At 37.6% G+C, this 72089-nt stretch overlaps 2 protein-coding genes, 1 long non-coding RNA gene and 1 pseudogene across 18 annotated transcripts; 3 read left to right on the top strand and 1 right to left on the bottom strand.

Moving 5' to 3' along the window:
• The first annotated feature begins 48706 nt into the window (after positions 1 to 48706).
• On the top strand, positions 48707 to 49618 carry LOC149238689 (rac-like GTP-binding protein 5 pseudogene; annotated as a pseudogene).
• Positions 49619 to 51137: 1519 nt separating this feature from the next.
• Positions 51138 to 53136, top strand: LOC149238688 (putative anthocyanidin reductase). Of its 2 annotated transcripts, none has more exons than XM_089373152.1 (3): positions 51138 to 52155; positions 52234 to 52428; positions 52537 to 53136. In XM_089373152.1, the coding sequence occupies exons 1-3, from the start codon at positions 51820 to 51822 to the stop codon at positions 52603 to 52605; spliced, it is 600 nt and encodes a 199-aa protein (XP_089229278.1). In that variant the 5' UTR covers positions 51138 to 51819; the 3' UTR covers positions 52606 to 53136. The 2 variants fall into 2 exon arrangements, with proteins under 2 accessions (XP_089229278.1, XP_089229277.1); XM_089373151.1 differs by having other exon boundaries at positions 51150 to 52155; positions 52509 to 53136.
• On the top strand, positions 52736 to 60310 carry LOC149238687 (peroxisomal fatty acid beta-oxidation multifunctional protein-like). Of its 15 annotated transcripts, none has more exons than XR_016246394.1 (9): positions 53007 to 53141; positions 54758 to 54820; positions 54975 to 55037; positions 55144 to 55200; positions 55788 to 55855; positions 55960 to 56041; positions 57835 to 58068; positions 58398 to 58477; positions 60159 to 60310. XR_016246394.1 is itself a non-coding variant. In XM_089373158.1 (8 exons), exons 1-8 carry the CDS (start codon positions 53093 to 53095, stop codon positions 60190 to 60192), a joined length of 465 nt encoding a protein of 154 aa, XP_089229284.1. In that variant the 5' UTR covers positions 53007 to 53092; the 3' UTR covers positions 60193 to 60310. The 15 variants fall into 15 exon arrangements, 8 of the variants coding, with proteins under 8 accessions (XP_089229279.1, XP_089229284.1, XP_089229281.1 ...); XR_016246390.1 differs by having other exon boundaries at positions 57835 to 58128; XR_016246391.1 differs by having other exon boundaries at positions 52736 to 53141; positions 54996 to 55037; positions 57835 to 58477; positions 60159 to 60245.
• LOC149238686 (uncharacterized) lies at positions 59955 to 62320 on the bottom strand. The gene is made up of 2 exons (XR_016246396.1): positions 62076 to 62320; positions 59955 to 61900 (listed from the first exon to the last, which is right to left on the bottom strand). It is a non-coding gene; the product is annotated as an uncharacterized LOC149238686 (long non-coding RNA).
• Positions 62321 to 72089: the final 9769 nt, after the last annotated feature.

The raw sequence follows: 72089 nt of genomic DNA, 5'->3' as shown, positions 1-72089 counted from the left end.
ACCAAGGCATGTCGTATCTGAGATTAATCCTTTCTTGCTCGGTCTTGGATCTTTGGCCGCAGGAACTGCTGTGGATTTCTTTGATTTCTTCCCCATTTTCTCTGGATGTCTAGATTTAGAGAGACTCTGCACAAACAGTTGCAAACCGTAACATAGAGATAATGCTACCGCAAGCGAATATGATAATGAATAGAATTGCGGGGATTGACATACAATAAATGAAATACAGTTAAGAATTACCACAGATGAAATTTTTTAAAGGATTTGTGCTTAACTGTAATATTAAATAGCCATTCGAACCACCAATCGTGGTGAATTAATATCATAAATACCCATCTCGTCAATCGTATACCGAATGATTATTTCATGCGTGCTTTATATTTCATCGATCAGCGATAGGCGATAGATCGTAAATCGCAATCGGGAGTGTCAAAGGGAAGGGATTTAGCACTTGCAATGAATATTTCCAATAGCTGAAAGATAATATTACAATATAATGGAGCGGGGTATTTATGCATGCAAACCATTTTTCAACGTATATTTATCTTTTGAGATGCATTCCCAATTAATCGATCGCAGTCAGGGTTTGGTTTAAGCTTTTATCCTTTTGTCATATGAATCTGCCAATTGCCGATTTGTGATTTACTTTATCGCATCGAGAGATTTGATGAGGCTTTTACGTATGTCCCTTTATCAACGAATATCTCCGATTACCGATTGCGATATCAGATCCGAAGGTATGATGGGCTTGTGTGTGTACCTTTGGCATTTTATTTCCCTGATTGTCGATTGCGATTTCCTTCTCGGATCGGAGAATTGGATGGGGCTTTGTTTTGTGTCTTTCCCTTTGTCATTGCAATATGCAATATCTGATCACTTTATCGCAATGTATAATTGTTTTATAATTTTTTAAAGGAACACTTTGTTTTTTACTAAAATGTTTTATAAAATGATTTATTTATATTGGGCCTTTTAATAAAGATTTTCCTTATTATTTATTTAATACCATTTTTATTCATTAATTTACAAATCTATCTAATTAAAAGGGACCCATTTCATATTAAGATTTTGTGTAAGATTTTTATGAAATGGGGGGTTGTTGTACAGCACAACAGGGTCAAACAATCCAAGAGAAAGAGTTTTTAATCTTCAAATCCCTCAGTATCACAAAGGAGACATATTATTTTGTCCCAAAGAATCTTGGGAATAGACCAACGCCCAGTTTCACTTCGGAGCTCATTAGAATTAGTTCTAATCCTTGCAATATTCATTCGCTTCTTAGCACTGGTTAATACAGAAAGGTAATTTTGGTTGCAAGCGTGGGGTTGATTACCTCCTTATAATATCTTAACTTTATTTTCCCCTCTCACTGTAGAAATTTTGAATAATTTAACACATATTCAATGGAGATTATCCTGATCATGTACTATTGCGGAAAACATACACAATACATAAGCTCCTCTACGTTGATCATCAATATAGCAGCATCAATAACAATAAAACATCAAGAGCATTCACACATTAACACAGTATGTATCCCGGGGAAAGCATCTCGCTAAAAACCCCAACTATCTGTATATTAATGATTGAGTCATGTAACATTACACGGCATAATACTTCTCACAAGTATCTCCACCTCTGTTACACACAATACAGCTCATATCTGATCTCCAAATCTCTTCCACTGCTTGCCTGCCTCCACTGCTCAATACCTGCTCAAGAACTGATGAGAATGGCTCACCAAACTCGTTTTTCACCTGCAAAATAGTCACTCACACTTTGTTGGACATGAGCACAAGCTATAATGTGGGCAAATACGTGAGCAAACTCATTGGCATACTCAATCCCTTGATTGTGCAAGATCTGGTGCACAACTATAGTCACAACTGATAGCAATCTGATTCTCTACCACCTGTCCCTGTTGAACTGAACATGCACTGACATGCAACTGAGTTAACTGATGTATTCATTAGTTGTATTATGAGTTAATAACTTGTGAATTAATTAATAACTAATTCACCCAACTCATCTCTAGTCTATTTGCCAGTTATACTAAATACAACCAGTTTAACAAAGCTAAACTGAACACAACTCCATCAACTCCACAATCAACTCCACCAAACTCAACTGATTGAGTTCTAACTGAAGTCATGCATGCGACAACTCAACTGACTCATAAGAAAAGCGTATTTCCTTCTGACAGCTGCATGTGCCACCTCTGTAGCTCAAACTGAAGTGCTTCAAGAGAATAAGATTAATTTTATAGTCCAAATATTATTGTGAGATAATAATATTTGACTTTTCTATTTTTGACAGCCAGTCTAAAAATAGACTTTGATCACTCACACTGTGATCACTCACACTTTCATCAAAAATAGAAGTCCATATATTTTTTCCCAACTTGATCAATCATCCATAAACAGCAACCTGCAATCCATAGACATGATCCATATGTCTAAAAATAGACATAGTCTAAAAATAGACTTGCGCCAAAAATAGCCTGCGGGCCCACTTAGTGAAGGTGACTCTTTTCACTAAGCTCCATCATCTTGTTGCAATCTCAACACTCCCTCTCGACAAGATATGGATTATCAGCAACCCCTATCCTGCCTCTGTGGTACTCGAATTTGCTCCTGGTGAGAGCCTTCGTCAGAATATCAGCATCCTGATCCTCCGTTGGAATGTACGAAAGTAACATGATCCTCCGCTGCACACAATCTCTGATATGATGGTACCTGATGTCAATATGTTTAGATCTATCATGAAATACAGGATTAGCCGAGAGTTTAATGCAACTCTGGTTATCACAGTAAATCACAGTAGGATCCAAATGAGAACCGAACAAACCAACCAGGACCTTCCTCATCCATATAGCCTCGCATGCAGCCAAACTTGCTGCCATATACTCGGCCTCCACTGAATTGAGTGCCACGGATCTCTGCTTCCTGTTGTACCAAGAAACTGTTGTCGATCCAATACTGAAGACCCCTCCTGATGTGCTCTTTCTGTCTAGTGGGCTCCCTGCCCAATCTGCATTCGTGAAGCCACATAGCTTCACCTCATCCTCCTGTCTGTACCACAAACCATATCCCGATGTGCCTCTCAAGTAGCGCAATACATGCTTTCCCGCCTTCCAGAAGAGCTTGGTAGGCTTAACCATAGCTTGTGAAAGCTGGTTAACTGCATAGCATATATCAGGTCGTGTATTGACCAAATACATCAGCGACCCCACCAACTGTCGATAAACAGTGGCATCCACTTCTTCTCCCGAAGTGGCATCCTCCTTCCTCCAACCTCCAGGAAGAGGAGTATCAACAGGCTTGTAGCCATGCATGTTGAACTTCTCCAGTATCTCCCGAGCATACTTTCCCTGAGAAACAAACAGTCCACCACTGCACTGCCATATTTCCAATCCCAGGAAATAGTGAAGGAGGCCCAAATCCTTCATCTCAAACTCTGTAGCAAGATCCTTCTTGCATGACAGTATCAACAGCTCATCACCCGTTAGAATCAAATCATCAACATACAGTACAATGATAAGCAACTTACCCTCCACCACAATCTGGTATAGGTTCGGATCCGCCTCGCTCTTGGAGAATCCAAGTCCTGTGAAATAGTTGTCTATCCGTGTGTACCAAGCACGTGGTGCTTGCTTCAACCCATACAGCGCTCTCTTGAGCCTGCACACATGCGACTTGTTGCTGAAGACTTCAAAGCCTTCGGGTTGCTCAATGTACACCTCCTCCTCAATGACTCCGTTGAGGAACGCAGTCTTCACATCCATATGATGAATGTTCCATCCCATCTGCGCTGAGAGAGCAAGAATCGTCCATATGGAAGAATACCTTGCGACAGGTGCAAAGGTCTCCTCATAATCGATCCCCTCAATCTGTGAAAAGCCTCAGGCAACAAATCTTGCCTTGTACTTCTCCACACTCCCGTCAGCTACCTGCTTAACTTTGTAGATCCATCTCGAACCCACCACTGATTTCCCTTCCGTTCTAGGAACAATCTCCCATGCACTGTTTCTGACAATAGAATCATACTCTTCCACCATGGCGTCTACCCATGCGGGATCCTCCACAGCTTCCTCGAAAGAGGATGGCTCAGTCACAACACACTTGCTCATAAGAGCCATGTATCCAGTGTACCGATCAAGTGACTGTCTCTGCCTGCGTTGGGCTGTAGGTGGTCCTACAACTTTCTCTGCATCTTGAGCCAGTCGCTCAGCTTCTGTCAAGCGCTTTCGCCCTCTGATGGTTGGCGCTGCATGATTGGTCTCTTCCACTCCATGAACCTCGTCCTGTGGCTGATCCACGTCTTGAAGCTCATCCTTAGGAACTAATAGCTCCTCATCTGCATGCAAGTGTAGCTCCCTCTCAAGCGAACACTTCATGGCTTTCTCCTCCTGAAATTTTATATCCTGTCGCACAACAGTTTTACCACTGTCTGGCAAATACACACGATAGTTGTGGGGCGTATCAGTGTACCCCACAAATATCCCAACCTCTGCGGTCGGCTCCAACTTCTTCCTGGCATCCTTCGTCACATGCATGTAAACGTTAGCACCAAAAATCCTGAAATGAGAAAGATCAGGCTTCTTATGAGAATAAGTCTCCTCAGGTGTACTCATGCCAAGTATCCTATGAGGACAACGGTTCTGCACATAAACTGTTGTATTGCATGCTTTCACCCACAAGTGAAGGGGTAGGCCCTGATCCTGCAACATTGCCCGTGCAGCACCCACAATCGTTCTGTTCTTTCGCTCAGCTACCCTGTTCTGTTGTGGGTTATGGGGAGCTATGAGCTCTCTACGAATCCCTTCTACCTTGCAAAAATCCTTGAAATCGTCTGAGATGTATTCACCACCATTATCGCTCCTAAGAGCCTTCACCTTCTTCCCCGACTCCTTCTCGACCAGTGCTTTGAATTCACAGAACTTTGAATATGTCTCGCTCTTCTTCTGCATGAAGAAGATCCAGCACTTACGAGAGAAATCATCAACAAAAATCACATAATACTTGTGTTTTGCTGTCGAAGCAACTGAGAAAGGTCCACACACATCTGTGTGAATTCTCTCAAGGATCGTCGTGGCGCGACTATCCTTCTCGTGAAAGGTGGCTTTCACAAACTTCCCCAAAGTACACCCCTTGCACTGATCTGACTGCGCAAGTGTGCCTTTAGGAAGCCCTGTAGTGATCTGCTGCAGTATCTTCAAGGCTCCATGGTGAAGGTGACCCAATCTCCTGTGCCACAACTCGCCATCATCCCGGCTCACCAATCCTTCTGCCTTGCCTGCCATTGTTGCGCATCCATCTACATGCAACTGATAAAGGTTCCTCACTCGAACCCCTATCTTCCGGGTCTCACCAGTTGTCTTGCTGTGCAGGAAGGCCTTTCCCTCGCTGAAAACAACATCATACCCCTTGTCTTCTAACATCGCCACTGAGATGAGATTCTTCTTCAATCCTGGAACATGCATGACTTCCTTCAATACAAAGGGTTTACCAGACTCCCTCTCAAAGGAAATGGTACCGATACCGGTCGCACTGTATCTACCATCATCGCCCATCTCGATGTGCACTCCAAGATCTTTGTCCTCCAGATCAGAGAACAAATCTCTATCTCCCGTCATGTGAAAAGACGCACCACTGTCCAAGAACCACACTGATCCCATCACACTTGAAACCAAGCATGCGATCAATGAAAAATCAAGCTCAACCTGAGAAGCTAAGGCCTCTCCCCCTGCAGATCCAGCAGCTTGCTTGTTCTTCTTCTTCTGCGGACAATTTGTGGCATAGTGTCCGTGCTGGTGACAGTGAAAACACTTCACCTTGGACATATCCTGCTTCTTGCCTTTCGCACCGGAATGAGAAGCTTTCTTGTTCTTCCCCTTCTTTGCTTTGGCAGCCAAAGCACAATTCTCTTCATCAGATACCTTTGATGAAGATCCATTCTCATACTTATTGTTACTGAGTGTATCCTTGAGCGCCAGGTCGCTCTTTCTTTGGAATAACATTCACAATCCGTTGAAAGACATTTCAACAACACTGCTGCAAATTCGAATTCCACCAGCTACCAACTCAACTGCTTCTGATCTAAGATTCGTGAGAACACAATATTTCTCGTACAGAGATTGACTGTATGGGCATTCACCGGATATATCACCTTCCAAAGGAAGGATGAATCCAGAGGCTACCTGGCCTGATTACAGACTCTACCTGAAGAAATAGAATGTAAACACTTCTTGAATAGTAGATCTGATGATCAATCCTCGCTTGATATCCTATAAAAATCTCTTCTACAAATCAAGCAGCTCTGATACCATGTAGAAATTTTGAATAATTTAACACATATTCAATGGAGATTATCCTGATCATGTACTATTGCGGAAAACATACACAATACATAAGCTCCTCTACGTTGATCATCAATATAGCAGCATCAATAACAATAAAACATCAAGAGCATTCACACATTAACACAGTATGTATCCCGGGGAAAGCATCTCGCTAAAAACCCCAACTATTTGTATATTAATGATTGAGTCATGTAACATTACCCAACATAATACTTCTCACAAGTATCTCCACCTCTGTTACACACAATACAGCTCAGATCTGATCTCCAAATCTCTTCCACTGCTTGCCTGCCTCCACTGCTCAATACCTGCTCAAGAACTGATGAGAATGGCTCACCAAACTCGTTTTTCACCTGCAAAATAGTCACTCACACTTTGTTGGACGTGAGCACAAGCTATAATGTGGGCAAATACGTGAGCAAACTCATTGGCATACTCAATCCCTTGATTGTGCAAGATCTGGAGCACAATTATAGTCACAACTGATAGCAATCTGATTCTCTACCACCTGTCCCTGTTGAACTGAACATGCACTGACATGCAACTGAGTTAAATAATGTATTCATTAGTTGTATTATGAGTTAATAACTTGTGAATTAATTAATAACTAATTCACCCAACTCATCTCTAGTCTATTTGCCAGTTAGACTAAATACAACCAGTTTAACAAAGCTAAATTGAACACAACTCCATCAACTCCACAATCAACTCCACCAACTCAACTGATTGAGTTCTAACTGAAGTCATGCATGCAACAACTCAACTGACTCATAAGAAAAGCGTATTTCCTTCTGACAGCTGCATGTGCCACCTCTGTAGCTCAAACTGGAGTGCTTCAAGAGAATAAGATTAAGTTTATAGTCCAAATATTATTGTGAGATAATAATATTTGACTTTTCTATTTTTGACAGCCAGTCTAAAAATAGACTTTGATCACTCACACTGTGATCACTCACACTTTCATCAAAAATAGAAGTCCATCTATTTTTTCCCAACTTGATCAATCATCCATAAACAACAACCTGCAATCCATAGACATGATCCATATGTCTAAAAATAGACATAGTCTAAAAATAGACTTGCGCCAAAAATAGCCTGCGGGCCCACTTAGTGAAGGCGACTCTTTTCACTAAGCTTCGTCATCTTGTTGCAATCTCAACACTAACTCCTTATCACTCCACAACTTATCCTTCAATTTGGGACTAATGATGTTTTTAATATTACCCTTATTCCCCAAGAGGATCTCCTCCCTTATCTCCCAATGGTAAAGACATGACTTGAAATCCTTATGCCACCCTTCCTTGAGCCGAAGGTGGTTTTGACTAGAGTTAGAAGCAATTTTTGGGAGCCTCTTGGCTTCCATGTTGTACAACTTCTTCTTATACATCAGATGCCTAAACATAATCATGCATTCAATGGGGGAAAGGATAGCTTCAATCAAGAGAATAGGGTAGGGAGTATTACCTTTGATATTGAGGTTGTAGGTTATGAATTTATTTTTGATTATTTCAATCTTTCTCCAAGAATATCTAGATAGAAAACAACCCCACACCTTACATCCATATAAAATAATAGGGGTGATGAGAGTCTCGAAGAGGGAATTTTGTTACTCCAAAACAAAAGATAAATTGTCTTACAATGGTTTTCAACCTCATAGTAAGCTAGCCAACCTCCTAAAATCCTTTTCTCAATGTTATAGTTCCAGTCGAGCTGATGGTGAATGTCAATACCTAAATATTTGTAAGAAGAAACATTCTCTAAGTAATTGTTATCATACATGAAATTATCATAAGTGATAATTTTGAATTTAATAATCATAACTTTAGTCTTGTCAATATTAATAGTCATACCCATCTTGATATAGTAATCATGGAGGGTTTTAAGATGTTTGTTGAGATCGTTTGGACTCCTAGCAAGAAGAATGATATCATCAACATAAAGGAGAAGAGGGATGACTATACCAGCAAGTTTAGGTCCTTCACAACCAACAACTTCTAAGAATTCCTCAAACTTGTCAATATAAATGCCAAAAAGGGTAAGGGATAGGGGTCACCCTTCCTTAACATTGATATTGCATTTAATTTTAGTAGATCAACCCTCGGTGGCATTAAGCTTGGCAATAACATTCTCATATAATCTAATAACAATGACCCTTAGCTCGGGAGGAACCATTATTTCATCTAGCCTTTTCCATAACTTCTCTCGAGGAACAATGTTGAAATCTTTTCTAAAGTCAACAAAATAACAAAAGAGATCAGTCTTACTGCTACGACAATCCTCAACAATGGTCCTAAGAGTGACAAGGTGGTCGATCGTAGAGTGGTGCCTTCTAAAACCAGCTCGCCCAATGGCTCTTTTACCATGGGTTTCAAGCGAAGTGCTAATCTTATTTTCCAGAATAAGCCCATATAGCTTTGCTAAAATGTGGCTAATCATGATAGTCCTAGAGTTAGAGGGAACGTTTTTATCCCCACTTTTAAAGTTAGGCATGATAAGGATCTATGTCTACAACTCACGGAAGTTGTGTTTAATTGCCAAGTTGAGGAGATTATGCAAGTGAAGGGTGACGATGGACCTTCAAATTTTGAAAATTTTAGCTTAGTATCCTTTAATATCCCTATCTTTCGAATTAGCAAGCTTCTTAATCCCAAACTCCATGTCTTCCAAAGAAAAAGTATCTCCCTCTACAAGAGTGTTTCTGGTGTTTCCCATGGTGTCCAGGGAGTCATAGAGGTTCCTAAGATAGACATACCATTCCTTTAAGGGGAACAAAATGTTCTCTTTCGATTAATTACATTGTTCACCCAGGGAGGACTTGAACCTAAAACCTCAAGGAACCAAATTCCTCACTCACACAGTCATCTCTAGTCAAGATGCCTCACCAAATTTAAAATTTTGATTAAAATTTTTAACAATTTATTAATATTTTGCAATATTGAATTCATTATATTAAATATAATAGATTTTATTTTTGGAAAATTGTAAATATTAATTAACATATATTCATCTTAACTCTGGATTCACTAATCACAGAGACTCGAGAGGGATCAAATCTTCAAAAATGCAAATTTTTTCTTTTAGTGCAAAACTTGAGAAAAATTTTGCATCTTGAGAGATTTGATTCCTCTGATAGTTTGGTAAATCCTTAGTTAAGATGAACCTATGCCAATTCTTAATAATATTATTTATATCACATAAATTTCACATCTCTTCATATAATATCATAGATTAATCTTAAGCATGGATCTAGCATAGGTCTAGAGGGATCAAATTTCTTTAGGTGCAAACCTCTTAAACTTGTAAGTCCAAAAATTCTTTGTTGGATTTTAGAGAAAATTGAAAAAAAAATATACCTAAAAAGGGACCCAAATATAAAATAGTGAGACTAGTTCAAATGTTTTAACCATAATTTTTTTTTTCAATTGCTTTATATCATATATAAATATTTATTTAAACTATATATCATCTATACATGGTTCAAATTAAAATAATTTTTTTTTTCAATTATAATTTTTTGAACAATATATGATCTATACATAGTTCACATTAAAATATCTTACATAACATATGTTTTATGACATTTTATGTATGGACTAAATTCTCCCCATTAAAATTGTTTTTATGTTATTAATATATTTTTAAGTATACATCAATATTACTTAATCTTGCATATTACAATATTTTATTGTTATCCTACATTTAATTTTTTTATTATTAGGAATATTTTTGAATGTCACATTCATTTTATATTAAGAATTAAATTAATTACACGTCTCTCTCTTATTATTCTTATTAGGAAGTATTTGATATTTTTTACTTTATTTTTTAGCTTTCAATTACTTTTGTTTTTTGACATTGAATATTTTATGATATACAACACTAAAATATTTTCTCTTAACATTTTCTATATATATATATGTGTGTGTGTGTGTGTGTGTGAATTTGATATCAACATAAATTAATTAACATAGAACTTCAAATAATTTATTTAAATCTTGTGTTGAAATATTTTTGAAAAGTAAAATGTTTAAACATCTTCCTCATACATTTTTTTTTTACTTCTAATTTCTTTCTCTTTTTATTTATGTCTAAGAGTGGGTGATTTTGGTTTACCACATTAGGTTGTAATATCGACAACAAATCGACTAACAATAGTGAGGTTGGGTTATTGATGTTTTGCAATAATTTTAACTAAAACTAACTAAACATGCATATTCTTTTTTGTTTGCCAATAGACATATATATGAAATTTAGGTGGAAGGAGGTTTGTTGGATTTTGTTTTTTATGATAATGGATGGGAGGATTTAATGAAGAGCGAATATGTCAATCATATTCTTCATCCGAGTGTTTAATCAACGGTTCAATGAAGGGGAAAGGGAAGTGACACCATTTCAAAAGTCTATGCAGAGGAGACACATGGTAAGATTGACTTTGGAAGTGTTTCTGGCGGTGTTAACACTTCGTAAAACTAAGTTGATGAATTTATTCTTATATCTTATGCTCAAATGAATCTTGATTTAAATGAACCTTGATTTCTTTATTTTATCATAAATGAATCTTGATTTAATAATTAAGCATCATGCATTTAATAAATTAATTTAATATGTTACAAAAAAACATGAAATGTGATAGATTCATCATGAAATTTATTAAAAGTTAATTAATGCGATTAGATAATTTGTTCAAGTGAAGTATAATTAAATAACTACTTGTCCTATACTCACAAAATAAAATAATATCACAAATTAATATTCATTTAATAATTAAGCATCATGCATTTAATAAATTAATTTAATATGTTAGAAAAAAAAAAAAAGCAAACATGAAAGATGATAGATTCATCATGGAAATTATTAAAAGTTAATAAAAGTTATGCATAAATGCATAAAATTTAATGTAATTAAATAATTTGTTGAAGTAAACTATAGTTAAATAAGTACTTCTCCTACCACTACTTATTGTTGGCAGAATGTGATGTAGCTTGGTAGAATAGATAATTTGAAAAAATATATTCTCTACCACTCCTCCGTCTTTATCGATTGAGATAAATACTTGTAGCAGTTATTACTGATTGCTATTTCTAGAATGTCGACACCCACACAAGTGTTAATAGTGGTGGATGCCAAAATGGGTAGCATGGGGGTGGATTCTAAAATCGGTGCCATGGTGGTGGATGGTAAAACCACTTGCATGCTTGTGAAATTTGATATTTATGGAAGCTTGGCCTCTCGTGTTGGTGTTTCTTGGACTTTGGTGCTACAATCAAATTGCGTGGGTGGGCTGTGGTTGCTAAGGTTGACATTGTAGAGGAAGAGTAGGGTGGTCGTCTCTCCTTAAATGAGTAAGAGAGGTTGCCGACATTTTGTATTGAAAGTTTGAATTGCCATGTAAAGTTTTAATTTGCAAGCGAAGTTTTAATTAAATCTATAACACCAGCTGGAGAACCATACAAGCCTAGATTGAGAAATAGTTAAATAGTTTAAACCATTTAATGGAAGCATTTATTGTTGAAACTGTAAGCTAATCCTTAAACAATTTGTTGTTGTTTCTTGAAAAAAGTATTGAACATGCGAATGACGTAGATTCATTAACAGTCTAAAGGACCTTAACTTTGAAAAAAAATCTTGTATTCTGTCATTAAGAAGGAGGGAATGGTTCGGATGAAGACGGCTAGTGTCAGGTTAAGCCTGGGCTAGGCCAAACGTAACCAGCCACCTAGGCATAGTCCTAGGAATGCATTCATGTACACAAACTAAAGAGAGAATTATTATCTCGTGGGTTGGGAAGTAAGTTAATGAAGAAGAGTAAGAAAGTATGTGAATGAAATTAGACATATTAACATTCATATTCTACTTCATCACAAAACTGCAAGCGAACTCCGGTTAATTCCATGAGGGAAAATTCAAAGAATTTTCCATGAATAGTTCGAGTTCAATTGTGGAGAGGTAGCTAGCACCAAATTGGCAGAGAGAAACCCTACAGACATAAGGTCGCTACCTTGTCAGGAAAATATACTATTTAAAGAAAATCGATTGAAAAGAAAAGTGTACATATAGGAATGAAGCTGAAAAAAATACCAAAAATACTAACATGTATAATATATGCATTTATTAAAAATACTTTCTTTTGAACCAAAAATTGACAAGTTCAATCACATTATGAAGAACCCAAATGCGGCATAGAGTATTTGAATTCATGGATAATTACAAAGGTAACAACAAAAGCCGAATTTCATAAAAGAACGAATGTATCTCCTTAAAACTTCACAGTCGAGGAAGCCCACAAAATTACGAAGAAAATATTAGGGTTGGAAGGAGTTAAGGAACCCCCACATCCATTAATATTGTTAACTAATTTTTTTTATCAAGTATACAACAAGATATACAATATTGACGATACATGGACCGATAACCCTCATGAAGGATATAAACACATCCTGTTCTATTTTAAAGGAAAAATCTCTTTAATGAACGCTTAAGAGTTATCACATATTCAATCTGCGGTGGAAGAAGGATACATTTAAAAACCTGGTAGGATTGTGAGGGAGTCAATTCTCCAAGGTTCTGAAGTTGACCAAAGCCATTAAGAGGTCGTACTTGTAACCCACAATTTTCAGAGTAGTTTTCTTTGGAATAGTCGTTAAGAATGAGAATAAGAAAAGTTATACAATGTAAATACTAAGAGGGAAACCAAACCCTTACCTCTAAATTCCATGCAAGACCACTAGTGGAGGGCTTGATCCGCTACATTTCCACCTTTCGAGAATTTGAAACTTTGCTAAAATAAAGTACAGTGCATCAGTTATCAAACCAGGTAAATGTATGAATATGGTAATAAACTTTTAGCCACTTGAATTGTAAAATAAGAGGGAAAACCTAGACTTAGCCACTGTAGTCTCCTAGGTAATTTGAGGAAAATAAAACCTATAATCTATCTAGGGTTGCACATTCTCCTTTGGAGCAACGAAGGATCGAATGACCAAACAATTTGGTGGTGTGGGTATGGTGTGGTTACCCTAATGTCACCTTGAAAGATGAAGAACATTAGATCGAAGTCCTGGGCATCAACAAAAGTGAAACATCCACTTGTCATGGTATGCTTCCAGTGCCAACCCAACCCCTTGGACAACAGTAGGTAAACCTTCAAGAAACCTCTTCTCAATAAATTTTGTGCTCAAATAAAAAAAATTGTAAGGATAGGTAAAGTCTAATTAATAATTAAGAACCACTAAGATAGGCTATCATTCTGAAAATTAAATTCATGAAAACTATATAACCACACACTAACCATTATCAAGAGCTTATGTTAAAATGTGTTCAGATATTGTTGGCTTGTTGGGGCCTGACCCAGGTTCAGAAATGATTTAGCCAAACAAATCTCGCACTACTGGCCCTTTTGGCAACAGTCCGCAGAGCGCGGACTAAAGTCTCACCCGAGGTAGTGGGGGAGGGTGCTGGAACCAGGTTTCTACACCCTTGGGATGTCTAGATGTGGCCTAGATGGGTCACGAACCAATCTGCGGCCTTGCGCCACTCTGCACTGTTGTCAGGCTTCCGCATCGATCCGCGATGTTGCATTTTATTATTAATGAGTTTATTACAGATCTGATCTCCTTCCTACAGTCTTTAAGTAAGCATTTAACAATACTAACTAGTGCGCGCAATCATGAATAAGCATAAATTTAGAACATAAGCAAACAGATATATTCGCGATAAAACACACAACTAATTCAAAACTCTTATCTTTATTTATCTTTTGTCAATACAACTAGATCTGCCTTGCGCACTCAGCTGCAGGGGTATGTGCACACAGCTTCAAACTCTACCAGGCCTATGCGCACACAGGTGCAGAGCCTTTATCTATCTACTAACATCCTCGACTTGGACTTACAGACGCAAAGAGAATATTACCTTCATAAACCCATAACATTCAAGATCAAAACCACAACTGAACTCTACCCTTAGAGCCTTGCTCTATTTATACATTCCCATGGTCTGCGGATCATGGGTAGGCCAACTCACTTTCTATTTTCTTACATTATTTTCGGGCGGACAACCCTTTGGCTTGACTCATTACAATTCGTGCTCTGTGCACTTCGCAGAGCTTTTACCACACTTTTACCCAAAATTATGGGCTTTAAGCCCCAAACCCATTACGCAAGGCCTTCGCTACCCAATAGGCCCCAAAAACAATCATCGTGACTCATCCTGAGTCACTCAGCTAATGCAACAATCTTCGTGCAGAGGTCATTCAGCAACTTCTGCGCTTCACCTACACTTGCAACAAAATCTTTTGCCATCCATTGTACCTGTTGCATGCGAGCCACCAATGCATCAGTATCAGTTTCAGTTGCTTGTCTAGGTTCATATATTGCTTGCATGTGTGCTAAATTTCCCTTGATGTTGGTGGAAACTGCAAACGCCTCATCAAGCCAAGGTTGGATGCGTTCTTTAAGCATTGCTTCCTTCTGGCGAGCGGCATCAACTTGTGTCTTGAGAGCCTGGGTCTCCCTCATCTTGGCCAAGCACTGCGTAATAGCAATTGTCTATGCGGTCCCCCTAAAATTATCGTAGGCTTGTTGTAACTCCATTGCTTCTGTCTCCAACCACTGTATAGTTGGGTCTTCCTGTAGTGAAGTGAGCGTAATAAGTGACTGATCCAACAAGCTTGCGCACTCCTGCAGGGCACGTACTATTGCTTCCTGCCTGGACTGAATGATGCCTTTCGCCTTCTCCGTGACCTTCGGTGGTGTAGAGGGTTGTGATTTCAATGTCAGTTCTGCGATCTGCAAGTTGAGGGCTAATTGGATCCTTGCTGCTTCGTCTTTTGCTTCGCAGAACCCACTGGCTAACTTATGGATCCATATGCCGACAGGTAAATCTCCCGCAATCTTGAGCTCAGGGGCACGACAACACGCTTCCTCCACAATTTGCTCCAACTGTCGATTTTGTGCTACTGCTTCATCACATTGGAGGCTCAACTGCTCGATGTTAATTCGTTTCTCACTAAGTACTTGTATCACACGTCATTCCCTGGCGCAGAGCTCCGTCGTTGCACTATCCTGGAGCTGGTATAAGCTCTCATGTGGGAGGGCAGCGAAATTTAATCCCAACCCCATAAGCCAACCTGCCACAACTCTGTTCGCCACATTGTTTGCTATCAATGCTCCTGCCAGGAGCCCGATAGTATTAGCCATTTTGGCCTGTAACAGCTGCTCAGTTGCTAACATACCCGTAGCTCCATGGGTAGCGAATATTCCCAGTTGTGGGGCCTGTGCTCCGAGTTCCTGCAGTTGCGTGTTGAGCGCCCCCAACATAGTCTGCTGCTCTATCATGGCTTCGTCGAGCGCCTCCTTGGTGGCTTCGCAAATAGTATCCCTGATGTCACATAGGTCGCCCTCTATTAATGTGATAAGTTCCTCGTCCAACTTGGATGCCTTGGTCTTCTTCCGTGACCTTGATCGTTCTGTCGGGAACGGTCGTTTTAAGGGCGAACAGGTGGTGGTTGGCACCGCACGCTCCATCACTGTATCCAGCTCTGTGGTCACATTTGGGCCACTTTCATCCTCTGTTGTAGCAACCCCTTCAGCTGGCGCCTTGCTTGTGGAAGCCTGCGCTGCCTCCTGGGCCACTCGTACTTCCGCAACAAGCTTTTCATTCTGCTTCTGCTGTGCTAAGGACTTGGCCTAAACCTTCTGTTTTTGGATGGCAGTCTCATCGCGCCCTACCGCATCTGGGCTGTGCCACTCTAGTGGCCAGGTATCGAGCACCACGAAGACAACATCATTGATGGTAATGAAGGGAAGCGTGGTCCACATTTTCTCTGGATCCTTGTGCGCCCAGATGTATACATGGTGCATATCCACCTTAAAATCGGCCATGTTCTTCACACTGTCATATAACTCATCAGATAGACGGGGTAGCTGGTTGATCCATTGTCGTATGTTCGCGTCCATCAGTATCCAAAAAATCTTGACTTCTCATATTCTTGTGGCATCCTTTATCGCCCATAGCGATGTGTATTTTGCGGCCTTCGGCTAATCCTGGTCCAGAGGCAGAAGATGACTATCCTCGAGTAATTCACCTGTAATCAATAGGATCGATAAGAGAAACCATGCATAATGGAAGGTCTTACCCTGCTCCTGAGCCTCCCTATAGTTGGTTAGAAATTTATCGCGGAGGAACTACACCCAATTGAACCATTCCCCTTCCACGCATTGCTCAGCTAACACGACAACAATCGCTAAGGTTGGAGGATCCTCTTCCTCATCATCGCTCTCAATAGTAATGGTTTTTCCTTCTTCCTCCATCGAAAATTTGCCAAATCGTGGATTTCACGGAGACATCTAGACTGGTCCTGCTAATAGTGGGTTCTTCTTGGTCCATGACATCCGAGGTGATTTAGGGATTTCGGTTGTCCCACCCATCTGGGACACAAGGTTCTGTGTCACGTCCTTGGGTGTGGATATCGACCGGAGTAGGGATTCCTGTATTTCCTTTAGTAATTCTTGAAACCATGGACTTCCTTTTATGACCACCTCATTCATCTTGTGCCTGTCTATTTGAACACAGAACTGCTTACTATGCAATGGGCCAAAGGGTGTGTGGTAACAAGCCACATGTGCTTTATATACCTTTTCGCCTTCAAATTCGGCTATGCTCCCCGTTTGTGGCTCATAAATGTGATTTTGGCGGCAAATCCATTCAGCCCTATGTCTTAAATGTCCATTGCCTGCTCCTCGATGTCTTAAGTGGGACATCTTGTCATGAACAGTATCTGCAACAGTCACCTTCCATCCGTCCCATGCGGCAGTGTAGTCTCTAGTACGCAGATGCGTTCTATGCTTCATACTGGTCCTGCGCTCTACGTCCGAATAGTGCAACCTTCCTACAGACTTCTTTATAGCCCCACGCCCTCTTTCAACTGTGTGGAGTGCTGAGGTTGGGCCTCCTATAGATAGTTAGGTGTTCGCACCCCTCGTGTGAGTCTTCCTCTTCCTTGCTAGCCCGGGCTGCGGGCACCCTTCGCATACTTTTGAATCTAGTAGCGTGTTGCGTTTTGTGCTCCCTCGTTCAATAGGGTGCAGTTGCAACCATGATAGCAGGGTCATAGCTTTTTCTAGTATCGTAGGAGGGCCATCCAGGTCCAGTCCCCTTATTCTCGCATTCGCGCGGCCCGTTTGTGCGACCTCGATTTTTAGTTTGCAGATTTCTTCATCCAACATCATGCTTTGCCTCCTCAACCGTACCCATCGTCATCATGCTCGCGGAGTCTCAAGCTTCCATGCTGAATGGCTTCCTGTAACCGCCAAAATTCCTTTGCCCAGGTCCTTGCATTCAGTTTGAATGGCAGGGGCAGTGGAAGGGGACATTCTCTCCACATTCTTGGTTCCATCGTGCCTGATCATGGATAGGGCCATCCTCACACACCTCATTTTGTTTATGGTCCTATAGGTCGGTCAAACCCTTGGTACACGCAGATTTAGTTGGGGCAGTGGTTGCACGGCATACATAAGCCTTCCTCGTCATAGGTTGGTGTCCAATTAGCGTTGTCCTGGTTGCGTTCACCATAGAAGGCCTTCAACCCATACATGTATCCACCTTCTACCTTCACACCCATTCCTCCTAATCTTTTGAGATATACGCCATCCTGGTGCGCACAGTGCTCCTTTCGGTGCACCATGTCGTTTCTGCTCTACGATTGAAGTTCCACAGTGGTTGACAAATTCCTCCCCATTTGTTGCACTTTCATTCACCTATAGTGTCCTTACCTTGGTTGTCACACGTCGCAGTGATCTAATCATCATATTACAGTTTAGCGTTGTTACTTCATGCAATTAGTTCTGCCATCGTTCTATCTCTTCATCTGAGTTCGACGTGCAGGAAATATCGCGCTCCCATGAAATTCTCCTGTCCACTGTTGGATTCACCCGAGCCTGGTCTTGCACTGTTATCTGGTAGATATAGTCTAGTTCATTGTCACTGTCCTCATCCCGCACAGGTTCAGTGTAGCGCATTCCTTTGGCTGGGTCCAGTGGAACCACTACACATAGAGACTTCTTCTCGAAAATCTTTTTTCGTCTCTTCAGGTTGATGACTCCATTCATATTCGTGGCCCAGTCTATCCCTAATAATTCAGGGTATAGACTACTGTCGTCCACAATTTCTATTACTTCAAAGTTCGTCTGTGTACTGACACCTTCAATGTCCATGGTCACTCCTTTCAACCTTCCCATTGGTAGGATCTTTTGTTGGTTGGCCATCCGTAATTGAATAGGAGACCATTGGAGCACGAGCCTGCCCATGCGTTCCCACATCTGTTTTGGTAATACATTCACATCTGACCCCAAATCTAGGATGACCTAGTCCATCTCATATTCACCAATTTGAGCTGTCAATCGCATTTCTCACCCGGTGTGCAAATCATGCTTTCCCAGTTTCCAGACCACACATGGTTCTCTTGACCCTGTGTACCCATTGATAAGCTCTTGTAGTCCCTTAACTGCCTTATTTTCGTGTAGCAGCTTCATACATGTCTCCAAAAATGTAGTAAGCATAGAGGGATCCATTTCTAGCTCCAGTGGATCCCTATTACCTGGAGTAAAGGCTTCCATGAAGCTCTTCTTAGCTTCCTTAGATTTTCCCTTCACATGTTCCATCTCAACATCAGGTTCCTTTGTAGGATCATCGCAAACCTTCACATCTTCTTCAGGTTGTTTCTTCACATCCTCCCCTGTAATTGTGTCGCTCCTAAATACCATGTTTACGTTGGGGTCCTCTTCACATGGTTCAGACCTCATCATTTGGATATTTTGAGTTGGAGTTGGCTATAGTACCCCCTTTCGCGCATTTGGGAAATCAGCGTCAGACAATCTACCATTTCATGGTCAAACTGCTCATAGTACGGACAAGATGTTGTCGTCGGGTTAGTATAATCATGAGCATAGTGCCCCAGCCCTCCGCAAATATAACAGATTAGCTGTCAACGCCCTCGTCCAAGTCCCATTCCTCCTCTCCCTTGTCAGCGTCCTTGGAATCCACCGCGTGGCCCCTTGATTGGATCGAAACATCGTGTTTCTGTCTACATCCGATAAGCAGGGGTCCTCTCCATCATTACCTCATAGCTTCGACAGGTTCACTCTTTGTGACCCACTGATCTACAAAAGTTGCAATATAGTTGCTGCGGAGTCTGGGTATACTCCTGCAACAGGTGATAGTTGTCCATGGCATTCTTTCCTCCTAGTTGACAAATCGCGCACTAGAGTGCGGGCGTTGCACTTAGCCCTGCTTGTACCTCTAGCCTCAATGGCATCGGTCCTCCCCCCACCAAATAGTTCGCGAACACAGGGCAGTGATCCTTGTCGTGACCTTGGCCCTTACATTTGATACACCATACTTCTTCACGCTCCTCCGGTCGGGGTGACCTATCTTGCTTCAGGCTTTGCATCTCCAACCATAGGTTTTGTAGTTGCACATGGATTTGTTGAACTCCCAACCCAGGATCTTGTATTGGAGTTTCGTGCAACCTCATTGCTATTTTTAATGCTTCAACCTGGGTTGAGATCTTATGTTGTGACAGTGTTGTCCTCAAGTGCGGTGTCAGAGAGGCCACAAACCAGGAGCGGTGCTGCACATCCGTCAGCATCATGTTAGCTCCATGAATCGAGCTCTTCAAGCACTGATCCAGATCCCAAGGGGTTTCACTTGTCAGCATTACGATCTCCTCGAACCCGATGATTGACTACGTCTCAGATTTTGGCCGGCTAAATTCTTTGTTCAATACATCTTGGATCTCTACTATTCCCACATTTGGATGATCGCTAGAATGCTTTATATACCACGTCAATGCACGATACTACAGTGCGCTTACCAAAGTGGCCTTTTTGATGTTATCATCTGTAACACCTCGGGCTTCCCATACCGCCTTTACCACGAACCAAAACTGATTTGGTTCCTCACTTCCTATGCCTCTAAATATGGACCTCTTGATCGCACTCGCCATTCCAACCCTCGGTGGTGGCAAAGGTGGGGTAGGTGAAGTGGGTGATGGCATGGATGGCGGTGGTATCAGTGGAATGCACTGCTTTATCAACCAGACTACACTTCTCGGAGAGAAACCTGTGAGCTCCTCCTCGCTTTCTCGCAAAAGTGAAATCAAGGGACTATTCTCTAATCCTTCGGTTCCTCAGTAGCCTCTTTCGCTCTGCATTAACCCAGACATCAATGGATGCGCATAACTCGTTTTTCACATAACAACATTTTAATCCAGGTATTCAACGAATTGATGTACTGACCCCGTGGTCCTTGGAGAAAGCGTCTTTCTGCTTCGCTGTAACTCATAGTTGTGTATATCGCGAACTCAGTGATTTTCCCTCCTATTATCCGATCCAACCAGTGATCTACAGCCCTTGCGATTTTATCTTCAGATGCTTCTAGCTTGTGTACCAACTTTGGAGTCCACACGATTGGTTGTTCAAGTCTGCACCTTCCTGACTATCAGCTAGCCTCGCGATCCACTCATACAGTTCTGTTGAGAAGGATGCGAAGAAGATCTTGTGGATTTCCGTGTATATGTAGCGATCCAGCCACCTTTCCTCAGATATCCACGGATTTCTCTTTTCCTGTACCACAAATTCATGAAGGTTCTGATCCAACCAATCTTCAAGTTCTTTCTTCGTAGGGTTCTAGTGTTCCGACATCAGACATCCCTTGGACAGATCCTAGTCCTGGCAACAGAACCATTTGTTGGCTTGTTGGGGCCTAACCCAGGTTCAGAAATGATTTAACCAAACAAATCCCGCACTACCGGCCCAGTTTGCGGATCGCAAACTAAAGTCTCACCCGAGATAGTAGGGGAGGGTGTTGGAACCAGGCTTCCACAGCCTTGGGATATCTAGATGTGGTCTGGATGGGTCGCGAACTAATCTGCGGCCTTGTGCCACTTTGCACTGTTGTCAGGCTTCCTCGTAGATCTGCGATGTTGTGTTTTATTATTAATGAGTTTATTACAGATTTGATCTCCTTCATATAGTCTTTAAGTAAGCATTTAACAATACTAACCAGTGTGCGCAATCATGAATAAGCATAAATTCAGAACATAAGCAAACAAATATATTCGTGATAAAACACACAATTGATTCAGAAACTCTTATCTTTATTTATCTTCTGTCAATACAACCAGATCCGCCCTGCGCACTCAACTGCAGGGGTCTGCACACATAGCTGCGGACTCTACCAGGCCTCTGTGCACATAGCTGCAGAGCCTCTATCTATCTACTAACACCCTCGACTCGGACTTATAGATACAGAGAGAATATTGCCTTCATAAACCCATAACATTCAAGATCAAAACCACAACTGACCTCTACCCTTAGAGCCTTGCTCTATTTATACATTCCCATGGTCTGCGGACCATGGGCAGGCCGACTCACTTTCTATTTTTTTACATTATTTTCGGGCGGACAACCCTTTGACTTGATTCATTACAATTCGCGGTCCACACACTTCATGGAGCTTTTATCACACTTTTACCCAAAATTACGGGCTTTAAGCCCCAAACCCGTTACGTGGGGCCTCTGCTACCCAACAGATATTGACGACATGGTAAATATTGTTCCTTTGAGGTAAGCTAATATATATATATATATATATATATCTATATATATATATATATATATATATATATATATATATATATATATATATATATAGTCAAAATAAATTAAGGTGGATCAACTATCAACCCAGGTAAATGTATGAATATGGTAATAAAATTTCAGCCACCTGAATCGTAAAAAAAGAGGGCAAACCTGGACTTAGCCACTATAGGCAAACTTGAGGTTAATTCCATGAGGGAAAATTGAAAGAATTGTCCTAGATAGTTCGAGTTCAATTGTGGAGAGGTAGTTAGTGCCGCATGGGCGGACAGAAAACCTACAAACATAAGTTCGCTACCCTATCGGGCACTTGAACAAAATGTACTATTTAAAGAAAATCGATTGAAAAGAACAATGCACATACATGAAACAAGCTGAATAGATTACCAGAAATACATGTATAATATATGCATTTCTTAAAAAAAATCTTTTGAACCAAAAATTGACCAAAACAATTATATTATGAAGAACCTAAATGTGGCACCCAGTATTTAACTTCATGGATAATTACAAAAGTAACGGAAAAAGCCAAATTTCATAAAATAATGAGTGTATTTCCCAAAAACTTGACAGTTGAGGAAGCTCACAAAATTACGAAGAAAAGATTAGGGTTGGAAGGAGTTAAGGAAACTCCCACATCCATTAATAATTTTAACTAAAATTTGTTATCAAATATACAACCAGATCTATAGTATCAACTGTACATGGACCGGTAACCCTCACAGAGGGTATAAACAAATCCGGTTCTATTTTAAAGGAAATTTTTTTGTGATGAATGCTAAGAGATATCACATATTCAGCCAATGGTGGAAGAAGGAGGCATTTAAAAAACTGGTATGGTTGTGAGGGATTTGATTCACCAAGGTTGTGAAGTCGACCAAAGCCATTAAGAGCCTCTACCTGTAACCCACAATTTTTAGAATAGTTATCTTCAGAATAATCGATAAGAAGGAGAATAATAAAATTTATACAATGTAAATACTAAGAGGGAACCCGAACCCTTACCTCTAAAGGCCATGCAAGCCCACTGGTGAAGAGCATAATCTGTTGCATTTCCACCATCTCAGAAATTGAAACTCTATCAAAATAAAGTAAGGCGGGTTAGCTATCAACCTAGGTAAATGTATGAATATGGTAATAAACGTTCAACCAACTGAATCATAAAAAAATAGGGCAAGCCTAGAATTAGCTACTGTAGTCTCCTAGGTAATGTGAGGAAACATGTTGCCAAATAATCGTTAGGATTAGGTGAATCCATGTAAAGTGTAAATGAAGACACTGGGATATGAAGCCCAAGAGTCTCTCCCTCCATGTATATATCTATGATCATCCTTAACTAAAAAACATAATTCATTTGAGGAGTTGTCAACTGGCCTGACATGGTATCAGAGCCAACTCCATTTTTGGCTTCCCTTTTTTCCCTTGTAACTCCCTTGGGACTCCCTTCTATCATTTTTTTCTTCAATCTATCAAATCCATACGTATAATTTGCAGTCTATTATTCCCTGGAGCCTAGTGTTGGATAGAGTACACTCTACATTTGGTAGAAGACCGAACGACCCTGAATTATATCAATATTTGTAGATTTTATGCTACCTGGAAATGTTGTGGTACGGTGAGCCTCCTCCATACACGTCGAATCCTCCATACTGCATGAATGGCATGGTAATATGTGGTATGTCAATTTGTTTTTACCACTATTGTGTCGACTGTGTTATTGGTTGGTGTTATTACATTAAGTTTGGTGGTATTACATTGTGTCGATTGTGTTATTGTTTGGTGATATTACATTGAGTTTGGTAGTATTACATTACATTGATTGTGTTATTTCATTGGTGGTATTACTATGATTGTGTATCAGTGGGGTATCACACTGCTCCTCCCCGACTCCTAGATAGCGTGTCTCTTTTTTGGGACATCACAGTCCTTCCCATCGTGGCCTCGTAAACCAATGGTCTTCCCACATCACTGATTCTCAAACAATTATACGTGGCTCTTCTCTCGATTTTTAATAGGATTAGTCTTTAACGCGACTTTTTGAAAGCTTTTCCGGCGATTTTTTCTGGTGAAAATCCGGCAGTAATTTATTGGAATCCAAGTTTGATAGCTAATTTCTGCACAATGAAACCGTCCAAGGGGTTTTTCAGGGTGCTGAATCCGAATATGCAGTTAAAAAACCATTTTAACTGCAAAAAATCATGATTTCATCTCAATTTCTTCCGCCGGATTCCGTCACCGGAATCTCAAAAAGTCGCATTATAGACAACTCCTTTTTAATATATAACTGTGGCTTTAATATATAACCACGTTGCTCTCTGTTGTGTTGACCGTATTACTATGTCAGTTATCCTACATCGCCTCTGTTGAATGGTATATAACACCATACCTCCCTACCGTCATACAACCAGTCCTCCCCTCGTCACCTTATTAAAAATGGGGCCGACATCACACCACTCCTCCTCCATACTCCGCATTATATACTCCTCTGTGTTATATTCTCCAAAATGCCATACGACCCACCAAACCATCATTCCTCCTCTGACATACGAACCCGTCTACCGCTATTCGGTATTGTCCCTATCCTCTCATATAACGACTGGTCAAATAATACATCTCCCATATACATCCTCCCCATATACCACCTCCCCCAAATAATACCTTTGTCATATATATAAATCATAATTATATATATATTTTTTACACAATTTACCACGAGAAGTGCATTTTTTGTCACTAGAAGGGCAACTTTTTTACATTATATTGCCATTAGGATACATTTTTTTAATGGTACACAAATTTTAAAATGCATTCATTCATATCTATTGTTGGAATAGTTCTCTCTGGAAAAGAGAACTATCGTAAATGGTCAAGGAAAATAAAACATACTCGCATTTGCAATGATTTGTGGAAAGGAGTTTGTGTAGGAGAAGGAGATAATGAACTTGCAAAGCCCACCTTAGATAAGGAGATTTCCATTTGGGAAAATAATAACAAAAAGGCCTATGCCTTGATTGCAGCATCTGTATATGAAGAGGTGGGTCACCATATTTCACCATTTTCAAATGATTTTTAAGACTTACAAAAGTTGAAGGAATTGTATGACTCACCCTCTGAACTTGAATTTGTCCAACTGATGATTAAATTGTTTAGTCTTGAATTGAAAAAAGATGGCCCTATTTCTTTAGCATCAAAAGTAAGATCCATTATGCATGATATAAAAACCATTGTTGTTGAAATAGACATTCCTCTCATATCTTATTTCAAGGAACTATATTCCACTTACTCAAATTATCTTGGGTTATTGAAAGCAAATGGAAAACTCAAGGAGATTACCTTTGACATCCTTGAGAAGAAGTTTGCTAAGAGAGATAAGGCTTTTGGGAAGAATAAAACTCCCCAGTCTTCTGAAGAAGTTGTGTGTCTTACAAATAGAGAGAATAATCATGCACAATATTCTTCTATAGGAAGAGGTGGCTGAAGAGTAAGACGAAGAAGGAATTTTAAAGGCAGGGGGACAAATAGTTCCAAGGAGAAAAGTTTGATCTTCATTTCATATTATGCAATAGAGATGGACATGACGCATCCACATGTAAGTTGCCTAGGGATAGAATTGAGCAGGAAATAAATGAAGCCAACGGTAAAAGCAATGACAAAGGGAAAGGTAAAGCACTTGAATCCTCTCACTATGTTGTGGCACATTGCAACATTGGAGTAACTGAAGACTTGTTTATGCTTCACTTGCTTCTTGGAAAAATGATTGGTTGCTTGATACGGGAGAAACTTTCCACATGGCTTTTAGAAGATATTTTTTTGAAGAATTTACTAACAATGTTGATGTAGAAGTATACGTTATTGACAAGTGAAAACTCAAGCCATCAATGCTTGGCACCATCAGGTTCAAACTGGCTCATCTTCTAGACCTTATTCTGCATGATGTTTTATATCTCCCACAGCTACGGAGAAAATTATTGTCTTTGGTACACAACCACCAGCAAGGACACTCCATTCATATGTTTGATGCCAAGGTTGAGGTCTGAAAAGCATCAGATCACTCACTTGTCATGACGGGGATATAAGAAGAAAGACTTATGAAGCTGCAAGGAACCTCTGCTCGTGCACAAAAGTTCTCATACAATTTTCATTATGATGAAGGTACAATTCCATCAAGTACTTTATGGCATGCTATATTTGAAAACTTGAATTCTGATAACCTTCGTATGTTGAAGAAAAGTGGTGTTACTGGTTTGCCTACAATTCCTAGGAAACTTAAGCAATGTGATGCTTATATCTTAAGAAAGCACAACAAACAGTGTTTTCATGATTCACATTCCAAAGAACATATAAAACTTGAACTTATTCATTCATAATTATGTGGCCCAATGCATGTTCCTTCTGCAAATGGAAATAAATATATGATGACATTTATTGATTACTACACCAAAATGTGTTGGGTTTATTTATTGAAGAAAAATTTGATTCTTTTCAAACATTCAAGAAATTTCATGCATGGATTAAAAATTATGTGCATTCTCATAATGGCTCTATTTGCACTAATAATGGAAAATAATACACTTCAAATGAATTTGAAAACTATCTTCGCCAGCATGGGATCAAAATTCAAACAATTGTGCCTTATAATCCCAAACAAAATGGAGTAGCTAAAAGAATGAACAGGGCAATCTTAAATATGGTACGTTCCATGATGTTTTTCAAGAATGTAAAATTTATGTTTTGGGCTGATGCATTTCTATGTGTTGTGTATATAAATAATAGGTTTCCATCTAATGCTATTAGAAACAAGAATCCTTATGAAATGTGGTATGGTCGCATTCCTTCAGTAAATAATATCGGGGTCCTTAGTTCCACATATTATGCCTTGATACCCAAGGAACAAAGAAACAAACTTTGTGCATCAGAGTTGTTAGTGTATCTTATTGGGTATTCAAATACCTCCAAAGAATATTGTCTCTATGATGAAGTTAATAAGAAGTTTGTAGTATCTAGAGATGTGATCTTTCTTGGATCTTCCAAGGCTCACAATGTTGTTGAGTGACAACCTGATTGCTTGGATAGACTCAAACATGAAAAGTATTTTAAAGAATTTGATAATTAGATTCCACATCTTGAAGGGGGGATTCCTATACTGGATCAATCTGTGGAATCTTCTTCTGAAGAATATTCTCCCTCACATGAAGCTCCAGCCACGGATCCAGTCGACATTTTGAGTGATGTGATTGACAGAATTGGGAGACTAAATCTTGATTCAGCCACAACTTAGTCAAATGTGTAGCTCGTGCCATCTCAAAAAGGTCCTCCAAAATGGCTGACAAATACACTTGAAAGTGTTCATCCTTATGAGGTTGGAAAGATAGAAACAAAGAGATCTACTAGACATAATGGAGATGATGTAGACAATTTTGATTCACCTTGTGATATGGATGTTTCATATGATTGTGAATTGAATTTTTCCACATATTTTGAATCAAATTCCTTCAAATAAGTTGCTTCTCATGATGAATGGAAATAAGCGATGAAAAAAGAGTATGATGCCTTGATAAAGAATGGCACTTGGAAGCTAGTTGATCCTCATTGGGAAGAAAACCAATAGGTTGCAAGTGGGTCTACAAGAACAAGTACAAAGATGATGGCTCACTTGACAAGCACAAATACAGGCTTGTGGAAAAGGGTTTTGCATAGAAGGAAGGGGTCGAATATGAGGAGACTTTTTCCCCCACAACAAAATGGACTACCATTTGGACACTCTTTGCCTTGGCAACACAAAACGGTTGGAAAGTCCATAAAATGGATGTAAAAAGTGCTTTCCTGAATAGAGATCTAAAAGATAATGTTTTTATATCCCAACCAAAAGGATTTGTTGTGAAGGATCAGGAACATAAAGTATGCAAGCTTTTAAAATTCTTGCATGGCCTCAAACAAGCACCGTGAGCCTGTATGAGAAGTTAGAGTAGCATCTTCTGAAACTCAACATCAAACATTATGATTTTGATGATGAAACATTGTTTGTCAAGAAATTTGGAAAAGCAGTTGTATACCTTGTGGTGTATGTAGATGATATTTTAATGACAGGGAACAATGAGAGCTACATTGCATCCATAAAGAACAAATTGAGGAAAGGTTTTGAAATGATTGACTTGGGCTATGTTCACTACTATATTGGTATTGAAGTAACTCAACATTCAAATTTTATATTCCTCTCTTAGACGAAGTATATTGGAGATTTGTTGAACAACTTTGGCATGGCTGAGTGAAATCCTTTGAATAATCCAATGGAACAAACTTAAAGCTCACATCCATTGAATGAAAAGAATTTGAGGATTTCATAAAGTATAGAAAAATTGTAGGAAGTCTCAACTACCTTACTACTACCAAACTAGACATTTCATTTGTTGTTGGAATCCTCTCTAGGTTTATGCAAAAGCCTTGTGAGGGACATTGGTCTGCTACAAAAAGACTTCTAAAGTACTTGAAGGGAACTCAAGACTTTGGACTTAAGTATACACAGGTGTGCGACTTTAGCTTGATTGGATACTCTAATTTAGACTCTGTTGGAGATAAAGAAAATGGGGTATCTACTTCAGGTTATACTATGAGCCTTGGATTAGGAGTTTTCTCCTAGAGGTCACACAAATAATCAGTTCCAGCATATTCCACAACTGAGGAGAAATATGTGACAGCAACTGAAGCAACAAAGGAAATTGTGTGGCTTAGGAAAATTTTGGAATATTTTTAGGAGAAAAAAGTGCATTCAACTCCTCTCATGATTAACAACACTTCTACAATAAAGTTGGCTAAGAACCGAAAGTTCCATGATTGAATGAAGCACATCAATACAAAATACCATCTGATTCGACATCATATTGATTCCAATACAATCCATCTACGCCATTGTTCCACAAATGAGCAGATTGCAGACATATTCACCAAAGCTATTGGAAGATAAAATTTTGAACGATTCAGAATGATGCTTGGACTCACCAACATCCCTTCAGATTAAGGGGGGAATGTTTACACCTATCATTGGGATTAGGTGAATCCATGTAAAATAGTGTAAATAGAAAATAAGGAGAATTGGAATATGAAGATATAAAGAGAGATGAAGCCAAAGAATCTCTCCCCCCATATATATATTTATGATCACCCTTAATTCAAAAACACAATTCATTTAAGGAGCTATCTCCTAGCCTGAGCAAAAAAAAATGAAAAAAAAGGAGAGAATGACCAAACAATTTAGCAGTGTGGGTAGGATGTGGTTACCCTAATGCATCCTTACAAGTTGAGGACTATCAAATCGAAGTCCTGGGCATTAACGACATTGAAACATCCACTTGCCATGGTATACATCTAGTGACAACCCAACCCCTTGGAAAACTGTAGGTAAACCTTCGAGAACCCACTTCTCGATAAAGTCCATGCTTAGATAAACAATTTGTAAGGATAGGTAAAATCAAATTAATAATTAAGAACCATCGAAATAGGCTATCATGTTGAATGTTAAATTCGTGAAAACTATATAACCACACACTGACCATTATCAAGATCTTATGTTAAAATCATGTGTTTGGATATGGGTGGCATGGTAAAGAATCTTCCTTTGGAATAAGGTAGTATATATATATATATATATATATGTTAAAAATAAACATAAATACTTGGCATTACAGTTACGTATTTCGAGAAGTACGTAATTTTTGTTTTTGTTTTTGTGTTGTTTTCATATAGATTGTATGTTGACATGTTATTTTTAATTCATTACTATTAAGGAAATCCTAATGAAATCAATTAGGTACGCTAATATGTTATAGGAATGTTTCTTAGTTGTTGATGATGGTTTATCACTTAGTGCAATATATTCTCCGTGGTGTGAGGGTGTAACAATACAAGATGAAGTTTGCATTCTTTGTATATAAAAATTATTAGATTCCATTCAGATAAGTTATTAAGATGAACATACATAGGTCAATAAAGTGTTTATAAATAATAAATTGAATTAAAAATGCATAACATTGAAATTGAAAATTTAATATTTTAAATTTCACATAAATTAGTCAGGATGCTACATCTTAATTGTCGCTATGGACAATAATAAGATGTTCTAAATATTATCTTGGATGACATGTGTGATGTTACTTATGCTAATGTTGAGTGAATACACATTATGCACATTAGAGGGTGTCAAAAGTTTTTGGATGAATGAAAGTAATGCAATGTAGGGGTGCTTTTCGATACCAATGAATCTATTTTTTAAGGGTTATAATTATTTTGAAATAAGAAGTTAATCAAAGTCATGATTTCTTTTTGTAAGCTTAGAAGGACTATATCTTCATCATGTCCAATATGTCAACCCCATGGGCGCAGGGAATTGAACCAGTGACTTCACGTCAAGGAGTGTCTTAACAGAGCACCCGATCACCATCTATCCAAGACCTTGTGGACCAAAATCATGATTTTTAAAATTCAAAATAACCTTTAAAAAAATATAAATTAAATCATGAATTTATCATATATAGTTTTAACAAAATAAATCATTCATATTAATATAATTTTTAATTAATTATTACTTAGTAAATTATTAATTGATATTTATTATTAATAATTGATTAATAGTAGATTTTAATCCTGTATAGAAATTACCTGCATATGAATTCTAAGAATAGAAATTAAACAATGGCGAGAGCATAAAACATAAAACAGATATACACAGAGATTTTCCCCTGGATCCCCAAACTAGGACTACTAGATTTATTTTTTCAGTATATTCCTTTTAATGTTACAATACATATATATACATGTCGAAGCATCCATATACGCCAATCCACTAACCCTAGATTAGAACATAACTGTAGTTTTCTTGATCGGATCTACAAAATACCATGGATAGAAAACCATCATGCCTAAAACCATGTGCGAAATCCATGCACAAAACCATAGGTAGGTCCACCCACCTAATATAGGATCCAAAAAAAAATCCCAGACCGTTGCCTCGGACCCCATGCAAGGGGGCTACCGCCCCAATACTGCACTCGATGCAACGTACAGGGTAGGTCATCGTGGAAAGAATATAACACACACCCAACATTCTCCCACTTGATGTTTTCTTTCCACAGGAGAGATTAGTCATTAGTCTAGCCCTGCAACACCCATTATTGCTCTACACCAAGGGAACTTTTGAGGGCTCACAGACTTTGTCAATGAATCTGCAGTATTCTTCAAAGTGTCCACCTTTACCAACAAGACCTTTTTATCCTCAACCATATCCCTCACAAAGTGATACTTAACATTAATGTGCTTTGTCCTTGAATGATAAGCAAGGTTCTTTGCCAAGAAAATTATGCTTTGGCTATCATATTCTATCCTTATAGCTTGTTGTATTGTCCCCATACTTGATCAGAATCTCTGCAACTAAATTTATTCCTTGCTTTCATGATTGGTTGCAATGTATTCTGCCTCTGTAGTTGAAAGTGCCACTACAAACTGTCTCTTACTCATCCAACTAACTGCAACTCCAAATAGGTTAAACACATACCCACTTGTAGGTCTTCTCTGATCTAAATCTCCAACCTAGGCTGCATCAACAAAGCCATGGATGTCCAAAACTCTATCCAGTTTTGGTCTTCCTTGGTAGCATAAACCATAATCACTAGTGCCATGCAAATGCCTGAAAAAGTCACTTCATTGTTGTCTAATGCTCCTTCCCTGGCTTTGACATAAACCTGGTCAATATTCCCATTGTATGTTCAATGTCTGGTCTAGTAAAAACCATTACATACATCAGGCTACCGACTGCACTTGCATATGGAACACGGGACATGTCCTCTTCCTCTTCTTGTGTCTTGGGACACTATTCAACAGATAAATTTACACCTACAGGAATATGAACCTTCATCGGTTTACTATCCTGCATATTAAACCTCAGCAATATTGTCTTGACATGCTTCCTATAGTTTAACCAAAGCTTCCACTTTACTTGATCTCATTTAATTTACATGCCGAAAATATAGTTTACAGCACCAAGATCTTTCGTGTCAAATTTGGAGGACAATTGAGTCTTCAAATCCTCGATTATTTCTTTGTCATTTCTAACTAGCAACATATCATCCACATACAAGACCAGATAAATAACACGGTCACCAATTAATTTAAAATACACACAGAGATTTGCTTTGTTTCTGGTGAAGCCAAGTCCCCGTATAAATGTATCAAATTTATGATACCACATCTTTGGTGAATGTTTTAACCCATACAAAGACTTTTTAAACTTGCATACGAGTTTTTTCTTACCCTTCACCACAAATTCTTCAGGTTTCTTCATGTAGATATCTTCTTCCAGATCCCCATGAAGAAATGTTATTTTCACATCCATCTGTTCCACCTCAAAATCAAAAGCAACAACAACAGATAAAAGTAATCTAATAGAAGATACCTTGGCAACAAGAGAAAAAATATCAACAAAATCAATTCCTAGCACATGGGAATAACCTTTTGCTACCAACTAAGATTTGTATTTATTCACCTTTCCTTTTGCATTCATCTTCTTCTTAAACACCCATTTGCTGCCAATGGGGTTCCTTCCAGCCGACAACTCCACCAGATCCAAAGCCTCATTTTTGTGCAAAGGTGCCATTTCATCAACCATAGCCTCTTTCTACAGTTTGTCATCCTCTGAATCTACTACTTCCCTCACAGTTCTGAGATCATCAGTAATAGATAAAGCAAAATTTGAATAGAAAGCAGATGGACTATACTTTTCTGGCTTCCTTTTTCTTGAACTGATCTTCTCACAATTGGATTTTGTGGCTCTTCATCTTTTGATTCCTCTTTTGCTGTAGAGTCTAATTCTTCCTCCTTTAGCAAAAAATCTATCTTCTCATGTTCCTTTGGTAGGAATTCATGTTTAATAACATCTTTCACCTCTTTAAACACCACATCTTGGCTATACACAACCTTCGATATTTTTGGGTTCCAAAGCTTATAACCTTTTAAACCATCCTTATATCCATTAAATATGCGCCTTTCAAATTTACTATCCAACTTTGTTCTTTTCTCCTTTGGAACATGTACATATGCATCACATCCAAATACCCTCAGATGTGGAAGAGAATGTTTCTTACCAATCCATACCTCTTGTGGAGTCTTATCCTCCAACTCTGATGAAGGTGATCTGTTGGCCACGTAACATGTAGTCTGCACCACCTCTGCCCAGAATTCATATCCTAAGCCAGCACCACTAAGCATGCTTCTTACCTTTTCCATCAACATCTTGTTCATTCCTTCTGCAAATCATTTTTCTTAGGTGTGTATGGAGTAATCTTCTACCATGCTATACCACACTTCTTACATAACTCTTCAAATTCCTTCTTTGCAAAACTATCCACCATTATCTATCATTAATACTTTTATCTTACTCTCTGTCTGGTTTTCCACCAGAGCCTTAAATTCTTTAAACTTATCAAAGACTTCATATTTCTTCCTGAGGAAATATATCCATGTATTCCTTGAGAAGTCATCTACAAATGATACATAGTACACAGACTTACTTAGTGATGGAACCTACACAGGTCCAAACACATCACTATGCACAAGCTCTAATATATGTTTCGCCCTCTTAGCACTAGAGGGGAAACTCACCTGATTCTGCTTCCCATATACACAATTTTTAGAGAAATAAAAATCCAGAGAGAAATTAGATATACCTTCTACCATACCATTACCATTAAGTATTTGAAGGCTCTTCTCTCTAGTATGTCCAAACCTTTGATGACATAGCATGGTATTTTCTCCATAGACCACTAGATTTTCTGCTCCACTTTCAGGAACCACAGAATTGTTGCGCCCATCAATAATAGTGCTACCCTAAAGCTTGTACAAAGTTCCAATTTGAACTCCCCACATCAATACCAGTGCTCCTTGAACCATCTTGCAGGTATCTATTTCGAACACTATTTTTACACCTGCATCATCCAACTTACTTACAGAAATCAGATTTCTATCCAATGCGGGAATATGCAGAACACCCGAAAGTGTTCTAATCCTTACACCTTGCAACTTCAACTTGACTTTTCCATGACCAACGATTCTAGCCTTCTTGCCATCCCCTAAGAATACATCGCCGCCACCATCATATTTTTCATACTCGCAGAACCACTCCCTATGGGGAGTGAAGTGAAAGGACGCACCTAAGTCAATCAACCATGCCTCATGATCTACATGTGTACTTGAATAACAAGCCAAGTACACCTCCCCAACTTCATCTAAGGTGGTTTTCGTCTTTGAAGAAGGAGCATCATCAGATCCCTTTCCTTTCTGAGGAGCATTAGTTTTACATTCCCTTTTGAAGTGCCCTTATTTTCTGCATTTCCAGCACAACTTTATAGGTTTTCCTAGAGATTTAGATCTCCCACTCGAGGAATTATTTTTGTTTCTGTTCTGGGACTGTCCTTGTACAAACAAGGCGTCCCCATTCCGACCCTCCATAATTTTCTGTGTCATCTCCTCTGACAGCAAGGATGAGACTATTTCATCAAACTGTTCATTGCTACTTATTACAACAACCGAACTATCCCACAAATTTGGTAGAGAACACAATAAAGAAATATAATTAGAAATATATATTTAGAAAACACAAAAAAAAAGAAAAAAAATACATATATACGCATTACCTTTCCCAGTGTAAGAAACATTAGTTGTCACCATCCATGTCACTATTCTGTTCACAATTGCCTACATCCATATAATCGACACAACCCAGCTCCCACCACACCACCTAAATTAGTCGTCAGTTCTCCTGTTCATTGTTTACATCGTTGGTCGATTCGTTGCCATTCCAATGTTGTTCACATACTTCGCCACCATTTGTGAATTCTACTTCACCATACATTCTAGTCGACGCTGACCAACCACCGAAATAACCGAAACCCACACCGCACTCCCGTTGCTCCCTTACACCCGCTGCTTCCCCTTCTTCCCACGCTGCTACCGCTACTCCTCTGTTCCATGACATCTAATTCCAATAGTGCATCTTAACCCCGTGGCCTTCTTATAGTCATCCGTCACGTCCTTCCATTAATTTTACGATTTCATAAATTAATGTATGTGATTTAAAATATATATAATTATATTATATAGTTATATATATAAATATAAATATATTATATAAATTTTATATAATTATAATTTTATAATATATATATATATATATATATATATATATATATAATTTATAATTATATATTAAAAAAATTATTATTATATAAAAAGAGAGTTATATATATATATATATATATATATATATAAAAGGTTACTGTAAACTAAAAAAAAGCATCATGAAAAAAAGAGTTACGAAATAAAATAAAATAAAAGAAGATTAGAAAAGAACTTATATAAGAGAAAAAGCAAGAAAGTGGAATAATGGAAAAAAAAAAACAAAAATAAACAGAAAAAGCACCCAAAATAAATAATTAATAGAGTAGTGAAGTATTTTCATCAACGTATTATATAAGAAACAAAAAAAATAAAAATTGTTTGAAATAAATAATATATATATATAATAGATATTTAAAAAAAAGGGTTTTATAAATAAATAAAAAAGTGATTTAAAAAAGGGAGAATATTTGAAATATATATATAAAAAAGGGAGATAAAAGAAGTGAAAAAAAATATGGAATCTCTAAGTAATAAACGAAAAGAATTCCAAAGAGATGTAGAAAAGGTAATCACAATACTTAAGCAACAACAAGCCGAGGAGAGAAAGAGAATGGAATCCCTATTCCAAATCTTCCAAGATGGACGTCCATCATCACTCCTACAGAATGATGTAATTCAGTGTATCGAGAAAGTGCAATTAAAAGATCAAGAGAATGGCAAAATAGTCAAAATTCAGCAAAAAAGAAGTCGTTAGAACACGAACATAAAAATCTTGTGGATATGCATTACAAAGAAATAATGGAAAAGGACGAAGAAATTTCTCATCTCAAGGACCACGTCGAAAAATCACTGGTGCAAGTGAAAAAGACTAAGGTCACAAAAAAAGAACTCAAGAAGCACTTATCAGAACAAGAAGAGGAAACCTTGCGTTTAAAGAACCTTAATAAAAATTTATTAGAACAAATCAGAGATCTAAAAGATGAAAAACTTAAAATCCAAAACACTGAAAATAATATTGATGAATCAGAAACCAAAGAACTTTTACATCTAATAAACCATAATCAAAGTATACTCACTCAAATTAAGAAACTTGAGAATGATAAGAAAGCATTAAAAGACAATTTGGAACAATTCACTCAAGAAGAAGCATTGAGATCTATAGTCGCAACAGTTCAAGTTGATGACAAAACAACAAATACCGATCCAGTGAATGTCACAACTCAGGAAGAAGACAAGCAATTTGAAGAAAAGACGTGCTTGGATGTTGCAGTTCATATAATAAACACCCCAAGTGAAGGTTTGGTAACGAACTCAACAACATCATTCCCTGAAGTAAATAAAAAAATTTCCACACACCTAAGAAGGGAAATAAAAGTTCCCTATCGGCATCTGAATCATGAGAATAGACAAATCAACCACACTACGTATTAGGACCATTCAAAACCGAAACAACAAGCTCATGTTCCAGATAATAGTGATGTAAACTCAATCCAGTCTTAGGCTAACAAGACGTTACAAAATTGCAGTGATCAGAATATTCCACAGAAGATTAATCTAGGATGGTCTAATCCCTTCTCGGTGCGACACTTTTGTTTGTCACTTACAAGATCATATCGGCTTATATTGACAAAGATGATTGTTCTAAAAAAGAAATTCATTTGAAACCAAAAAAGAGATCAAGCCTTTTTCATCAACAAACTTTGAGGACAAAGCTTTTTGAGGAAGGAGGCAATGTAACGAATAAAATATATATAAATAATGTAAAATAATGTAAATGATAAGCATAAATAATTATTAGTTAATTAGTAATTTAGTTGAAGATGCATGTCTAAATGAGACATGACTCTTCGTGAAGAGACACTTGCGTGATATAAAAGCAAGCCTCTCGTCATCATTCATTCTTATTCACACATTTAATATATAATATTTGTATCTTCATGGATATATTGATATTCCAAGTCTTCTGAAGTAATTAATTTGTAGAAGGAACTTTGTTTGCTTCAAATTCTAAAAACAAAAAATAGACAATGGCGAGAGCATAAAACATAAAACAGATATACACAGATATTTTCCCCTGGATCCCAAAACCGAGACTACCAGATTGATTTTTTCATTATATTCCTTTCAATGTTACAATACATATACATGTCAAAGCATCCATAAACCCCAATCCATTAAACTTGGATTAGAACATAACCGTAGTTCCCTTCACTTAATCTACAAAATACCATGGAAAGAAAACAATCATGCCTAAAACCATGTGCCAAATCCATGCAAAAAACCATAGGTAGGTCCGCCCACCTAATATAGGGTCCATTTTTTTTTCCTAGGGCATTGGCTTGGACCCCGTGTAGAGGGGCTATCACCCCCCTGTTGCACCTAGCACAACATATAGGGAAGGTATTCGTGGAAAGAATATAATACATAGCCAGCAAATTATTAATTAATATTTATTATTAAATAATTGGTTAATTATCTCTAAGGTTTAAGTATTCATATTCGTAGGGTTTAAGTGTTCATGGTCAATCATCACCAACCATGATCAACCATGTTTCATAAAGTATATAATGGAGATCAACCATGGTCAACGATGGTCAACCATTGTCCAACGTCGCATTGTGACAAAGGTTGTCTCAACCATTCTCAACAATGGTTAATCATGGGCAACCATGGTTAATAACCATGGACAATCATAGTCAATAACCATGGTCACATTATCACAAAGATTTTCTCAATATGGAGATCAACCATGGTCAACGATGGTCAACCATTTTCCAACATCGCATTGAGACAAAGGTTGTCTCAATATGAAAACAAATTATTCAATATTATTTAATTGTTTAATAGTTATTTAAATTATTTACTAAAAAATTTAATATTTTTATTGTAATAGTTTTTTTGTAATATTATTTTTATTATTATTATATATTTATGAATGTTTTGTGTGGTAGATACAAATGAAGTAAAAGAAATATGATTTAATGTGAAAAAAATTGTAATTATATAATACCTATGCTTGAAAGCACATATGACATATAATACTTTACAATGTGCAATATGACCTACTAACCTGAAAAGGCTCTGGATTGGTGAAAATTTGAGACACATTCTCCAAAAAACACAAAATAAGAGATGCGTGAAACAATATAAATTTAACATTGAAAAGCACAAAACCTTTCAAAATAAGTTGTATTAACCACCATTCTAGCAAGCATATCACTATCGACAAAAAAAATCATACGCAACAACTTCTTCAATCAAATTAGATTCACTATCTTCCATTATAGCATGTCTTCGACCATTTCCAATTGCAAGACACATTCTCCAAACAAGACCATTTAGACATTATATAATATCCATGTCTAAAATATAAATAAAATAAGCCATCTTACAACAATTAATAACCATTGGTATCTATTTTAGTGCTTAATTGTCATAAGAATTTAATATTTTATAAATTCTCAATTTTAAGTTTTATGAATTTCAAATTTGAGTGGTTAATTACGTTCAAATTTTAAATTTTAATTTTTAGTGGTTATTAGAAAGATTTCAAATTTTTACTAGAATGTGTTTTTTCCAATTATGAAGTTTAAAGTTGCATTATTTTATTTATTTATTGTAATATTGAAGTCTATAGAAACCAAGTAATGACCTATATGTGAATATGGATTGTTTTCGCAATCGATTTCGACATTAAAACAGTGAGTGAATGTTGTGGCCATTGTGACTGATACGTTTTTCGTTTTTCTTTCCAGTAGAGAAGGGAAGTTTTGCTTTGTTCCCAAAAAAAGTTGTTGGTTTTGGTATGGATCCCGCTATTTGGAAAATTCTCCCGTTTGAGATTATTGAGCTTCTATTTCATTGGCTTCCTTTATCGGTCTTGATGAAATTTAAGTTGGTTTGTAGAGAATGGTGTCTTCTTTTGGAAAACCTGATTTTCCTCGTGAGTTGCAACCGATGCAGCTAGAAAGAGTTAGGATTTATTTCTTTCCTGGTTCCTTTCTCCCATGATTGCTTCATAGCATCATACCTTAACAATAGAGGTCACTTGTCTACCATGGTTTTTCCTTTTCTTCATTATCAATACACAATTGAATGTATAGTCGGATCAATGATTTTTTTCAGCACGCTTAGAAGTGATTTGCATACAAAAATTTATTTGTTTGTCAACCCTTCTACGAAAACGTTTAGAAATATTGGAGTTATTACTCTTGGGGTGCAAGGATTCTTCTCTATGTTGCAAAAATGCAGTCCAAAAAAATATGAATGGGTGTTCTAGAAACATGTTTATAAAGACATGGATTCACATTTTCTTATTTGCAGTGGTGTTGATAAGTTTCGAAGAGGACAGAGCTTCCATACGATGGCGCAACACCACCAAAGGAGGCTATATTATTGTAACAACCCTAGTGAAAAGTTCATGTAATAAAAGTTATTAAAGTAAAAATAAGACCATGGTTAAGGGACACTTATTCCAAGATGAATGTTAGGCAAATATCACTACAAGAAAAAAGGACATTAGTGAGGAGCGAAAAATCTCACCATAAGCTCATTGGTGATGGTCAAAAGAGTATTCGTCACCAAAAGTTGAACGTCGCCAAAGGTGGCATCGCCAAAAGTATAGGTGTTGTAGTGACATACAAATTTCGTCACCAATAATGATTTATAATGATGGATAACGACCGTCACCATTTCATATGAGCAATGGTGACGGACCATTGCCTCTCTCACCAAAAACTAAACATCACCAAAGGTGGCATTGCCAAAAGTATAGGTGTTGTAATGACATTCAAAGTTCGTTACCAATAATGATTTATATGACGGGTGACAGAAAATAGCCTCGGTCACCAAAAATTGAATGTCACCAAAGGTGGCGTCGCCAAAAGTATAGGTGTTATGGTGACATTCAAGGCCTGTCACAAATATTGATTATAATGATGGATAGTGACCGTCACTATTTCATATGAACAACAATGATTTATTGTAATGGATCTTTAATGGTTGTCACTATTGGTGCATATATATGGTAACGTTCATTGACTGTCACCAAAAGTTGCATTGCCAGAAGTATAGGTGTTGTGGTGATATTCAAGGTCTGTCATGAATAATGACTATAATGACGGACAACGACCATCACCATTTCATATCAACAACAATGATTTATGGTTACGAACCTTTGAGGGTCGTCACTATTGATGCATATATATGGTGGCGTTCTTTGACCATCACCATTTCATATTTTTGGTGAGAGTCTAAAAATGTCACCAAAGCTCATTGGTGATGGTAAAAGAGCCTTTGTCACCAAAAATTGATCGTTGCCATTCCATATGGATGTCAGGGCATGATGGAATCAAACCACCAACCTCCTACTTGTAAAGCAGGTGCTCTTCCATTGAGCTAACACCCTTTAAAGAATTATACTTTTAAAAATTAGAACTTGAAACTTCATAAATTGTAAATTATACAACTTTCAATAAATTAAAGTCTCGGCAATATTTTACTAAACAAGCAAAGCAGCATCAAAGTTGTAGGTCCCTACCTAATGTTTATTGAAGTTATGAAAAGTGTGTAGAGGGAAAATTAGTTATGTATAAGAGAATCAATATGTTCAGTTGAATACTCAATTAGAAATGAAACTCTAATGACATTTATAACCTATAAATGACCTATAACTAGCAAATGCACCAAATATTGCAAAGGAAATGTCATAAGTGGATAACATATGGAAGAAGACGAGGCGGGGACTTGGAACCCTTATACATCTTAGCATACCTTAGCACTTAGCACATCTTAGCTTGTTTGACATGTCTTCGTACTATCTAGCACATGCTAGCATGCCCTAGCATTCCCTAACACACTTTAGCAGTCATGACCTCACAACTAGCATTACATTTTTCCATGACTTGGGAACCTTACATTCACTAGAACACCTTGGCACTCCCTAGTTGTCATGCCCTCTATTATCCTCCACAATGTCCCAGGCTGATAAGGAGATCGATGGAGGTAACCACAGACCAAGATTTTAGTTTGGTAGATAGCCCTACTAAACTAGAGAGGGCTCTCTCTATGAAATCACAGCCAAAAGATGACTGGAATGTAAAGGATTTTAGACTAGATAGCGAGGCTCAAGTGGTTTTTTAGAAAATTTAGGGACTTGGAACTCTGTCCACGGGTTTCTTGTCTGGTAGGGACTTGTAACTTTGTCTAGGATAAAGCACCTAACATGCATGACAGAAGCTACCTAGATTAGAGTACCTCCTACCTAGAAGAGTGTCCCCTGCTCAAAATATAGAACCCTTCTCTACTGTGCATTTTTCTTAAAGATAAATCTATGCATAAAATAGTACTAAGAAAAACACCTAAATTAAGAAAAGTGAGCATCTAAGCCAAACTATTAAAGTATACTAAATATGGCTCTATATAAGTTTGGGAAACACTAGACAAGAATACTTGCACACAACAACCATAAGATGCCTAAAATCAATGTGCTTATTTCATCGTTGTTATACCCTCATAGAAAAACTGGAATCTGTAGGATGTACTCCAAGGTTGTATGCATCTGCTGAAGGTGTAGATTGAAAGGATCTACTGAGATGAAATACTATTGAAGGAGAAACACCTTCAAAACAACGGATAAAGTCTACTATGAATTCAACCCATTTTCACACAGACCAAGGTTGCCACTGGGTACACTTCTTCGCTGAATGGAAAATGAATGTACTGTAGTGCTGCTGAAGAAAAAACACCTTTAGTGCAACACGGATAAAACTCTAATAGATATTGTCATTATGACCTTGGTTGTAGATGATCTCATCAATATAGGTAACAAATTCGATAATTGGAAAACTAAAAGGTGAGCTTCATAGATCATTTGAAATGACAGATTTGGACATACTGTATTATGGTTTAAGAGTGTTAGTATAAAAAATGCAAGGTAGCATATTGCATCTTTATGTCATAGGCCAAGGATGTGAAGAAATACATAAAATATTAAATAGCATGTATAAGTTGATTGCAGGTTCTTTTGAAACGGGAATGGAATTCTCTTATGCGGGTTCTAATCTAGTGGGTATAACTTTAAATAAGAAACTGATAGTTATTGGGTTGGAATTATCTCACAATTCATTAAAAGTCTCAAATTTGTTCACTAGAAAAAAGGAACAAACATCTTTGCAATAGATTCAAGATCCCTTTAGAGTTGTGGAGGAATTCAGAAATTTTGGAAGGATCAGTAATGCTATAGGTCAATTTTATCTCCTTGGAGAAAATTTTTAGTTTCAAAGATAAGGGAGTGGTTAAAATGCTGGAAAAAATTGATCTTCATGAAAATACTAAGATTGCTTGCAGATACTTAAATTCCTAAGGAAAATGGATTCTAGACTAGAAGTTGGACCTTTGAACAGCGAAAAATCCCATTTCATTGGGTTGGCTCTCATACAATTCTGTGGGAAGATTGTAGAGAGAGCAAAAAGTATGAATGGTGGTGTCTACAAATTCTAATTTGGAGGCTAGTTTCAAGTCTGGACAAGGTAGAAGAAAAAGGGCAGGCAAATCTCAAGACTGATGATTCAGATGTTGTTCCAACTTCTAGCTTTGGAAGGTGATAAGTGCTAGTCTGAGGTATGTGGTCCTAAAGTGGTTGAAGAAACACATGATTTTGCTGTGAATTTTCACGCTAGGTCCCCTTTTATCAATTCCTCATGCTATCAAATAGTACTAAAAGAATCCCCATCCATTATTAGGTGTTCCAAAATTGTTTGTAACGTTAAGGAAGGTTTAGGGGACTTTAAGGCCCCCCATTGGAATTTGGATCCATCTTTTGCTTCAGGAAATTGTGGCATTCTCTTCATGATAGCTATCCATTCTTTAGACCATGCAATCCAGTATTCAGAAGCTTCATCAGATGATGTAGGGATTCGTTCTTTGTCCTATTTGGGTGGTCAGCGAATTAAAGAGGCCTCACAAAATAAAGGTGATGAGATGTTCAAGTCATCTTACCATCCAAGATGAAAGAAAGAATGTTGTGGGTGATTTTGGGGTCTGGAAGGGGGTTTAACACTCGATCAAGATCACCACCAAGTCTCAATTGGAAGAAACCATAATAACTCTAAGGAAAAGTCATGGTTTGAAGAAAAAGAAGAGGGAAAGGGCACGGTTGACAATCAGTGGGGCCCTTGCAGCAAGCAAAACCCCATTTCTAAATGATTTTCAGTCATTTCTTTGAATTTTAGAAGTTGATTGATGTAGAACCAATTAAATAAGCACCTACCTAGATAAATAAGTAAAAAGGTAGAAAGGGAATTTCAAAAAGGCTAGATAAATCCTTTGTTGATACTCAGTCGATGTTAGATTCAGAGAGTGAGATCATAAATTGTTTAGGGAAGCTCACCCTATATTGTTGCAAATTGAACACCCTATATTGTTGCAAATTGAATTAGAGAGTAAGAAGCCTCAAGCCCCCCTTAAGTTTAATCACTTAATGGCTAAATAAAAAGGATTCTAAGGCTCTAGTTATTATGAATTGAAGACATTACGATAGTAATAGTGAAGATAGAGATATGAAGCATTTCATAGACAATCTGAAAAGGGTAAAAGGTGAAGCTGCAGATTGAGCTCAAAGCTTTGTTCAAAAATATTTAAAGGATGTAGAAAAATGAATTAAAATCCTCTGATAATAATAAATCAGGGGTGTTTTTGAAAGATGAAATCAATCCTCTCAAAGATCTAAGAGGGAAAACAAACCACCATGCCAAAGAGGAAAAAGAAACTTAGCTAAAAAGGAGAACCATCTTTTTCTTTGAAAGTGACAGGAATACTAAAATTTTCACAAGTACGCAAGTCATACAAGAAACATTAACATTATTTGGGAAAACAATAAGCCAAATAGCTCTAGGTTTAATAAGTCTTTTTAAGAGATAGCTAAAGTGAGAAAGCAACATTTTAAAAGTCTAATGGCAACAAATATTTATGAGAGAAAGTGACAAGAATACTAAACTTTTTCAGAAGTACGCAAATCATACAAGAAACATTAACATTATTTGGAAAAACAATAACGGGGTATAGCTCTAGGGTTAATAAGTCTTTTAAGGAGATAGTTGAAGTGATAAAGCAACATTTTAAAAGTCTAATAGCAACAAATATTTGTGAAATCATGAAAATTATCAAGCTATTTCCCAGCATTATCAGTGATGAAATGGACATAGACTTGGAGGAAGATGTGTCCAAAGAGGAGATAAAAGCAGTTTTAAACTCCAAAAAACTAAAAATTGTATACCCAATGGATGGACAGTTGAATTTCTAAAGAAGACTTTATGCTCCTTTATAGTAGGAAAATATATGTTGTTGTCTAAATAACTCTATGTTTTTTTTAATTGTTTCATTTTCCATGACAGGGAGTTCATTAATAACGTTATGATGTTTGTTTGAAATCTCAGTAAAAAAAGCAGTTCTACAATTGTAGTTGCATCTTCAATTTGAAATGACCAGAAATATTGATATGGATAAAGACATCCTGAAGTTGGATAGGCTACACATTTGATAAGGAATAAAATATCTTTTTCCAAGTGCAGGTTTATATTAAGCTGACAAGTAGTGTTTAATGAACCAATGTCTTTCAAATATCCTTCATAGGAGAGAGACTTATCTGTGGAAGAAAAACATTAAGTGAATTTCACTATGAAGAGGATAGCTCTTTTCATTTGGAGTTACCTCATGAGAGTAATCATCCAGGGCAGAAAATTTCTTTTACTTACTCCATTAGCTAGATTTGGAGGCAATTCTTCAAACTCCAAGGATTCTTCTCATCACTGTCATGCACACTAATACCGTTGACATTCTTTGGAACATATTATTGGCTCTTTTCCTTCCATAATTCTGGATGCTTTCACTGCCAAATATGATGCTTCCACACTCTTATGAATGTACCAGATTTCTGTCTTCAGAATCTACATGATACAGCTACTTGTAGGCTCTCTTATCATTCCAAATCAACATGTTTTGCTTCAATTAGAAGATCTTAGAAAAAGCAGGTGAAAGGACTACAAATCCGGTTCCAATTCCACTTCAAAATAACAAGTGAAAACCCCCTAAAAATCGTTTCATAAGACGTGAATAAATCCTCAAAATTATGCATCCTTATCACTAAACTAATGGAAATGATTCCTCATTTGGAAAGGGATAACAACTCCTCTTTGGATATTTCTTTCTAATATCCGGATTAGTTGTGAATGATACCTCATGCAAAATATTTTTGGAACTTTTATAACTGAAATGAAGATTCACTAACTTTATAGCTACACATTTTCATCCTTGGAGAAGAATGTTCCAAGCACTTGTAAGTGTTGGATCTACATGCCATATTGTAGAGTGTGCAAGAGTGTGCATGAGCATCTTTGCCATTCATAGAAACAAGGACTTTAGTGTACATCCAATTCCCATCAATGAAGATAACAAATTTGAGTCCTAGATGTGTTTTTTTTTTTTTAATTTTCAAAATTTAGCAATATCCTCCTTTGATCATACACTTCTAGCACTCCCAACAACATAACACCCATGCATCTTTAAACACTAACCAACAAGTTGTCCAACTACTCCAGAAGTTGCAAAGGTGAAAACCTTTTTCTCTTGTTGCTCTTGAACGAGAAGTGATTTTTTTTATACAAGTGTGTCTAAGAGAAGTTTCAAAATTTAGGGCTTAGAAGGTTCAACTACAACACCAGTCATGGTGCCCCTCCAGTTATCCATGGCCTCATCCCTGCCATAATAATGGCGAAAAAAATTGAAACCACACGCAGACACAAAATAGAAACAATAAGAATGATAACTCCTTTTAGATTCAAAACACTTTTATGTTCGTGAGAATATCATGGTGATTTTGGGGTCTAGAAGGGGGTTTAGCACTTGATCAGGATAACCACCAAGTCTCCATTGGAAGAAACCCTAATAACTCTAAAGCAAAGTCATGGTTTCAAAAAAAGAGGAGGGAAAGGGCATGGTTGATAATCAGTGGGGCCCTTGCAACAAGAAAAACCCCATTTCTAAATGATTTTTCAGCCATTTCTTTGAAGTTCAAAAGTTTATTGATGTAGAACCAATTAAATAAGCACCTACCTCGAGAAATAACTAAAAAGGCAGAAGTGAAATTTCAAAAAGGCTAGATAAATCCTTTGTTGCTACTCAGTTGATGTTAGATTCAGAGAGTGAGATCATAAATTGTTTAGGGAAGCTTGCCCTATATTGCTGCAAATTGAATCAGAGAGTAAGAAACCTTCAACCCCCTTTAAGTTTAACCACTTGCTAAATAAAAAGGATTCCAAGGCTCTGGTCATCAAGAATTTAATACATTACGATAGTAACAGTGAGGACAGAGACATGAAGCATTTCATAGACAATTTGAAAAGGGTAAAAGGTGAAGCTGCAAATTGAGCTTAAATCTTTGTTCAAAAAGATTTAAAGGATGTCGAAAAATGAATTAAAAACCTCTGATAATAATAAAGGAGGGATGTTTTGAAAGATGAAATCAATCCTGTCCAAGAGCTGGAAGGGAAAACAAACCACCTTGCGAAAGAGGAAAAAGAAATGAAGCTAAAAAGGAGAACCATCTTGTTCTCTGAAAGTGATAGGAATACTAAACTTTTTCACAAGTATGTAAGTCATACAAGAAACATTAACATTATTTGGGAAAAAAATAAGCCAGATAGCTCTAGGGTTAATAAGTCTTTTAAGGAGATAGTTGAAGTGAGAAAGAAACATTTTAAAAGTCTAATGGCAGCAAATATTTGTGAAATCATGAAAATTATTAGGCTATTTCCCAGCATTATCAATGATGAAATGAACATAGACTTGGAGGCAGAGGTGTCCAAAGAGGAGATAAAACCAGTTTTAAACTCCAAAAACTAAAAATCGTATACCCAATGGATGGACAGTTGAATTTCTAAAGAAGAATTTATGCTCCTTTATAATAGTCAAATATATGTTGTTGTCTTAATAACTCTGTGTTTTTTTCAATTGTTTCATTTTCCATGACATGAAGTTCATAAATAATGTTATGATGTTTGTTTGAAATCTCAGTCAATAAAGTAGTTCTACAACTATAGCTACATCTTCAATTTGAAATGACCAGAAATATTGATATGGATCAAACATCCTGCAGTTGGATAAACTACACATTTGATAAGGAATAAAATATCTTTTTCCAAGTGCAGGCCTATATTAAGTTGACAGGTAGTGTTTAATCAACCAATGTCTTTTCATTTGGACTTACCTCATGAGAGTAATCATCCAGGGTAGCAAAATTATTTCACTGACTCCATTAGCTAGATTTGGAGGCAATTCTTCAAACTCCAACGATTCTTCTCATTATTGTCATGCACACTGATACTGTTGACATTCTTTGGAACATATTATTGGCTCTTTTCCTTCCATAATTTAGGATGCTTTTACTGCCAAATGTGATGCTTCCACACCCTTATGATTGTACCAGATTTCTGTATTCAAAATATGCATGATACAGTTGCTTGTAGGCTCTCTTAGCATTACAAATCAACATGTTTTGCTTCAATTAGAAGCTCTTAGAAAAAGCAGGTGAAAGAATTGCAAATCTGGTTCCAATTACACTTCAAAATAACAAGTGAAAACCCCCCTGAAAAGGGTTTCATAAGATGCGAATAAAAGCTCGAAATTATTCATCCTTATCACTAAACTTTTGGAAATGATTCCTCATTTGCAAAGGGATAACAACTCCTCTTTGGATATTTCTTTCTAAGATCTGAATCACTTGTGAATGATACCTCATGCAAAATATTTTTGGAACTTTTATAACTGAAATGAAGATTCACTGAGTGTATTGCTACACATTATCATCCTTGGAGAAGAATGTTCCAAGCACTTGTAAGTGTTGGATCTACATGCCATGGTGTACTAGAGTGTGCAAGAGTGTGCAGGAGCATTTCTGCCATTCATAGAAATAGAGACCTTAGTGTACATCCAATTCCCATCAATGAAAATAACAAATTTGAGTCCTAGATGTTTTTTTTTTTTAATTTTCAAAATTTGGCAATATCCTCCTTTGATAATAAACTTCTAGCACTCCCAATAACATAACACCCATGCATCTTTGCAAACTGACCAACAAGTTGTCCAACTACTCCAGAAGTTGTAGAGATGAAAACCTTTTTCTCTTGTTGCTCTTGAAGAAGAAGTGAGTTTTTTTATACAAGTGTGTGTAAGAGAAGTTTCGAAATTTAGGGCTTAGAAGGTTCATCTACAACCCCAGTCATGGTGCCCCTCTGGTTGTCCATGGCATCATCGCTGCCATAATAATGGAGAAAAAAATTGAAATCACACACAAGCACAAAATATAAATAAGAAGAATGATAACTCCTTTTAGATTCAAAACACTTTTATGTTCGTGAGAATAGCATGGTGATTTTGGGGTCTGGAAGGGGGTTTAGCACTTGATTAGGATCACCACCAAGTCTCTTAAAATGGCCTTTAACTATCAAAATTGGTTTCTTTCTGTAGGAACTCAATGGGCCTCGCAGTGTGTGAGAAGAGTGATCAGATCATAGAGTATTTGGTTTTTGTGGGTACAGATCCCAACTGTGATGTTTTGGAGTGAGATGTTTGTTTGTTTCTTTTCAAAATGTGCTCCATTTTCTAATGGTTGTTAATCTCTCTGGGACAACCTTTTAAATATTAATTTGAGAAACAATTTTATTTCTAGTTTGTAATGGCTCTGGGTGCTTTAAAACTTTTGACTGTGTTATGTGATGTTAGCTGAGCTAAGAAGCCTTTGTGAATTCAGCCACTCGATAGGAAATGTTCCAGTGAACATGGTTAGTTTTTCTGAAGAGTCAGATCAACCATGAGTACTGCCCGATTATTAAGTGTGTGACTGTGGGGGATGGTGTTCTGGGAAAAACTTGCATGCTTATTTCCTACACAAGTAACACATTTCGAATGCACTATGTACCAAGTGTTTGATAACTCCAGTGCAAATGTAGTGGTGGATGGAAGTACAATGAATCTTGGCCTCTGGGACACGACTGGACAAGAGGATTACAACAGGATTGGGTCCTTGAGTTATAGAGGTGCAAATGTCTTCCTCCTGGCTTTCTCCTTGATCAGTGAGGCCAGTTATAAAAACATTTCCAAAAAGTGGATTCCAGAGTTGAGACAATATGCACTATCTATGCCTATCATTTTGGCGGGGACATAATTAGATTTATGAAAAGACAAACTGTTTTTTATTGATCATCCCGGAGCAGCCCCAATCTCGACAATGCAAGGTGAAGATTTGAAGAGGAAAATCGGGGCTACAACACACATTGATTGCAGTTCTAAAATGCAACAGAATGTTAAGGTTGTTTTTGATGTTGTAATCAAAGTGGTTCTTCAACCACCAAGGCAAAAGAAATGTACAAACAAGCAAAGAACATGATTTATTCTTTAAGGGCTTTATCTATCTTTGGCATCTGCAGAACTTTACAGTGCATTATTTAATCAAAGGTTGGCATAATATTTCTCGAGTATTTATGATTTGTTACTCTATGTTCAGTATGTTGAATTTATTGTAAAGCCAGATGCTCTGGAAAAAGGTCCTGGTTTTTTCATTTTATATCATTGTCTGTGTGGTTATGGAGGACTATTTTGAAATATGAAAGGTCCTTATTTTTTTCATTTTATATCATTGCCTGTTGTGGTTATGGAGGACTATTTTGAAATGTAAATGAAAGTTGGTTCTTGCAGAGTCTTCGGAGGCACTGAAGCAACAATCTAAGCCAACTGCTTGACAATAGAAAGAGAAGCTTGTTGTAAATAATAAGCTCCAGGAAACACAAGGAAGATGCATGGGCCAAGGTTTCATCACTTCAGTTGGAATTGGCTACTGCAATTTGAGATCTAGAACTTGAGAGGCAACAATTGCAATGTGCTCGGGAGCATTATGTTATTTGTGAAACAAACTACAAGCATTTCATTCTACTTGAAGAGATTGCTGCATTGCAACAAAAGTAGCAAGAACTGTTGCAAGGGATGTCCATAATTCTAGAGGATGGCAACCTTGAAACTCGTAGAATTCAAAGGGAAGAAGCAACTTTTGATCTAGCAAAGACAGAAGTATGAGAAACTGATTGTGTTGATGATTTTGGTGGTGTTGAAAAGTGCAAAATGAATAAAACAAAAAATGGAGACACGCACAAGGCCAGGGAAAATGGTGACATAGAGGGAGAAGACTGCGCAAACATACTATGCTTCATGAGAAATCATATTTGCACTAAGCAGGTGCTTGCAACTGAATTAGAGGCAACACAGTTACCTGAAAGTAAAAAAAGAGATCATCAAAATTCAAGTGTCAACCAACAAGCATGTCAATGCCAGGATAATTTGGTAAATAATGGCCCTAATTGTGATTGTGTTACTAGGATTTGTCTATCAGACTTCGTCACTTGTCAACTCTGTTAGTTCTGTTCTTCAAAAAAACCTGATGTAATTATGAGTGATTCAGAAGAAGAAATGGAAGATGGCCTGAACCTTGGTTCACAAGCTACCACAGGGGTTGGTGGTTTAGATAATCATGTTCAAGGTGCATTAACAACACTGAATACACCTGAAACTTTACCAGAGGGCAATGGATTTCCATCCATTTATAATAATTTGTCCATGTATCCCATGCCCTTAAGAAAAGAGAGCTTTGAATCATGTTCAAGGCATGGAGGTGCTCTTGTCAAAAAGACATGTAATTTTTTATTACTGAGGTTGGCTATATTGTCTCAATGTGAAAGATTTACTTTAGTATATATTAGTTATTCCACTCCTTGCCAAATATCTACAAAAAATCTTTTAATGTAATTTCTACTTATAATTCTTAGGTTTTTAAAATCTACTTATTTTTAGGCCGATAGGCCTTCCTTTGGAACAGACTTTCGTCGTCCTTTTCATTCTAACGTTGACACCTGTCATTAACAGCCAAATTGACATTTCGGTATTTTGCATCTTGCAGTTTCGCATTTGTTATGCCACTGTGTGCGCTATTATTGTGGAACGTGTGCCCAACCTGCGTGTGGTGCGGTGAACGTGCCTTTCTCCATGGCGGTCTCGAATCTTCACCCATGAAGCCGGCAGAAATATCTGCAAATTTGTTACAGACACTCTTCTCTACGCCATTTTCCCGGACTTCGCATTACCAGACTCTTCTCTACGCCATTTTCCCGGACTTCGCATTACCAGACTCGATGTCAGCCGAAGAAACCGAGTCCCGATTGAAAGAACTCCAGGTACAATGTCTAGACACAATTTCAGATTTCGATAAGGATTATATATGGCAACACTAATCATTCAACCCGCTGTAACCTCATCGTGTCCCTGTACTCTCAATTCCAATCTCCGGGACTCGAACCCGCGGGCTTCCGTTCCATTTGCCGGTGAAACCCTCAGTATGGGACTCCTTGCGGGCTCTCACCGGTGGTTTTGTGCAAACCAGAGCTAGCGATGTTGTTCAGAACGCTATAAACAGTCGTATTAAAGGTCATCCCGATAAAGCTAGGGTTAACATGCATAGGGTCAGGGTTCGAGTTTCTCTGAGCATGGCTCAGGTTTTGAAGCACGATGAGCACTTGATTTCTAAGGCGGTGGAGGCCTATTATGAAAGCAAATAAATATATGGAAGCAAACATGAATATCCCTCACGGCAATGAAGGGAAAGGCCTTCCCGTCTGCGTGACAGGAGCAGGGGGTTACATCGGATCATGGCTCGTAAAGACTCTGCTGGAGAATGGGTACACAGTGCATGCCACTCTCAGAGATCCACACAACCCATCAAAGAACTCATCCCTTCTCTCACTCTCAGGGGCCCAAGAGAGGCTTCGTCTTTTCAGAGAAGATCCCTGCGAGGAAGGGAGCTTTGACTATGCCATCCATGGCTGCCGCAGCGTCTTTCATGTTGCAACTCCTACAGATTTTGGTTCCCAAGATCCAGAGGTAAGTGAAACAGTAAAGAAGTAAGTTACCGATGTTTTTGGGACAACGATATGATATTAATCGAATTGTTTTGTACAGAGAGAGGTGATTGAAACTGTCGTGAGAGGAACTCTGAATGTTCTCAAGTCCTGCCTAGCAACCAAAAGTGTAAGGCGTGTGGTTTACACATCATCTGCCAGTGTTGCTTCTTTTCCAGAGAAACCAGTGGAAATCATCGATGAATCATGCTGGAGCTCAGTAGATCTCATCAGACAAAATAAACCCCCTGGTTGGGTAAGTTTATTGCACGAATTTCTGGTTTAAATTGAACATTGTAGGAAGTTTTACGGTTTTCATTGATTGAATGCATGCAGATGTATTATGTGTCAAAAACCCTGGCAGACCAAGCTGCCCTGCAATTTGCTAAAGAAAACAAAATGGAAGTTGTCAGTATCGTCCCAGTCACAGTAGTGGGTCCTTGGCTAACAACGACAATTCCCTCCAGCGTCGATGTAACCATGTCCCTCATCACAGGTTTCACAAACTCGAGCCTGATTTTTTTGTTTTGTTTTTCTCTTTTTGGGTTTGTTTTTAGTAATTGATGTCTCTGTGAGGATGTCAAGGGCCATGTATGCTCAGTTCGTGCAGCAAGCCTTTCAGGCACCGCGTTGCTATCCAATACCGCCTCTGTCGTCTCCAAATTACAAGGAGGCGGAACTGGGTATGAAGATAAGTTGTGGATTTGAGATGATGTATCAGCAGAGATCGCATTATCAGTAAGAGATGGAGAATGCAGAACTCGGACTAAGTGGCTCAGGGGTTGCTAAAGTCCAAAGCTCGGCACTGAAAGCAGCGAGGAGTAGAGATATTGGATGGGAGGCATTCAGGAGAAGCTTTGAGAACAGGGGTTATTTCAGGGGTCTTCTTGAAGGTTCGAAGGAGCATAAGAAGCTTATGGATGAAGCATTGGACTATTACAGAAATACCACACTCTTCTCCAGAGTCAGGTAAGCTTAATTTTTTTTTCACAGATCATCCATCTGATGCACTACCTCCTCAATTTAAGTACACATTATTAGCAATGAGAAACGTCATAAAATCAAATAATTTCTTTTATTTATTCTATATCTGGAAACTTATTTTTTTTACATGGATGGTAAACCTGGAAAGGATATCTACCCACCCTCATACATTTGAGCGAAGAACTGGTACCTTGCCAGCACGATACCATAATCTGCCGGTAGGTTAAAGAAATTCCTTTATTTATTCGTAAATGGGAATATATTATCTTTACCTGGATGGTAAACCTTGTAAGAAGCTCTACCCACCCTCACACATTTGAGCGAAGCACTGGTAACTTGTCAGGACCATACCATAATCCGCATACCTCAATAATATTCAATATAGTCAAGAGCCACACCTGGCAAATCTCATTCAAGGGAGGAGCATGCCTATTAGGATTAGAAACCGTGTGTGCCCAGATAGTGCACACATGTATATATTAAACACGCCTCCAAGTTCTATCGATAAAAAAATATACAGTACAATGAACATATTACGCAAAAAAGGTAGATAGCAGAAAGGCTTTTCCCATAGAAACATATAAAGGGCAGGTAACGTACAAAACACAGCTGTACAGAGTCCAGACACAATCAAATTGCACCCCTTAATGAAGACACATGCCTTCATGCAAGAGTGCAGCATGTGCCTGGTAGTGAAACAGAAATCAAACTATTCCTTTGCAACTTTTCAGGCATCATGCGAAGGAGTGACATATGTCTGGTCAGGAAGCACAACTAACCTATTAACTATTACCTATAAAATGTTGAAGGGGTGTGAGGGGAAACACCACATCCCCACAGGATATGCAGATTTGAGACAACTCAAGTCCATCAGACCCCAGCCAGCAAGAGCACCCTTGATGGGCCACAACAAGTCAGCAATGGCATGGGAGTGGCAGAAAAGGTTTATTTTCCTATGCCTTGCAAACAGCATCACATGCACCAGTAGGCAAATTGAAACTGAGAAATGCTTCAGCAGTAAAGAAACTGTGCCACATCCCCACAGGATATGCAGATTTGAGACAACTCAAGTCCATCAGACCCCAGCCAGCAAGAGCACCCTTGATGGGCCACAACAAGTCAGCAATGGCATGGGAGTGGCAGAAAAGGTTTATTTTCCTATGCCTTGCAAACAGCATCACATGCACCAGTAGGCAAATTGAAACTGAGAAATGCTTCAACAGTAAAGAAACTGTGCTGTGGCTGGAAATAAAGGGCAATATAGCTTTTTCCCAAAGCAAACTGATATCAGCTCTGCCATATGAGGATAGGACAGATAAGGTCAAATTAAAATGATTATAAAATGCAAACCAATCCTCCAAGGCCTACTAATTTGCACATACCAATTCGAAATCATAGGTCAACCTTACCAAATTCATCATATTATTGTCCAGTAAGTAGTTGACTACGTCATAATTTTATGTTCATTGAAAGAGAAGGCTTAATGACATACGCATTTGTGTGTTGATATCTGGGTGTAAGTAATGCATTAGCATATGTGTTACCATTTCACTTAATATCTGTAGTAACCATTCAATTGGTTTTATTTACAATTCTTGCAGGCTTGAAAGAAAAATATGACAAAGCAATGAGGAGAAATGATGTGAAGGCCATTGTTGTCACTGGTATGCAACTTTGCAGAAGGGATGGAAACTGTACTAAATGTTCAATGGTGTTATAAATCTTTATATATATTCATATATATAGAGAGAGATGTAAATGCTTCTGTTCAAAAATCGAGATGATTTCATGTCTATGTCTCTGTTTTGGCATTGTTAGGTAATGGAAGCATATTCTCAGGTGGTTTTGACATCAACGTTCTCCAGGAAGTACAACAGACTGGTATGCCAAACTACGTTTTCATACAAAATTCAAATTCTGTTGCAGATTGTTTCAAAGGTTTCCATGTTTACTCATATTCAATTCTCTGTAACTGTGTATCTAGCAGGGAACTTGTCACATTTGGGTAGAGTTTTTGTTGATCTTATGATCAATACTATTGAAGGTAGGCGTTTGTTATATATGTTGCTTTTTTTTTTGTTTTCACTAAAGTTGCAAGTTGTTGGTGATATGTAAGGCTGAAGTGGGGGTACTGTATCTCGGGAATGTTAGCTATTATCAAATCCACAAATAATGTATAAGATAGAGGAATGTTGCTTTTACTTTGACTTGTCATTTCAAAAAACATTATCAATTCTTGTAAAAGACATTTTGTTGGATCGTTATTTTCCATATGTTATTTGAATACTATAAAGTGAAATTATCATACCCTTGACATTTTGAGCTTTTCTAGGAATGTGCCAAAATATGGATACCTAGGCTTATTGTAGAGTATAGTTGGATTTGATGGTACAGTTAAAAGTAGCATTCTTATAGCATAGTTAGGAACTCATCAATGTATTGGTAAAGGATTCTACATGTTTTCCTGTATTGTAATACGTAGCTGGATATGTTGATATTGTTAACATAAAAAAATTAAGATTCTGATGGATGTTTAGGCACCCCTGAAAGTTTGGAAAAGGATTCTATGTGTTTTTAGGATGGAACTTTTTTTCTGGCTCTGACCTTTTTGGCCTTTTGGTGTTGTTATAGAGGCTAAGAAACCTTCCGTAGCTGCTATTCAAGGGCTTGCGCTTGGTGGTGGATTAGAATTAGCAATGGTATGTGGCAATGATTGTCCATCTCTTGTAATTTTATGTTTTGGAAGGGGAATTTTGGGAACTTACATGTTTTGAGTTATCATGGATGTATTTAATTTACACAGTCTTGTCATGCTCGTATTTCAACCCCAAAAGCACAGCTTGGGTTTCCAGAACTTCAATTTGGGATTATTCCAGGATTTGGAGGTAAGATTTCTCAATGTACATTTATCTGTCTCAGCGGGGCTGACTTCATACTGTGGTATAGCCAATTTTAATCTTACTACGAATTATCTGGAAAATAGGTAATGATTTGTTTCCAGCGCTGAAGACTCTTAAATGAAGAAGGCGGCATGCAGGCTTTTATATTTTATATTTTATTGCGAAGTTATTTGTGGCTTCTTGAGGGTTGATTTTCCCATGCTTTAAACCTGTCAGATCATTGGACTATCATAGCTCCTAGCGTGCACGTTATTGTTGTATCTATGAATGGGTTTTTCTGCTTCTTGGCTTCGATCATGACTATATGGGGTGGCCTTCTGTATCGTGAAGGGTACATGGATTTTGTTACAGAGTTTCAGAATTGTATGTTTGAGAATACTTATTTGCTCAAGGCTACTTAGGAAAACAAGGTTAAGGTGTTTGGGAAGGATTTCATGGGGTGGGCTAATCCCCAGACTGCAGATGATTCTGTCTGGGAAGATGCAGAGGAGAGCTTGGGGCTGGAGGACGAGGATAGGGATTTGAATGAAGAGATTGAGGAGGCTACTAATGGTGGTATACAGAGCTTGGCCATGGGTGCCCTGGGTCATAGCTTTTTGGTCGGTGAGACTGGCATTGAGGCAGCCAAGAATTTGCACCATGGGATCCATGGGAAGGGCATGTCTGTGAAGTTCAGGTAGGGGGATTTGGGGGGTGATGGGTCTTATTACTCTACACCGAAGAAGGGTCTTCTCATGAGAGCAGAGACCAATATGATGTTGATGAGCCCTGCCAAGCAGGGCAAGCCTCATGCTGCAAGGGTTCACCAGCTGGATATTGAGACTGGGCAGGTTGTGGCAGAATGGAAGTTTGAGAAGGATGGGACTCCCATCACGATGCCGGATATTACAAATGTTAGCAAGGGTGCACAGTTGGATGCTGCAGAGTCGACCTTCATGGGGCTTGATGACAATAGGCTGTGCAGGTGGGATATAAAATTGAACAAATTTCTATAAGCCAGGGCAGCTATTAGCCATGGGGTTGTACTAGTGTTTGGTCACATTTAAGCATTTTCTAAACCAGCAAAGTTTTTTTGAAAGGGCACAGCCTAATTATTCTAAGTTTTAGTTTTTTTTCATCTGAATTCGGAGATGCAAATTTTTGACCAGATTGTTATTTGTTGCTGTTTAATTTTTATTTTTTTTAATGTATAAATGGATTCAATTCGCTTAAAACCCAGTTTTTCCAAACAGAATCTAGTGATACAATCTTTGACTATATCGTGATTTGTTGTTGTTTAAAATTCATTTTTGAATGCCCAAATCAATTCAGTGCCCTGAAAAACCCTTGGGATACTAGCCGCCTTCACGGCTCAAACTTGTGATTTCAATAAATCCCACCTGGATTCCAGACAAAATTGATAAAAAAAAAATTGTAAACCAAAAATTGAACAAATTTCTATAAGCCAGGGCAGCTATTAGCCATGGGGTTGTACTAGTGTTTGGTCACATTTAAGCATTTTCTAAACCAGCAAAGTTTTTTTGAAAGGGCACAGCCTAATTATTCTAAGTTTTAGTTTTTTTTCATCTGAATTCGGAGATGCAAATTTTGACCAGATTGTTATTGGTTGCTGTTTAATTTTTATTTTTTTTAATGTATAAATGGATTCAATTCGCTTAAAACCCAGTTTTTCCAAACAGAATCTAGTGATACAATCTTTGACTAATCTTGGCCTACTGAAAAGGACTTCCTTTTACTCTTTGGTTCCATTCTTCCTGCTCCTAAAATTCTGCCTTTAGGGGTTGTTCAGGGTATCCTTGCGATGAAGTGCAGAATTCCAGATGATGATGTTGGAGAAGGTTCTGATATGACTCTGAAGCTGACTGAGCTTGGCATGCGGTTGGAAGACATGGAAGGTGCCCATGTAAATGGAAGGAAGAGTCTGCTCATTCTTAAAAGAGCTTTGAGCTGCCACAGAACTATGAACTACAACAACGTCTTAGCATCTTATCAACAATTTTTGAAAGCACAGAGTGAGTTGAAAGACGAGAAGATGAAGAATGAAAACTTGATTGATACACTTTGCGCTCTAGGTGGAATTACTGCATTTGCCATTATTTGTTTCCTTATTCTTTGAGAAATAAATGGTAGATGCTATAGTGTTCTGTGACCTGTTTCTAATCCAGAGAGAACTGCAGATTCTTCGTGTCCTAACAATTCATCAATATGGTGCAACATCTCAGTCAGAGTTACTGAATTGAAATGAGCTTTATACAGCAGAGTAAATGGCTTATGTTCTTCAAATATTTGTAGCTCCTTATTCGTTTGTCTCGTGGTTTCAATTTGTGCTCACCTGTATCAGGCTGTCTTCCTCACCGAAGTTGCTGAACCAGCATATATTAGGCTGTCTTCCTCACCGAAGCTTGCTTTTGCTGACGCCTTGTATGATATTTGCGTTCCTCTACCTCTATACAACTTTGCATATTCACTTCTTCCATGTTATCATCATCAGATTGTTGAGGAAAGGTATTCCTGCTTAGTGCTTGATTTAGCAGTCAGCTAAATTGAAATGGAAATATTGGTCAATAAAATCATATTGTGCCTATTTAATCTGCCTAAACACGAGTACCTAAGATGCTAAGAAACGTGTGCACACTGCCAATCTGGGCTCTCTGAATTTGAGCCAAGGATTGGTAGTTAAATCAGATTTTTTGAGGACAAACAAAATTTTGAGAACTCAAGGACGTTTGGCTATCCAAATCTGAAGTCCAACTTTGGCCATGTCTAGCCAGGGATAAAATATAATGAACATTTTGCCTTGCCGAAACCAAGAGAAAGCTTTGTTTGAGTATGAAAGCTGTTTTCTTTGTGCCTACTACCGATTGATAATTATCACAAATGCTTGTAATGGGTTGAATTGGAAGCCAAATAACTCCTTAAAACTGCCTTGCTGATTAGAACCAAAAATCTTTGTTTTTCACCTGTTTGTGAAGTTTACATCAGGTTAATTCTTGGCATTACTCATTGTAAGAACAGAGAAGGGTATTAATGTCATGGAAACAATTTTAAAATGTATATATGTTAGACATATCTGACTTAGCGAGGGCATTTTTTAGTAAGGCATGTGGAAGGGGTACCGTGGAGGAGTCTAAACACAAAAATCCCAACAATAGCTGTCTTGCATGATTTGTTGTTGTTTAAAATTCATTTTTGAATGCACAAATCAATTCAGTGCCCTGAAAAACCCTTTCACGGCCCAAACTTGTGATTTCAATAAATCCCACCTGCATTCCAGACAAAATTGATAAAAAAAAAATATGCTTGAGAAAGAACCAAACATAGAAGAATTAGACTATGATGTTTTGAAAAGCAGTGATATTGTATGAAAAAATAAAAAAGCAGAGTACCTAAGTTGCTCAGAACTTCATTAATACTTTTGGGGACTTCTTTCAAAGTTTAAGACTTTTTTATGTACAACAAATCCGTTTCTCTTAATGAACTGCACTATCCAAATTTGGTGTCGTTTCTGGACAGTAATATTTCTGGTACAGAAATGGTATGGAAATGCGGCCAACATGCAATTAGCCTTTTCTAAAATAAATTAGTCTCTGCACCTGGAACCAAAGTTTGAGATCTTCAACGGGCACAAGATGGTGAATTTCAACGTTTTGTTGCTTGGTCGAATTATCTGGTTGAATATCCAGTAATTTGTGGGGCCTTTAAAATAGCATCTTTAATTTTCAGACCAAACATCCTATTTTACTTGGCAAACCTTCTCAGCTTGTTGCTACATGGCTCATCACCTTTCTTTCAAGAAAAATGAATTCCCCGAACTGTTCCATTAATTTTTAATAGGTCTTGATTCTCCCAAACACAAATTTCAAACATGGCCTTACAGATACACAAAAATTTGGCCATATGCTTTTTCAATATCACCACTATAAACAAATAATAATGTATTAAAAGTTAGCAATTGTCTATGAAGGGATAAGGTACACAAAAAATGACTTCAACTTCATAACATGTAGCAATTGAACTTATAGGACCGTTGGCCTGCAATATAACCTTTATTAGCTCTTCAAGTGTACTAATTTCTGACATCTATTTCTCTTCATCACTGCAGGTTACTGAGAGTGGACGGCAGGAGCGCCATGTAGTTGCCACTGTTGGTAAATTTTCTGTCATCTAGAACTTCCGTCAAGTAAAAAACAACGATCATGTGTGTTACAAGGGCCAGAACGGGCTAAAAAGCTGCTATTGCTACAAGATTGTTCCAAAAAATGTATCCATTGTGGATAGCAAATTTATGCATGACAAATTTGCTATTACAAATTCTCTAAAAGCTCCACTTGTGGTTGCAACACCAAAGAAAGTGAGCTCTTTCAGCATAGCATCTTAACAATAACATCCATTTCACACTAATCATGGCGTTGAGCAATTAACTCAAGTGATGAATTATAAACAGTTGTACTGACTTGTGCATATAACATTCCACACCTTATTGGAGTGGAGTAAAACTAAATTCTTTATAGATTTATAATCTGTTATATAGCTGAGAGATTGGGCATTTGGTGCATTTGAAGCAATGCTTGTTGTAATCTGTGTAAAGTGATGAACAGGAGCTATGCTGCTTGTAAGTCTGTGTAAAGTTATGAATTGATTTTGACACCAGATGCTAACTCTGTCACTTAATTCTTATTTTGTTCAAGTGGACGGTCAGTATTGACATTTTATATAACTATTGACAGTTTATAATGGAGAAATTCAAGGAAATGGAGAGGCTTTTGAATGGTATGCATATTTTTGTCGTGAAAATTCAGAAGAGATGCATTTGATGGCGATCTGGTAGATTGAGTAGCATGCTATTACTAGCTATAAAAGCTTAAGTTCATGGTCACATGGGAGGGAGCTATATTTTATTCTATTGATTTTTTTCTGCTTCTTAACCGAGGCCTCCATTCTGCCCGATTTTATAAGAAAATAAGCTTGAGTGGAAGATTTCATTGCTGTGATCGACTCATTTTTATTGAACAGTTTGTTTATACGCAATTTATCCTATTAATATATTCATTGTTTTTAAGGTTTTATGTTTTAATTCTAAGAGTTTGGTTATCTAATTTTTTATTTCATATTTGTTTGTGTAATTTTTTACTCCATATTTGTTTGTGTAATTTTTTACTCCATATTTGTTTGTATAGGTCTAAGAAATGTGTATGCCAAAAATTCTTAGAGATGCATTTAATTATTTATGATCTGTTTCTAGTGCTTGTTTTGTCACTGCAGAATGATGATATATATGTGGTAAAAACACATATGATTCATGTATAATGATAGTTTTAAATATAATATTAATAAATTTATATGTTATGAGTAATTGTTGATGATCATTATCACTTTATTATTGTTATTATTACATATTATTATTGCGTGAGAGACGTTCTACAGTTTAGTATGGGGTAGATTTCAGCCAGCTCAAAATGCTCATCCGTTAGGTTTGAACTAACATTTCTTCTAGAGAAATTCAACAATTTTAATTTAATAATCTTATCGGCCTCTCTTTGTACCTTTTGGGACAATTGGTAGTCATACCTTAATGGGTTTCACCGATCCAAAAATAAACGACGATTAAATGGAATAGGAACTTACTAAAGGTGACATCACCGTTGGAGCTCTGGAGCATGCGCTTGAAAGAAATATCCAGACTGCTTCAATCTGAACTGTAGCTTCCACTTGGTCAATAGGATACGCTTCCACACGGTTCGCTGGATCTACATACATTATTTTATGTTCACTTAAATACAAAGCAACAAAGCAGAAAGGCTTGTCAGGGAGGTGTGCCGAGAACCCATTTCTTTGTCATTTGACCTGCGTTGTACAACAAAAAAACCCTTGTTTAGACTTATTGAAAAATATAAACCCTTGTTTAAATTTGTTCTATAAAAATTTCCACAAAGAATTTTACTGCGAATACAGCAAAGCCCTAATAGAAAAATCTTATACAAATTTCCACAAAACCCTTACAAAAAATTATTCAAAATACCTTTTTGATGGAGGGATCCAGCCATTCATACCACCGAGCTTTGCATTGTTTCGCTGATTTCCGAATGAGCAGAGAAGAAATACGTGCCCATTGATTTTTCCCATATTTCATAACAGCTGCTTTCAGAATTTCATCTTCGGTGTTTTTCCAAACACCTCCCTTTATCATAATCCTCATCTTGCCACAATTTTATCCGGAACCCTACCTAGGAATAATATTTATATATTCACTAACTCAGCTCTAAGCAGAGTTTCCCGATCAATAATATACTCACTGTAAATATGCAAAGTTCGATCCCAAAACAACCCCGACAGAATCTGATGTCTTTGCGGAAATTCCTTAGCTTTGCTTCGGCAGACACTGTGTATACCTCCTATAACATGGACTCCCTAGTAGCTTCGCAATAGACAAAGGCATGAAAAGCTTCAATCCAGAAAGTTAATCTTTATACAAATGTACTGAGGGAAACACACCGTAAAAGGGTACATAGATACTGAAAAAAGAAACAGTAGCAAATAAACATCAAGATAGCGCCCAAACTGTCACGTATGGAAAAAGACATTAAACCAATGTAAAGCTCAGAAGCTCCACAGCAGAGACACTAAATATAGATATATGCTGCCCTATATAGTTAGGTCACAAGTTCTGTCTGCTTACATTATTTTATTTTCACTTTCATACTAATTTTTTAGTTTCATCCGATAAAGTAGCGCTCATTTTCACTTTCCTTCTAAATTTTTAGTTTCATTTGATAAATTAGTGCCCATTTTGGCTTTCATACTCAGTTTTTTAATTAGTTTGATAAACTAGTGCCCTCATCTGTGTTTTTGGTTGGGTTTGAAAGATCATCCTAACAATAATCTAATTTTAAGATTATCATTTTTATGTAACGATTTTGTTGTTAAAGTGAAAGATCATCCTAACAATAATCTAATTTTAAGATTATGATTTTTACGTAACGATTTTGTTGTTAAAGTTTATGGAAGTAGATGTATTGTATTTTTGGAAATTTTGAATGTTATTTTGTTATTAAAATTTATGGAGGTAGATATATAGCATTTTTGGAATTTGAATGTTATTAGAAAGAAACAAGTTCTTTGTATTGAAAACATTTAAGTGTAAGAAGGAAACATGTGCTCTTAATTTGTTTGTATTGAAAATATTTAAGTGTTCTTGCATATTAGGTGGGTGCAAACAAAAGAGGGTCTATAGTAAAGATTTAATAATTAAAAACATGTGTTAGTTTCTTAAAAGTTATATGAAAAATTTGGAAGGAGTAGGGTATGTAACCTTCTTTAGGTTAAATATATTCAAATTGTTGTGTGAATGGGTTTGTAAGACCCGATGTTTTTATCTTGAGAAAAAAGGGTCCTCTCCAAGTCACTCGCATAGTTTAGTTTGTCATAAGAAAAGTAGATGTTTTGCCTTAAGATGTAAACATTTCATTTTAAGCAATGTGATAATGTGGTTTCAACGAGGCATTAAAAGATGGAACGAGCATGCAGGTTTGGGATGCTAGTGTTATGTTCTACTTGAAGCATGGGTGCACGTCCAAAAAGACTCTAACAAGGGTTGAAGAGGTGGAATAGTTAGAGGGGTTGGGGGGTTGTGATCTCACTTAGAGGTGTAGACAAGCACGTTATGCACCATGAGAAATTGTGAAGCTAACTTAAGACATTTGGCAAGTTGTGGGAAGGCAACTTGGTAGTGGTACTAAGTGAACATTCCTTGATTGAAGTTGATACACTCTCCTTGCACTACCACTTTGCAAGATGAAGAAGAAATGTGAAATATATGTGCAACCCACTAAAGAAGTTGGCAAGGTTGTTGCAACATATATAGGTGGTTTTTTCATGTTGCAAAAGGAGGTGTTGGAACTTGGAAGGTGATCACTCAAGTAGATTTCTCATGGAGTGTTAAGGAGATGCAAGGATTTGATAAGGAGTGAATTACACAAATCTAAAAAAATAGGCCATATTGGGTTAGGATATTACTATTTTTGGACATCCAAAGTTGAAGGTGCATTTTATGAAGGTGTAGTCTATGCGCTTGGGTGTGGGTCACATCTTACGAGTATCTTGGACTATTGGTGTGTGTTAGTGGTGTTAGTGCATTATGTTTGATAAGCACTGGCCAAAATGTGTTCCATGAAGGCAAAAAGCCCATAAGTTTGAGATGGCTTGACCATTTTGCATTATGAGGTGTCTTATGCCCTAGTTTTGAGGAGACAATTAGAACCATCTTAGAGGGTGATGGGTTGTATCATGGACTTAGGTCCACTTACATGGCTTGAGGTGTAAAGGTACCTCATGAGTTGAGGAAAATGATTCCAATGGTTATCTATATAGAGTGTTTATGTTATAAGATTAATGATTTTTTTGTTTGTGAATGGAGGAGGAAGATAAGAAAGAAGAGGCATTGAAGTTTGTTGTAAATTAATCAAAAGAAACGAAAAATGTATCCTTCTAGCAAGATTATTCAAGTTGCCTCTTCAATAGGACTAAATTTTAGTTGGAGCTAGGGAGTTGGCCTCTCAAAGGCATTGATTGGGTACTCTAGAATTCCAAGACCTAACATATCTAGAATGGTCAATTAGATAGATTTGTCTTGGGAAAAGTTTGCAAAGGATAAGGTTGCAAAGGCTAAGGTGAAAATCTCCCCTTTTTAATGTGGGTTTTAAACCTTCCTTTTGAGAATGCTAAAAGCAAGGTCATGATCTTGAAAGGAGGTCCTTGGTTTTACCAAAACCAAATGCCAATTCTTAATCCATGGTGTGATTCTTTCTATTTGAGTTTGGCCTTGAATGTTGAGATCTATCTTTGGGTCCAGTTATCACTATGTTGTTTCACTTATGCGTTGAGAAGGTATTAAGGGCTATAGAGGATAAGACGGTTATTTTCCAATACCCTTCCCTTGAAACGTTGTAAAGAGATGATGTGGCCTATTTTTTTATCATAATATTTCAACCAAAAGCTCTTCCTATGAGGATGCCTTTGAAGGGAGGGTTTGTAAAGGAAGTGGAATCATGTTGAGTCAAGGGAGGGGTATAGATTGTAGGTGTCTCTAGAGATATTGACAAAGGTGAAGGGGAATGGAGTTTACCTCCTATTGCAATGCCTTCTATTCCACCATTCGAGGTGCTAAAGGGAACTGACTTTAAGGTTCATAGGTGAAAGCTCACGAAGATCTTAAAAATGAGAAGGTAGGTGTGATTTAGCATAGGATTGATTCTTCAATGGTTGAATTTTTGGGTGAGATTTCCTAGTAAATGGAAAAAATTGAAGCCCTACCACTTATAGATTAAGTAGATTATGAGAAAATGTTTTCTAAGATTCAAAGAGTCTCTCCATATTTTGTCCATGAAATCCATGGCAACTATGTTCAAGTGTGGATAACTTGTGTTAAGATATCATCTTTGATTCAGGGCACCTATACTTCTTCAACTAGTGGTAATTAATATGTGCAAACTACTTAGCTAACATATGTGTTAACTGATCAGATCATGGACACATGGATCAAGAAAAATCACCAGCAAAAAGTCCAATTGTATTAGGTTGTCAAAGGTGTCCAACTCCTGCACCAAGGCAATTAGCTCACCAGGAAATAAGTTCAACAGAAGTTTCCCATCTCATGGAGGCACTCAATGCAATGGGGACCATTTCTTCCTAAGGGGGGAGGAATGATCCAGGTGGATATTAGTGGCCACCCGCCTATTCCACTTGGACCCCCACCATTGTTTCTTTCATTTTTTCATTTTCCTTAATTGTAGCACAAGTTACTATCTTTAGCAATTTTTCACGTCTTGAATTTCCAGAGTCGTTTTGAGGCCCTAAATGGCATTTTTTTGGAAAATGGAAAAACATGAATCTTCAACTAGCATGAGGGAGTAACATGGCATGTTAGGCAATGCTAAGTCATGCTAGAGTGCCAGGGTGACATGTGGCCAAGATGTGTTAGGTGCCAAGGTGTGCCAACATGTGCTAGGAAGTGTTGGGGAGTGTCAAGGAAACAAAAGAGAGCATTAAGTCAATTAATGCATGGAAATTAATGAATAAGAGTTTGTGATAAGAAGTGTCAATGAGCTCTAGGTGTTATAAGGAGGGAGTGACAAGGTATGTTGGGTAGTGCTAAGGCACGCTAGGGTCCAAAGACACATACCAAGATCTTTTAGGTGCTATGGTGTGTCAATGCATATAAAAGAGTATTATGGAGTGTCAGGGAAACACGAGGGAGTGTTAGTTTCAAATTCATGGAAATGAATGAATAAGAGTGTGTGATAGGGAGTTCCAGTGAGTTATAGGTGTGCTAAGGAGGGAGTGAAAAGGTATGTTAGGCAGTGCTAAGGAATGCTAGAGTGCCAGGGCAACATGGCAAGATTGTGCCAAATGCCAATGTGGCAATGTGTGCCAGGGAGTGTTAGGGAGTGTCCCCTTGGATTTATTTGAGGTCAAGTGAGCCGAAGCTTTTTCGTATGGTTGTTTGGATAGCCAAATTTGTTGTTCCCAATGAAGTTAGTGAGGTTCAACAAAACAAATAGGAGAGGCTTTTAGTAACCACATAGTTGATGGGGTGGTTAAATTGAACTATCCATCATGAAAGGGCACCACCATGACAGAAGTTATGGTTGAGAGCTATGCAAACACCAATTCCTTTGTGCCAACTATTATGGTTCATTATGCGAACCCCTCCTTCCTTGTAAATAGTTAGCATGATATTTACTCCAGCAGATCCCTCTCATTTCACATTTTTCCATAGTGTCAAAATCTAATTTTGAGTGGTTCAATGGGGAAATTCCACATTTGCGATATCAAATGGGAAAACAGGAATTTATGGGGGTTTCCATAATAATGGGAGGATGCCTTCGATTGAGAGGCTCAACGAAACTTGCATTGAGACGTTGAACTTTCCCCATCTAACTATGATGGTCCACAACCAAAATGCGAACCCATCCTTCCTTCCTTACTTCTAGATATAGGGTTTCAACCTGTCAAGTGTTATATGGAGGGAGGTTGGAGGCTTTTCAGAGCCATTAATGGTTTCCTATTGATTTATGAGGGTTTCACCTCATGTTAAGGTGTGTATGTATGCAAGAGGAGGGTTTCAAACCCACTCAGTGTGTCTAACGTTCCATATGATATTATTCTTTTTCATAGTCTCCACATCAAAGCCAATTTACATCACTGATAAGTATCTCCTTAGCCCATGCATAAGAAACCCATACCATATATGTTAGGGATGAGTGTAGTCCTCCTATGTGTGTGTGGACGCTAGTCTAACCTTTTGCGATAGGCAGAGATAGAGCTTGCCTGATATCTACGTTTTACTTGTCTTCCATTAAGGGACAACAATAAGCTGCTATGGCATAAAAGAAGCTAAGCACCAACAAGGGTGCAAAAAATTTCATCCAACATATAACGTTAGCCAATTGGGATGATTTTGAGCTGGTTTCATAACATTTGGTATCAAAGCTTTGGATTCTAGGGTTTCGCTACTCCAAACAGGTCATCGTGGCATTTTCACTATAACTTTTTTTCTGCGACATTTCAGAAGCTAAAAAAGATCCCATTTGAGAAGACATCGCATTAAAGCTCGGGTCCAAATTTCAGAGTTTTTCGAGCTATATTTCCGGAGATATGATCTGATGAAGTTGGTCTTTTTGCAGACTCCTGAATTACATTCCAAACAGGTGACTTGGGGAAAATCATCATAACTTTCTCTCTAAGATTCGGATTGAAATTTTGTAAGAAGGTACAGAAAGAGGACGGACTGTAGTTTCCTGTATATATTTTTCAGAGCCAAAGGTCAAAATGGAGACACGTGGCATGTCGTATAAGTTCGCTCTACTGAATTAGTCTATAATCAGGTCATTGTGGGAGATTTGGCATAACTCTTCATTGGAGAATCCAATTGGGGTCAGACTAGTGGCATTGGAAAGAGGACACAGAGGGCTACCATAGGTCACAATTTCAAAATTGGATGATCCGAAATTACAGAGATACATCAGAGGCAAAATCGAGCTCCTACAAAGTGAAAAAAGGTGTGTAGATTTTTTAAATTTTTGCTTAAGCTTGGTTTGAAAAATTATTTTGAAGGAATTCAAAGGGCATAGTAGAGCATTAGTATCGGTAACTGATGCCCCGAGAAAAGAAAATGCAAACACCTAGTAAGCAATCTGAAAGCTCTAGCATGACTCATGAAGAAGAGGAATAAATGCTACATGATATATCACAATTACAAGACCAAGTGCAACAAATTTCACTCTCACAAAAGCTAACAGAAGCTAAGATAAATGGAGTGGAATCTAAGATAAAGGGCGTGGAAGCTAAGATTGACGATTTGAAGATAGATTTGAAGGCAGATTTGACAAATTTTCTACAAGAAATACTTACTAATGGTGAAAGGGGAGGAAAGGAAACTCATGATGCAAACAAAGGAAATGTTAATCATGATTTCATAGACTCTAATGTTGGATCAAAGACGCACCATATTCCAAAAATCGATATGAGGAAGTTTGATGGCAAGGATCTCGCAACAAGGATATTACAGATGGAGCAATTTTTCGATCTCAATAATGTGCAAAACACACAAAAGGTACGTATTGCAACTTTATGTTTGGAACCAAATCAGTTTGTATGGTATCAATGGCTTATCTCTTGTAAACAATTTATCACTTGGGCAATTTTTATGGAAGAATTGATAGGACATTATGAGGATACTAAAAGCAACACTTTTTTTAGCCAATTGATAAGTCTCAAACAAAAGGGTTCAATAATGGAGCACATTGAGGAGTTCCAAAAATTGAACATAAGGGTAAAAAATATTCCAGAGGAGCATAGGATTGATGTGTTCATAGGGTCTTTAAAGGATAATATCCAACATGATGTTCACCTTCGGGAACTTGATTCATTAGAGAAGCCATTTAGGTTAGCAAGAAAAATGGAAAGCAAAATTATGGCAACTAGGAAGCATACCACTCACAACTATAAAGACAGAAGTGTTGTTGTCGCTAGTCTTCCACAACCTATCAGGTTGACACCACAACAATTGGAAGAAAAAAGAGAAAAAGGGCTTTGTTACAGTTGTGATAGAAAATACACTAAAGGTCATAAGTGTGCTGAGAAGAAATTATTCTACATAGATTGTGAAGAGGAAGAAGAAAAGGAGCAAGAAAGGTCAAAAGAAGATGATATACTCTAGGAACAAAGCCTAGATGAAGAAAAAATGAATCTAACCATATCTTGTAATGCATTGGCAGGAATTACCACTCCTCAAACCATCAAGATAGAAGGACAAATCAAGAAGAAAAAGGTAATAGTGTTGATTGATTCAGGAAGTACCCACAATTTTATTCATTGTAAGGTAGCAAAAGAATTGAATTGCTTCTTATATCCAGCACCAGAGTGTCAAGTGATGGTTGCAAATGGAGGAACAATAAATTTCTCTGGAAAGTGCCATAATATCAAGCTATCCATGGGAGAATATGTATTGACTAGCCCAATGCTTTCCATTCCAATGGGAGTTGTTGATGTTGTATTAGGAGTCCAATGGCTACAATCCTTGGGTACAATAGCTTTTAATTTTCAAGAACTTTTCATGAAATTTTCTGTGGAAGGAAAGGAAGTTGAATTAAGGGGTATTGGAGGGAAATCGAGAAAGATAATCAGCTCTAATGGTATGATAAAGCTTCTAAAAAAGGGACGAAAAGGTGTAATTGCACAATTATGTTCGCTAGATGTTTCCACATTGGAATCATCTATTTCTCCAGATCTCCAAAAAGTCTTGGACAATCATTCCAAGGTATTTGAGACTCCAAAAGGTCTCCCACCTATTCATGATCATGCTCATGGTATTCATCTGATTCCAGGAAGTGTTCCTCCAAACATCAGGCCGTACATATATCCCTATGCCCAAAAGAGTGAAATTGAACGTATGGTTGCAGAAATGCTAGAGGCTGGTATAATTCAACCGAGTCAAAGTTCTTTCTCTGCTCCAGTAGTATTGGTGCACAAGAAGGATGGATCATGGCGCATGTGTCTAGATTATAGGGAGCTCAACAAGCTCACTATTAAAGATAAGTTTCCCATTCCTGTCATTGATGAATTACTGGATGAATTGCATGGATCAATTTACTTCACCAAGTTGGATCTTCGTTCAGGATATCATCAAATCAGAATGAAGACTGAAGACATTCCGAAAACAACATTTAGAACTCATGAGGGTCATGAATTTTTGGTCATGCCTTTTGGCCTTACCAATGCACCCTCAACATTTCAAGGTTTGATGAATTCAATTTTCAAACCATTCCTTAGAAAATTTGTGTTAGTATTTTTTGATGATATACTAATCTACAACAAGTCTTGGAAGGATCATGTTGAACATGTTGACAAGGTGCTACAACTATTAGAGGAGAAACAATTATATGCAAAAAGATCCAAATGTTTCTTTGGAGTACAAGAGGTGGAATATCTGGGTCATATTGTATCTCATGAAGGAGTTAAGGTAGACCCTAGCAAAATTAAAGCCATTAAGGAATGGAAAATCCCCACATCCATAAAGCATCTGCGAGGATTTCTCGGGTTGACAGGGTATTATCGCAAGTTTGTTAAGAATTATGGGAGAATAGCAGCACCTCTAACAAAACTATTGAAGAAAGATGCATTTTCATGGACTCCAGAACCAACAAAGGCCTTCAAACATCTTAAAGAGGCAATGTGCCAAGCACCTGTCTTAGCTACACCGAACTTCACAAAAACATTTATTGTGGAATGTGATGCTTCAGGAAATGGAATTGGTGTTGTTTTAATGCAAGATGAAAGACCCATTGCTTTTGAAAGTCGTCCAATCAAGGGAAAGTTTTTACACAAAGCTATTTATGAGAAGGAAATGTTGGCAATACTCCATGCACTTAAGAAATGGCGACCCTACCTAATGGGAAGACACTTCAAGGTAAAAACGGATCATGATAGCCTTAAATACTTTTTAGAACAAAGATTAACCTCTGAAGAGCAACAAAAGTGGGTCACAAAGATGTTGGGTTATGACTTTGAAATCATCTACAAAAAAGGGAAACAAAATGTGGTGGCAGATTCACTCTCAAGAAAGGATGAGGATGTGGAAGCATTTTTGTGCGCCATTTCTATTATCCACCCAGATTGGATAAACGAAGCAAGGGAAGAATGGAAGAATGACGAAGAAGTGTGGGCACTTATTCGAAAGTTACAACAAGATTCCAGTACGTCAGATACATTTAGCTGGAAAAATGATTCGTTATGGTACAAAGATCGCTTATACCTCTGTAAGAATTCCCAGCTAAAACAAAAGATTCTTATGGAATTGCACACTTCTCCCTTAGGAGGGAACTCGGGATTTTTAAAAACTTACCACAGGGTTAAGAAGGAATTTTTTTGGGATGGCCTTAAATCAGATATTCAAAAGTTTGTGGCGGAATGTTTGGTTTGCCAACAAAATACAGTTGAAACAATTAAGACACCGGGTCTATTACAACCTTTATCCATTCCAAGCCAACGTTGGGAGGAGGTTTCAATGGATTTTATCACAAGTTTACCCAAGTATGAGGGAAAGAGTGTCATCATGGTGGTAGTTGACAAACTTACCAAGTATGCACACTTTTGTGCATTATCACATCCATTTAAAGCCAGTACAGTTTCTACTGCATTTATGGAAACAATTCAAAAGCTACATGGAAACCCAAAGATTATTGTAAGTGACAGAGATCCCATTTTCACTGGAAATTTTTGGACAGAATTATTTTCTTGTCTTGGTACTCAGTTAGCTCATAGCTCATCTTATCATCCTCAATCTGATGGGCAAACTGAGATAGTAAACAAATGTTTGGAAGGATATCTTCGTTGCTTTGTAACTGATAAACAGACACAATGGGTCAAATGGTTGCCTCTGGCTGAATGGTGGTATAACACTTCCTTCCATACAGCAACAAAAATGACCCCATTTATGGCACTTTATGGGCATCAGCCACCATCCATCACATCATAT

Source organism: Pinus tabuliformis, chromosome 8 (genome assembly GCF_031772625.1).
Source record: "Pinus tabuliformis cultivar Carrire ecotype Pingquan chromosome 8, CPIR1, whole genome shotgun sequence".
NCBI classification, from domain to species: domain Eukaryota; kingdom Viridiplantae; phylum Streptophyta; class Pinopsida; order Pinales; family Pinaceae; genus Pinus; species Pinus tabuliformis.
Note: the sequence above shows the minus strand (reverse complement) of the source record. Positions and strands in the feature narration are given on the sequence as shown.

Excerpts from the sequence above, each read along its gene's own strand:
- LOC149238688 (XM_089373151.1), top strand. The coding sequence starts at position 51,820 with ATGAAAGCAAATAAATATATGGAAGCAAACATGAATATCCCTCACGGC. Across the intron at positions 52,156-52,233 it reads TTGGTTCCCAAGATCCAGAG|AGAGAGGTGATTGAAACTGT; the intron begins GTAAGTGAAACA and ends TGTTTTGTACAG. Across the intron at positions 52,429-52,508 it reads AAAATAAACCCCCTGGTTGG|ATGTATTATGTGTCAAAAAC; the intron begins GTAAGTTTATTG and ends GAATGCATGCAG.
- LOC149238687 (XM_089373153.1), top strand. The coding sequence starts at position 53,093 with ATGAAGCATTGGACTATTACAGAAATACCACACTCTTCTCCAGAGTCA. Across the intron at positions 53,142-54,757 it reads ACACTCTTCTCCAGAGTCAG|GCTTGAAAGAAAAATATGAC; the intron begins GTAAGCTTAATT and ends CAATTCTTGCAG. Across the intron at positions 55,038-55,143 it reads CCAGGAAGTACAACAGACTG|GGAACTTGTCACATTTGGGT; the intron begins GTATGCCAAACT and ends TGTATCTAGCAG.